This window comes from Dromiciops gliroides, chromosome 3 (genome assembly GCF_019393635.1).
Source record: "Dromiciops gliroides isolate mDroGli1 chromosome 3, mDroGli1.pri, whole genome shotgun sequence".
NCBI classification, from domain to species: domain Eukaryota; kingdom Metazoa; phylum Chordata; class Mammalia; order Microbiotheria; family Microbiotheriidae; genus Dromiciops; species Dromiciops gliroides.
Window position 1 is genome coordinate 655,923,194 of NC_057863.1, and position 71,788 is coordinate 655,994,981.

The 71,788-nt window shown below is 40.8% G+C and overlaps 2 protein-coding genes across 4 annotated transcripts; one reads left to right on the forward strand and one right to left on the reverse strand.

The window, feature by feature from the left end:
• Positions 1 to 8,994: 8,994 nt before the first annotated feature.
• Positions 8,995 to 39,879, reverse strand: LOC122745627 (zinc finger protein 260-like). 3 transcript variants are annotated; one of them, XM_043991019.1, is made up of 6 exons: positions 39,017 to 39,879; positions 19,421 to 19,509; positions 15,039 to 15,165; positions 14,226 to 14,321; positions 11,724 to 11,792; positions 8,995 to 11,079 (listed from the first exon to the last, which is right to left on the reverse strand). In XM_043991019.1, the coding sequence occupies exons 1-6, from the start codon at positions 39,165 to 39,167 to the stop codon at positions 9,494 to 9,496; spliced, it is 2,118 nt and encodes a 705-aa protein (XP_043846954.1). In that variant the 5' UTR covers positions 39,168 to 39,879; the 3' UTR covers positions 8,995 to 9,493. The 3 variants fall into 3 exon arrangements, with proteins under 3 accessions (XP_043846954.1, XP_043846957.1, XP_043846956.1); XM_043991022.1 differs by lacking the exon at positions 19,421 to 19,509; XM_043991021.1 differs by lacking the exon at positions 11,724 to 11,792.
• A 66-nt stretch (positions 39,880 to 39,945) lies between these two features.
• On the forward strand, positions 39,946 to 54,367 carry LOC122750584 (zinc finger protein 665-like). The gene is made up of 5 exons (XM_043997331.1): positions 39,946 to 40,128; positions 40,919 to 41,007; positions 46,363 to 46,489; positions 47,512 to 47,607; positions 51,683 to 54,367. Exons 2-5 carry the CDS (start codon positions 40,960 to 40,962, stop codon positions 53,977 to 53,979), a joined length of 2,568 nt encoding a protein of 855 aa, XP_043853266.1. The 5' UTR covers positions 39,946 to 40,128; positions 40,919 to 40,959; the 3' UTR covers positions 53,980 to 54,367.
• The last annotated feature ends 17,421 nt before the right edge of the window (positions 54,368 to 71,788 follow it).

A 71,788-nucleotide genomic window follows, 5' to 3' on the forward strand; every position in this document is an offset into this window, starting at 1 on the left:
TCTAACAGGGGAGACCAGAAGCAAACAAATATGTACAAACAAGCTATATGCAGGATAAATAAGAAAATATTTGAAAAGAGAAGACACTAAAATGAGGAAGGGTTGGGAAAGGCTTCCTATAGTAGGTGGGATTTTAGACTTGAAAGAAACCACAGAAAACAGGAGGTAAGGATGAGGAAGGAGAACATTTTAGAGATGGTGGACAGCCAGAGAAAATGCCCAGGGTCTGGCAATGGGGTGTCTTGTGTGAGAATTGTAAAGGAACCCAATGCCATTGGATAGAAAAGTGCATGGCAAGGAGTAAAGTGGAAAAGACTGGACGGGTGGTGGTGGGTCTAGGTTATGAAAAGCAGAGGGTTTTGCATGTGATCTTGGAGGTGATAGGGAGCCACTGGAGTATATGGAGTAGGGTGTGTGTGACACAGTTGGACTTGGGCATCAGGAAAATCACTTTGTTGGCCGAGTGGAGGATAAATTGGAGTGGGGAGAGACTTGAGGTAGGCACACCCACCAACAGGCTATTATAATAGTCCAGGCATGAGGAGATGAGGGCTTCCTCCATGATGGTGGTGGTAGTATCAAAGGAGAGGAGACATATTGGAGAGATGTGAAAGTGAATTGACATGTGGAAATCAGACTGTAAGGAGTTAAGAAATGAGAAGAGAAGCATTTACTACAGAGATTTGCAAAAAATATGTAAAATGATGGTACTCTTCTCACTAATTTTTTTTATTTGGGAAATTATAGTTATTTTTTCATTAAAATGTGTTATGTGAACATGTAATGTCTTCATTATTATTAATTTAAATGAATTAATAAATATTTTAAAATGTTATCAGTTTGTTTTGGATATAGTAAATATTGACAGATTGAACCTATATAAACAAAAGCTTTTTGGGGTCTTCCATAATTTTTAAGATTGTAAAAAAGGGGTCCTGAGACCAAAAAGTTTGAGAACCACTGTTTTTGGTTAACTGCTGATTTTTTTTTAATAGGGTTGATGGTTCTTGTGTAACTGTTGTTTTGTTTTGTTTTGTTTTGTTTTTTGCAGGGCATGAGGGTTAAGTGACTTGCCCGGGGTCACACAGCTAGTGTCAAGTATCTGAGGCCTGATTTGAAATCGGGTACTACTGAATCCAGGGCTGGTGCTTTATCCACTGCGCCACCTAGCTGCCCACTGTCGGTTCTTTTAATAGGATTACTAATGTAGTTGGTGAGAGGAGTGCTGGGGATAGAGTTTACCTCCATTTTAGCAAAGCTTTTGCTCAAGTATCTCTTGAAAATCTTGTAGAGAAAATAAAGAACTCTGGATTAGAACAGGATCCAATCAAAAGGATTTAGATCTGATTGACTGGCCATCCTCCAAGGGTCAGAAGTCAATGTTGCAAAAGTGTATGTGGCAAAATTATCAATCAAAAGCGAATGTTGCAAAATTATAAAGTACAAGCCTGACTGGAAAGGAGAAGACACCCTGATCCCACTCCTTTGCAGAGGGGGAAGGTTCATAAATGTGGTTACTTGCATATATTTTAAAAGGTTTTTTGATCAGTTATGGGGATTTTTCCCTTCCTTCCTTCCTTCCTTCCTTCCTTCCTTCCTTCCTTCCTTCCTTCCTTCCTTCCTTCCTTCCTTCCTTCCTTCTTTCCTCTCACTCTCTCTTTCTCTCTCTCTCTTCCTTCCTGTCTTAAAAATGCAATTTTGGATGGCTCTCTGGAAGAAAAAGGGAAGAGATACTGGAGAAGCCGTCAATAAGAACTCATTTTAAAATAGAAAAGGTATACAGCATAAATGTGAATGAATTCAAATATATAGAAAGCAGTTCAATGGAAGATAGTTTGGGAGAATCAGGTAAGGTTTGAGATGCATCTTTTTTTGTGTGTGGCCAAGACTATCTCATATGATGTAGGCATCCCAGTTCCTTCCTCCAGGCCCCTATAGGGATGCAAGGGTCTAGGTTTCCTTATGTGAACTCAGGCCTCCTAGGCACTGGCTCAATTCTCCTTCACCTCACAGGTACATAAAAGGCAGGGCCTGAGTTCCTTGTTCTAAGCAAGACTTTCGTGGCAGGACAGAGTAGGCAGGGCCTCCAAACCTGGCAGGTCTTGGATCCAAGGGACCGAGAGGATGGAATTGGAGGGAAGACCTAATAGCAGGCTTTATTGGGCAGGGTGGAGAACCTGAGGCTGAAAGGACAGAGCCCAAAGTCAGCTGGCTCCCTGAGGCCCCCTCACCCTCTCTTCCCTTTCCCTTATGACCAGGCCTTTGCCAGGCAGTTCTGGACTCCTCCTCCATGAAGCCAGATTCTCTTCACTCCACCTCAGTTCACACAAATCTTCCCAGATCTCTCTGAACCCCACCCCCCAATCTCCATGCGTGATTTCTTAGGGCACAGCACTATGTTATTTTATTTATAGACTATATGTTATTTAGCCATTCCTCTTATGACGGGCTCCTCTCCCCCTCTACTTCACTACTATAGCCAAAGAAGCTTCTATGAATAGCCTCCTTTCCTTCCATCTTCAACATCTTTGAGGTAGCAAACATTCATTCAGCCCCTTTCAATTGATTGAGTTTCAGAATGAGAGCCTCTCAAAGGTGGCAAGGACCTCAGCCACCAACTTTCTTTTTTTTTTTTTTTTTAAGTGAGGCACTTGGGGTTAAGTGACTTGCCCAGGGTCACACAGCTAGTAAGTGTTAAGTGTCTGATGCCGAATTTGAACTCAGGTCCTCCTGAATCTAGGGCTGGCGCTCTATCCACTGCGCCACCTAGCTGCCCCACCTCCCTTCCCAATCTTGACCCCTTGGTGAGGCAGTTCAACCTGACACCATCTAGCCTCTCCTCTCTAATGGCTTGTTCCATTGTCTTCCCAACAAAGCAAATCTTGTAAAGCCCCAACCTTGGGTTACCACCACCATTTTCTCCCTCTGATCCTGCTCCTGTGCTGCTGAACGGAGCTAGAGGAAATCAGAAAGCTGAGCTGACTGGCTCCACCAATACTTCAAGGGCAAACTGTTCCCCGAATGATCTCAGCCTTGGGGTCACAGGCTCAAAACTTTAGCTGTTTCTGTATAGAATTGGTCCCACCAAACTCATGCCATGACTGTTGGAAACATCTTTTACTCCAGCTCTCACCAAATCCCTCACACAGTTTCGGACACTGATCTCCACCAAAGAGGAGAGAGTCCCATACAAAAGGGCTTTGGGATTCTGATGACTATTTCTTCTACCATTCTCCTATTATTGGCATCCTCTTTATTTGCAGTTCTTTACTTATCACAAAAATGCTGCTATATTTTAATGTTTAGTGAACCTTTCTGCCCATTACTGACACGTGGAAGCAGCTTCACCATTATCTGTGTATGCTCTGAGGGCCAGCTCCTCATGGACATGCCTCGAATATACATGTAGTATTGTTCATTGTTCTTGGAATTTTGATAGATTTTACTTCATCTAGTTACCTGGTCTCCCTCTGCTGCACGCCACCCTCCCCTCCCCACCAGGTTCATTTATGGCTTGTGCTTTGGAGAATAGTATTTAAATTCCTTTTCATTTTATGTTAATTTATATATTTTATATTTTTGTAGATATTTATCCATTTCACTTAAATTGTTGATTGTGTGGGCATATAATTGCGATGATTCTATTAATGTCTTTTATTTCCTTGTTTGTTTTAATATTTCATTTTTCATTTTTGATATTTTAAAATTATATACAATGTGGTTTTCCTTTTGCAATGACTGGCTAATATTTATCTGTGTTATTGTTTTTCCCATCTCATTTTCTTCATTAATGCAACAGTTTTTGTTTCTAATTTTGCCAATCTCTAATTTGATTTTTTTTTTTAGTGAGGCAATTGGATTCAAGTGACTTCCCCAGGGTCACATAGCTAGCAAGTGTTAAGTGTCTGAGGCCGGATTTGAACTCAGGTCCTCCTGACTCCAGGGCTGGTGCTCTATCCACTGCGCCACCTAGCTGCCCCAACTAATTTGATTTTTAGAATGTCTAGTTTGTAGTCTCTAAGTTTTATATTTTAATTACATGCTCAAGTAATTGATGTGTTCTGTCTCTTTATTGGTGATGAAAGTATTGAAAGTGAATTTCTGTGAGAACACAACTGACTCCATTTTATTCTGTATTGGTCATTTTGCTGTGTATGACCCTTACATGAATTGAAAGACCACCTAGGGGCAGCTAGGTGGCACAGTGGATAAAGCACTGGCCCTGGATTCAGGAAGACCTGAGTTCAAATCCGACCTCAGACACACTTACTAGCTGTGAGACCCTGGGCAAGTCATTTAACCCCGTTGCCCCGCACAAAAAAGAAAGACAGACCACCTGCATCAGCTCATTTTCTCCAGTGCCTTCTCTTTTCTTCTAATTGGTACAAGAATGTTTAATTGCTTAAAAAAAAAAAAAAAGATGTATTTCAGAGTGTCTGAAATGTCCTTTTCCCTTGTCTAGCCTGACAATTAAGTTCCCTTTGATTTAGTGAAACTAGCTCTACTAACAAGAACTCGCCCCTTAACAAGCATATTTGATTTCTTATGCATAATCAGCTCAATGAATAATCATCTTTTCCCCCTTTGTTTCATCTAATGTAAAAATACTGCTATCTGAACCGTGGATGACATATTCCCCATCAACTGCTCTTTGGGTATACCTCACACTGAGTGTAATAAAACATGTACTTCGATTTATTCTGTCAGTAGCTGGTTGAATTGATAAGAAAAATCATGTAACAATTTGGGCAACCCTAATTGCGAGCTGCCATAGGAGACTAGAGAGATTTTTCTACCTGAAAAATGGTGAACTCAGTTTGGAGAAGTGTTTGTTTTCTCCTCAGTCAGCTAAACTTAATCTTGATATCTTGATCTTTAAGCTTTATTTCCACCAATTTTGGTATTCTTACTGATGTAGAAAAGTAGCTGGAATCATGAAGCAAAAAATAAAATTGAGCAATTTAAGATTTGGATTTCCTTTGGGTTTTGATCAATTGGGGAAGATTTCTATTTACAGCATGATCGATTTGTGTCAATGGTAATCACTGATGTCATGTTTGTAAACATTAGAACAATTCAATTTTAATTACTCTATACTGGTCTCTGAATACAGGTAATATAAAATTGGAACTATCATTTATTAGACTTTTGTTGTGGTGGTTAAAAAAAACTATCAAATATTTACTTTGGGTATATTTGGCTTTGAAATGAAAATACTTTTAATTACTTGGTGTTTGCAAAAATTCAATAAATCTTATAAATTCTTGTTATCAGGTGGCACAGTGGATAAAGCACCGGTCTTGGATTCAGGAGGACCTGAGTTCAAATCTGGCCTCACACACTTGACACTTACTATCTGTGTGACCCTGGGCAAGTCACTTAACCCTCATTGCCCCCCCAAAACAAACCAAAAAAACCCCCCAAAACAAAACAAACAATTCTCATTGCCCCTTAACTTTTTAATCCAAGCAGCTAGGACAAATCAGTTCCTTAGACTTACTATCTCTTTGCTCACTGTTCTAATAGTTGTGTGTTCCTCAATTGATAAATAATCAAAAAGAATAGTCAGGGGGCAGCTAGGTGGCTCAGTGGATAGAGCACCGGCCCTGGAGTCAGGAATACCTGAGTTCAAATCGGCCTCAGACACTTAACACTTACTAGCTGTGTGACCCTGGGCAAGTCACTTAAGCCCGATTGCCTCACCAAAAAAAAGAATAGGCAGTTTTCAGAGAAAAATCAAAACAATCAATAGCTGTATGAAAAATGTTCTAAAGCACTATAAGAGAAATGCAGATAAAAACAACTCTGAGGTACCACCTTACATCCATCAGATTGGCCAAGATGACAAAAAGATAAAAAAGGAAGAAAAAGACAAATGCTAAAAGGGATATGGGGAAAGGGCACATTAATGTACTGTTGGTAGAGCTATGAATTAGTCCATTCACTTTAGAAAGCAATTGGGAATTCTATCCCCAAAGCTATTACTATATATACTCTTTGAATATAGCAAAGCTTTTTGTGGTAGCAAAAAAATAATTGAAAACTGAAGACGTGCAGATCAACTAGGGAATGGCTGAACAAGTTATGGTATATGAATGTGATGGAATACTGTTATGCCATAAGAAATGAAGGGGATGGTTTCAGAAAAAAATCAGGAAGACTTGTAGGAACTGATACAAAGTGAAGTGAGCAGAACTAGAATAACTTATAGTCATAGTGATATTGTCAAGATAATCAACTTTGAAAGTCTTAGTAACTGATCATTACAATGACCAAGTACAGTTCTGAAAAACTTAAAATGAAACATGCCATCCATCTCCAGAAAGTGAACTGATGGACTGAATGCAGAATAGACTATTTCCTTCCTTCCTTTCTTCTTCCCTTCCCCCCTCACTCCCTTCCTTCCCTCTTCCCTCCTTTCTTTCTTTCTGAGAAAACATGGCTAATGCATGTTTTGCATGTCTAGATATGTATTTCTAGTGGATTTTATTTTCCTTGCTTCCTCAATGGGTGGGGGAAGGGAGAGGGCAGAGAATTTGAAGCTGTAAATAAAATTGAATAAAAAAGATTCAGCTCAAGGGCCGTGCTGAATGAGCTGTTCTGTGATCACAACAGTTCCTGCTGCCTTTCTTCACATTTATTTTTAAGCATGGTTTATTGGATCTTGGCTTTACGTGTCATTTCTTGTTAAAACAAAATAAAACTAAACCCCTTCCTAATGTAACGACTGAATCTTCTCTTGTTGCAAATAAAAACAGTTCAGCAAAAACATCATGTCTGCATTTAATAGCGTACCCAGCATTCAGCGCTGCTTTTCTCATCAGCACCTTCCGGTACCTTTACTGGTTTATCAGTTATTCAGCCTGATTTCCTTTTAGTGATCTTTTCAATGTATTTTGTGGTAATGCTATTCTCTTGCATCAGCTTATCTCAGCCTGCATCAGTTTATATAAAATTCAGTGGAACAGAATAGTCAAGAGAAATAAATGAAAATAGAAACCCATTGTGACAAATTCAAAACCATGAATGCCTAGGTGAACTATCATTTTTCTTTTCTTAGAAAGGGTGATTGGCAATTTGGTAGAACCTTAGTTCATACTCCCACCTTAATTCTTTGTTGTTGTCCAGTTGTTTTCAGTCATGCCCAAATCTTTGTGACTCCCATTGGGATTTTCTTTTGGCAAAGATACTGGAGTGGTTGGCCATTTCCTTCTCTAGCTCATTTTACAGATGAGAAAACTGAGACAAACAGGGTTAAGTAACTTGGCCAGTATCACACAGCTAGCCAGTGTCCGAGGCCAGATTCGAATTCAAGAAGATGTGTCTTTCTGACTTTAGGCCTGGCGCTCTATTGCAAGACCTAGCTGCCCTACCTTATACCTTATACGACTCTAAATTTTTTTTTTTTTGGTGAGGCAATTGGGGTTAAGTGAATTGCCCAAGGTCACACAGCTAGTAAGTGTGTAAAGTGTCTGAGGCCGGATTTGAACTCAGGTCCTCCTGAATCCAGGGCCAGTGCTCTATCCACTGTGCCACCTAGCTGCCCAGACTCTAAATTTGAAATGGATATTTAAGCTAACTACAAGGGGACACATCATTAAAAATCAGAAAAGAATAAAGTCAGGTCCTTCATATAATTGTAGGAAGTGGGAGAAATTCTTATTGGTGAAGAGGAAGGATTTAATGATGATAAAGAAAAATTTTAAACAAATGAGTATCCATGAAGCTTCTTTTAAAAACTTCAAAACAGGGGGCAGCTAGGTGGTGCAGTAGATAAAGCACCAGCCCTGGATTCAAGAGTACCTGAGTTCAAATCCTGCCTTAGACATTTGACACTTACTAGCTGTGTGACTCTGGGTGAGTCACTTAACCCCCATTGCCTGGCAAAAAACAAAAAACAAAAACTTCAAAACAAAACAGAAGGTTCAGGAGGAAACAAGAGAAGTGGGACAACTTTAGAACCATCTTAGAGAAATATTTTATATACATTTTTATATTTTTTTAAAATAAATTTTATTGCTATTTTTAACAACAGCATAATTTTTCCCTTTATACCTTCCCCTTCTTCAAGAGTCATTTGATATAACAAATATTTTTAAAGAAAAAAGGAGGAAATCAGGAAAACTGATAAATAGATTTTTAAAATCCAAAAATATATGCAACATACCTCCCCTGTGGACAAAGCAATAAAAAATAAATTCATTAGATGGAGTGATAATGGTTGGGCCATGCTAATATAAAAAAAAACAACAATATCAACAAGGTTAATTTATAGATTTAATCTTTTTTTTTTTTTTAGTGAGGCAATTGGGGTTAAGTGACTTGCCCAGGGTCACACAGCTAGTAAGTGCGCCATCTCGCTGCCCCCTAGATTTAATCTTATAACAATTAAACTATCAAAGAGAAACTTTAAAGCATTTTACGAAATAACAAAATTCATTTGCAGAAACAAAAGACCTGAACTATGAAAGGAAACAATGAAAAAAGGTAGGGATGAAGGGGCAATAACATATCCAGACCTCAATTGATGCCATAAATCAGCAATCTTCAAAAGTATTTGGTGTTGATTTTTTTATAAAAGAGAGAAGTAGATAAGTGGAACAGACTAGACATGGAGAAATCATATAAACAGAACCCAGTGTTCAATAAATCTAGACATAAATTACTATCTATTCGATTAAAAAATGCTGGGAGGGGGCAGCTAGGTGGCTCAGGGGATAGAGCACTGGCCCTGGATTCAGGAGGACCTGAGTTCAAATCTGGCCTCAGACACTTAACACTTATTAGCTGTGTGACCCTGGGCAAGTCACTTAACCCCAATTGCCCAACAAAAAAAAAAGAAAAAAAAACTTCTTGGAAAACTAGAAAGCAGTATAGCAAAAATTAGGCTGAAACCAAATTATTATACCATATTCAACAAAAATACATTCTTAATGGATACATACTCTTAACATTAACATCATAACATTAAAAAAATTAGAAAAAGAGAGCATATAGTTTTCACAGCTATGGGAAAGAGATAGATTTATTTTTAACCAAACAAGGTATAGAGGCCACAAAAAGTTGTATGTAATGGGGATTTGTATTTCAATGTATAGTCCTATTTTTAAAAATGAAAATGCTCATTTGCTGGTGTTTTATCAAGTTCATAATAACACCCCCCCCCATTTTATTACCAAAAAACCCCAAAGGAATTGTCCAGAAAAAAAATGAAAATATTCATAATTTTTTGGTTCACAGTCTAAGCTTAAAAGTCCACTATACATTAAAATATTCACAGTAGCAATTTTTGTCGTAGCAAGAACTTTAGATAAAGGGGTTGCCAATTCATTGTGGAATGGCCGAAGAATTATGTTCTCTGAATATTATTGTGTAGAAAAAATTATAAACATGAGAATTTTTATTTTATTCATTACATTTTAACGACCTTATGAACAACATGAGTTTTCTGATATCTCGTAAAGCCTTCTCTCCAGCTACAAGTCTTTTCACTTCATGTAGATTCACAAGGTTTCAGTCCAGTGTGAATTCTCTCATGTACAGTTAGAAAAGACTTCCGAGTAAAGGTCTTCCCACATTCGTGACATTTATAGGGCTTTTCTCCAGTATGAATTCTCTGATGGGCAATAAGGTTGGCACTCCAGCTGAAGGATTTCCCACACTCATTACATGTATAGGGATTCTCTCCGGAATGAATCCTGTGATGAGCCATCAGGGATGACTTCTGGCTGAAGGCCTTCTCACATTCATTACATTTAAAGGGTCTCTCCCCAGAATGAATCCTATGATGGGCCATCAGGGATGATCTCTGTCTGAAGGCCTTTCCACATTCGTTACAGGTATAAGGCTTCTCCCCAGAATGAATCCTATGATGGGCCACCAGGGATGAGCTCTGTCTGAAGGTCTTTCCACATTCATTACATGTATAAGGCTTCTCTCCAGTATGAATCATCTGATGAACGGCAAGATGGGAGGACTGTCTGAAAGTTTTTCCGCAATGATTACATTTGTAAGGTTTCTCTCTAGTATGGATCCTCTCATGAACGATAAGCTTGGCTCTTTGAATGAAAGCTTTCCCACATTCATCACATTTATATGGCTTCTCTCCAGTATGAATCTTCAGATGTTCTGCAAGGTTGCAGGGCTTCTGGAAAACGTTTCCACATTGACTACATATGTAAGGTTTCTTTCCAGTATGAATCCTCTCATGTATGATGAAGTTTGCCCTCCATCTGAAGTCCTTCCCACATTCGTGACATCTATAGGGCTTCTCTCCGGTGTGAATCCTTTGGTGCACTGCAAGTTGAGAGGGCTTTCTGAAAACTTTTGCACAATGATTACATTTGTAAGGTTTCTCTGCAGAATGAACCCTCTGAGATGTAATAAGGGGTAATCCGTGGGGGGAGGTCTTCCCAAATTTATTGCAATTACAAGGCTTTTCTGCTCTGCGAATTTTCTGCAGTTTAATAAGATCTACCCTCTGAAAATAGGTATGCCCACATTGATTACATTCATGACATTTCTCTCTCATATGAGCTTTCTGGTGTAAGCTAAGACATTTAGAAGGCATTTCTCCAGGAGGTCTGTTCTGATGACTAATGAAGTCTGGGATCAAGGTGAAAGCTGTCTCACGGTGATCGCTCTGAAAATCTTTCCCTCCCACATGCTTCTCTGGACCCTGAACAAGCTCCAGCTTCTCTTTAAAGCAGCCCCCATATTTGCTACATTTGGAACGTCCATTCGCTGAGGTGAATTTCTTACAATGAATTGGGTCTGAATGTTGTCTGAAGGTCCTTCGACCTGCATCATATTCATGGTGAATCCTTCCTATGGGGACTCTGGGTTGGATAGAAAGGGTTGACTGTTGGGTAAAATTCCTCTTAAATTTATCATATTCATCATCTCTCTCTTCATCTGGGGTTTTCCTGAGGATTGTTTTTAATTGTCTGGAATGTCTCCCCCAGATGCGCTGCCTCTTTTCTAACTTGGTATCACAGTGCTTAGATTCTTTCAAAGAGAAGTCATAGGAACTGGTCAGCTTTGGAAAAGGCTCCTCTCTCTGAGGTGTGCTTTCCCCATCTGAAGGAAAGAAGTGATAGAAAGAGAGCCTCTTACTTACAAGAACAGAAAGAAAGCTGATTTAGACTTCGTGTCACTCCAGTCTCCTCATCTCTTGCCTTTCTTCCACCCCACCCTGGAACTTAAACACATGCAGGCTGACCAGGCTGGTGATGCCCTCCCCCTCGCATTTCCCTGTACACCCTCCCCAGGATGCCCACAGATCTTCAAGGTTGAATGACTACTCCTGTGGCCACTTGAGAGTTATCAATTCCATTTCTTCCCAAGAGGTGGAGGACCATTAGGCCTTACTAGAAGCAATGTCACTGCTTCCTTTTCCCTTTTTTTTTTTTTGGGGTGAGGCAATTGGGGTTAAGTGACTTGCCCGGGGTCACACAGCTAGTAAGTGTCAAGTGTCTGAGGAAGGATTTGAACTCAGGTCCTCCTGAATCCAGGGCTGGTGTTCTATCCACTATGCCACCTAGCTGCCCCAATGTCACTTCTTCCTAAGACCTCCTGTCCTTACCTTCTTCCCTCACTGTCACCTCTAGATCTGGAAGAACTGTCATCTGACCTACCGACGTATCTAGTCTTGCACCATCTCTGATGGGGTTTTCTATCCAAACCTTCTCTATGCTATTTCCCTCAACTACAGTATGAGATACCTGAAACTAGGCAATGGCCGGCTTCTTCTGTTAGGATCCCCAGCCCAGTTCTTGGTACATTTAAAAGCACTAGAAAAAAACAAACAAACATGGCATTTCATCCATTCATTCAATCAGTCAGTCAAAGAGAACATTCTTCATAGGTGGCACAGTGGAAAGAGCACCGGCCCTGGATTCAGGAGGACTTGAGTTCAAATCTGGCCTCAGACACTTAACAGTTACTATCTGTGTGACCCTGGGCAAGTCACTTAACCCCAAATGCCTCACCAAAAAAAAAAATAATAATAATAATAATGATGAGATGCCATTATCTCACACCTGAAAAGCGACTGTACTCTTCAGCTAAGGAAAGGTGGGCATTGTGCCTCAGTGACAGGACTCAAACCACCCTGTGTATAAGATTAGAGGAGGAATCCAGGCTCTCATTTTGTGCCCTTTTATCCACAGCTCTTTCCATGGCCCAGCAAGCTCCCTCTGCATTTGAGCATGAAGCTTTTCTCCAAATGCGCATCACTGATTAGAATTTTTATTGTGTGCGGTCATTGAAGGATAGCATTCCAATTTCTGCATGTGTTTATGAGGGTTTTTTCGGTCACTCTCAGGGTTAATTTTTGTAAAGGGGCTTTGCTAACTTTATATGTGGATATATTTGCTTAAACCCCCACTAAGAAACCGCCAGAGGCCTATGCAGGCAGCATCTTGAGCAACTGCTTCTTTAGATGGTACACCTGACTTCTCAGTAGCCCTAAATACCGAAGACCCTGAAAACAGACTTCTAGAACACCGTGAAATTCCCTGACATTGTCAAATGGTGTTTTAGGGTAAATGTGATATTGCTGTTTGCCCTTCATTCTTGAAGAAGATCATGATATTGGGAGGTGATGTCATGACTGTCATTGAATTGGATTTAAGTGAGGGAGAGTTGTGCAAGGTCACCAACTTCACATTCTCCTCCAGAGCCATCGGGGTCCAGTGGCAAGACAGATATCAGGACAAGTGAAGATGACACAGAGGTTTAAGGCAATTGGGGTAAAGTGACTTGCCCAGGGTCACACAGCAAGTAAATGTCTGAGGTGAGATTTGAACTCAGGTCCTCCCAACTTCATGGTCAGTACTCTATCCATTATGACATCTAGCTGGCCCACATCTTTACCATCAAGTTTAATGCCACATACCGAAGATATTTCCATGTAATGTATACCTGAGATTTTTGTGGGTTGTCTCCCCTATTAAATTTTGGGCTCCATGGTATTAGAGACTCTTGGTTTTCTATTGGTATCCCTAGAAACTAGCACAATATTTTCCATAATAGAAAGTGCTTAATAAGTAGATTTTATTCATTCATTGAGTTAGTCAGTCAATCATTCATTTGATCATACTATCCCATACAGTTATACTTCAATGGCTCTGTCATCACATCAAATGGGTGGGATTCTTCCAATGATCAGAACCCACCATGCTGACCCATCCTTGCAGAACTTTTTCTCGGGTTTGTCAATATCTTTCATAATATAAACACCTCATACTGAACACACTGCCACAAGTGTGGTCTGGGCTCTTCAGGGTACAATGGGTCTATCAGCACCCTAACTTTGCTTTTCATAACTATGTTTCTACCCATGAGTCCAAGTTCACCTCAGCTTTCCTGGCTGCTGTGTCTCACTGTTGACTCCACTAGCTTTTTCTACATAGACTGTGGTATTGACACGTCTCTCCCTGCATGTAGCTGTGTAGGTTATTTGTCACACCTGAATTTAGAAATTCAGATATAGCCCAAATTAATGCTGTTTTATCAGATTAAGTCCACTGTTCTATTGGTTTTTCATCTGTTTGTGAAGCATTTTCTGTGTGCCAGAGAGATGACCCAGTCACAGAAGATAGCATGTGTTATTCTATATCTATATATTACATTTTCTTTTATTTATTTATTTGTTTGTTTATTTATTTTTTTGATAGTCCTTTTTTTTTTTTGGTGAGGCAATTGGGGTTAAGTGACTTGCCCAGGGTCACACAGCTAGTAAGTGTTAAGTGTCTGAGGCCGGATTTGAACTCTGGTCCTCCTGACTCCAGGGCTGGTGCTCTATCCACTGTGCCTCCTAGCTGCCCCTACATATTACATTTTCCATGTGTTTTGCAAACCCTAAAGGGTGGTGAACATCTCCTCTGTCCCTTGAGTTCATCTTAGGGCTTTAGACAGTATCTTAGATGTAGTAGGCAAATAATTATTTGCCCAATCAATGGAAGCAACTCAAAAGAATGACTTCTGGGACAAAGGAGACCACCAAGAATGGAAAAAGAGAAAACTCTGTGTCATACTGTAGACCCTCTTTCTTTGAGAATGCAGGCAAACATCAAGGAAGAAAGATTAGGAAAATGGCATTTGTGGATGAAGAAAGAGCTCAGAGTAGACAACCTCAATCCCTTTTGAATGAGTTAGTTCTTGGCACAATAATTCCAAGCGATGATGTCTTGAGATAACAGTGCCCAGTTTCACTCACTCACCTAGACAGGATTTCCTTTGGACTTCTTGTTCCAACCTCCATGGTGCTTCCTCTCGGTGCAACTGTGAAATCAGATCTGCTTTGGAAACTGGAAACCCTGCTCGTGATAAATAAGTAAATCACTAAAAGGTTAAGCTCAAGAGGGACCTTACAATTCAGTCTTCTTCATAAAAGGGGCATGCTTAGAAGCATCAGAGGATGGTACCCAGCCCCCTTAGGGATGCTCTATATGTTGATGTTGGGAGCTATGGGAGGGAAGGAAGAAAATGTCACAAAGTCAATCTGGAATTGGAAAACTGGTACGTTGTCTCTCTCCCTCCTAGAAGGATGTGAACCTTTCATATTTTCTAGCACACGCATTGGAATTTTGTGGAAGTATCAAGATAGAAAAAAAAGAGATAGGTTTGATGGGCTAGATCTGATATCAGGAAGAAATTCCTAAGGATAAGACACACCCCAAGGGTGCCTCAGGAATTCTTCTCATTGTACATCTTCACAGAAAAGCTGGACAAACACGTTTAGTGGAGTCAATGCTGATTTCATATTTCACTTGAAAAATCCTTAGAATTAGGAAGGGACAGCTCGAAGAATAACAAAATTCCTAGCTTCCTATTAGACAAGGTGAGGACTTTTGATGTGAGAATATGAAGTGACAGGAATGGACTAGGAGTCTTTGGGCTCTATTAATGGTTACATGGGTGATACTTCAAACACTGCATAACAGGTAGAAAGGGAGGGAGAAGAGGCACACCCTTCATTGGCCACTTCAAAATCTCTGGGGGAGGATTTGAGTAAAAGTACAAGTTGTCTTTACCCAGAGAGAGCAAGTGCTGGGATGTCTCCAGCATGACATCCCTATAGAGAGCCTTCTGAGAAGGGTCCAGGAGGCACCACTCCTCTTGGGTGAAGTCCACAGCCACATCCTTGAATGCCACTGATCCCTGAAATGACAAAAGTCATAGAATTTTGAGCAGGAGGACACTTTACAAGTCATTTAGCATTTGCACTTCATAAAGTGGGAAAATGAGGCTCAAAGAAGGTGATAGACTTTCCAAAAGTCACACTCCTAGTAAGTATTACAGCCAACTTGTGAAACCTTAAACCTCAAGAGCCAAATGGAATGTTAGGAAGAACAATTTACATTGGCAACTGGAAGGGGGGTGAGAAATGTCTCATTGAAAATTGTGTCTATATGGAGTCAGGAAGACCAAGCATTTTGTTTGTGATCTGTGAGGATTTGTAGAGAGGACAGAGGGAATGAAGGCAGTACGAGACTTCTTTCTCATCCAGACTCTCCTAAGGAACACATTAGAATGAAACCTTACAAAAAGAATTGGGTGATGAATTTGTGAGGACTTGGCAAGTTCATTTTATTTTGTAAACAAAAACAAAACAAAAAACTCCAGTGCAGTGCAAAGATTCATCCAGTAAAGGGGTTATATCTAGGAATGAACTTCATAGGACCAATGATGTATGTAGGGTCTGAACCAAGTTTTGAGCCCACTCCCCTAGAGACTATGGTTATATAGGGCAAAGTATGACCCTGAGGTGCTGGGGGACATGGTTTTACCTTCACTCTTGCTGTATCTTTGAAGGAAATATCTCTTTGAAAAGGCTAATTGATTTTGTGAGAAATAATTATTAATAATTGATATCTTGGGGGCAGCTAGATGGCGCAGTGGATAAAGCACCAGCCCTGGATTCAGGAGAACCTGAGTTCAAATCCAGCCTCAGACACTTGACACTTACTAGCTGTGTGACCGTGGGCAAGTCACTCAACCCCCATTGCCCCACAAAAACAACAACAACAAACAAACAAACAAACAAAAATAATTGATATCTTGGGAAGGGTCAGGGTCCTGCCCCCACCTCCCCTTCTTTCTAAGTCCTTCAGATTTTCCTGCATTCTTTCTCTGACTCTTCTTTTTTACCAATATTCAAGTGACCCAAGTTACCTATCCCCAGAATTCATTTTAATATAACACACCTCCAATCATGTCAACAAATTAAATTTGATTGTTGTTAATCAACTAGATTTGATTGATGGACCTTCTACATTTAGAAGGGTATATAAACTGTGACCCCATCACCTTTAGGGGTCTTTGGTCTGGGAGAGACATCCATTGACCATCCTTTTATTAATAACCTGCCAGCCTATTAATAAAAATGATTGAATTAACCAGAAACTATGTCTCTCATATTTTCAATTACCACAATGTTAAGCAATTAAAAAGAACTAGACCCTAAAAATGAGAAGACAGCTGCTTGGGGGTGGGGCTTTAACCAATGGTAGAGAGGAGAGATATCTCACCTCAAACCCCTCAGAGTACCCAAGACACCAAAAGATATGTGGAAAGCCTGACCCTGAGAGAGTGACATCAGAAACTGCATTTCACAGTTATTTAGAGCAATCTTGCATATTGTGGCTAATACTTTCAAATTCTTCTGAGACCTGTTTGCTTTTATTATTTGACTATAGAGCTTTAGAGGAATGGCTTTTGGTCTTATATATTTCTGTTAACTGCTTATTTATTTTGCACACTAATCCTTTATCCAAGAAATCTGATGCAAATATTCATTTCCCAGGCAGCTACTTCCTTTCTAATCCTAGATCCTTCAGTTTTGTCCATTTCATGTAATCAAAATGACCTATTTTATCTTTTTTAATTGATTCAATTCCTTATTTGATTTAGAATTCATCTTGGGGGGACTTCCAGACAAGATGGGGGGGGGGGCGGAAAGAGAGGCAGTCCATCCAGCTCCCCTACTCTAGCAAAAACCTGAAATTCAAAACAGACCAAACAATAATCAAGAAATCTAATGAAAGATAACAGTCTCTTTTAGACAGAAGGAAAGAAACCAGTAGAGAGGAAGACTGGCTACAGTGAGTAACATGTAGTAAGACTGGAAAAGTAGGAATGGGGTAGGTTAAACATAGCATTTTATATTTAATTTTGGATGTAACAGAGTTAGAGTCAATAAACATTTATTAAGTGGCTCTTACGCTCTTGACACTGTACTAAGTGCTAGATATGAAAAAAGGGCAAATGGTCATCCTGGGCCTCACGGAGCTTCCAGTCCTATAGCTGGGGTAGGAAATGGTCTGAGGAGGTGATCATTTCAAGGTTTATTTCATCTTACAGAATGAGGAGTTTTCGGGGCAGCTAGGTGGTGCAGTGGGTAAAGTGGATAAAGCACCAGCCCTGGATTCAGGAGGACCTGAGTTCAAATCCGGACTCAGACACTTCATACTTACTAGCTGTGTGACCCTGGGTAAGTCACTTAACCCTCATTGCCCAACCAAAAAATTAAAAAAAAAAAAAAAGAATAATGAGTTTCGGGAGATGAAAGCAGCTGGATAGGAAGTGATAAGAATTCCCTGGGTGCTCTCCTGGAATGGTGAAGGGTCAGCCATGAGCTGTTCCCAGATATCCAGCCAGGTGCTATCCAATCAAGAGGAGGGAAGGGCCCCAGCATTGGGTGGTGCTGAGTAGTTTATCGAACAGAGTCATGGAATAGTCAAATGTGCCCTTCTGGAAGAGCAGCTGAGTGGAGTGGATAGACTGGAAATAGGGAAACTCATCAGCAGTTCAGGTGTAAGGTAAGGGGGTAAAGAGAGGCAGTCCTACACCAAGGAGACATATACAAGAGATATAACAAAGGAAGAATGCACAGGACTGGCCAACTGATTGGATATGGGCACTGTGGGTGGTAAAAGAAAGTAAGGAGTCAAGAGGGACTCCTAGGTTTCAAGCCTGGGTGTCTAAGAGGATGGTGGCACCCTTGACAGTAATAAGGAAGTTAGGATGAGGGGAATACTTGGAGAGGAAGTATTGAGTTCAGTTTTAGACATGTCGAGTTTCCCACGCCTGTAGACCATCCAGTTCAAAAGGTCCAACAAGCAGTTGGAGGTGCAAGCCATGGCTAGAGTTTTACAAAGTTTGACTGGTGGGAAGTCAAGGGAATAAGAGATTTGAAAGAAGAGGAGAGTGTATAGCTGAACTGTTTTAGCATGAAATCAGCCCTGGGAAGGGAGTCAAAAATAGTCAAAGCAAGGGAGATGGTCTGGGGAAATGGTGAGGAGGGGAGGGACTGAGGCTCTCATGGTGAGGATGAAAAACAGGCTCATGAATAGTAAGGCACAGGGAGAGAGGGAATGGCAAAAGATTATGAACAGATACGGGAATCACAGAGTTGTTGAAGATGGAAGGAAGGTCAGGGATGGCTAGATCAAGGGAATGATCATCCTTGCCGGTAGCTGAAGTGAGGCAAGGTGACATGAACAGGACTACAAGGACAACTCCTACAATAATGCTGTTGTTGGGGCAGCTAGGTGGTGTAGGGGATAGAGCACCGGCCCTGGATTCAGGAGGACCTGAGTTCAAATCTGGCCTCAGACACTTGACACTTACTAGCTGTGTGACCCTTGGCAAGTCACTTAACCTTCATTGCCCATCAAAAAATAAAAATAAAATTAAAAAATAAAAATAATGCTATTGTTCTTGTTCATCCTTCATACTCCAAGAGGACCAATGACATCATGATGCTGGGGTCAAGGTACAGTGTGCTTGACTGTGACTGAGCTTGGAAGACTCTACCACAGGTTGGGCATAAACAATCCATTTGAACATCTGGGATTGCAATGTCTCAACATGAGAGCATCTCACGTTTGCCCTTTGTGCTACTATGTTTCTGTTTCACTTACAGAGCACAATAACAGTGTTGTAAAGGAAAACACCTGGAAAGACTTCAGCTCTGGTCAGAGCATGACCAAAAAAGACTAATGTGTGAAGTTGTTTGGCTCGACTATAATTAGTTCCTAAAAGACAGAGCCTTAAAGAAAAAAGGGAGGGCAAGAAGATGTGGAGGTTAGTATTAGAAATGGGACAAGAGGCAGCCAGGTGGCACAGTGGATAAAGCACTGGCCTTGGATTCAGGAGTACCTGAGTTCAAATCTGGCCTCAGACACTTGACATTTACTAGCTGTGTGACCCTGGGCAAGTCACTTAACTCTCATTGCCCCCCCCCCAAAAAGGTCAAAAGAAAGAAAGGGGCTAAACAAAATCCACCCAGATTCTATGTAATCTGGGCTATTTCTCTTTGATGGTTTCATGTACAATCCTCTTTTGATGTTGTGTTGATAGAAATGTTCCTGTTTCCTAATGTGTGTCCAGTATGTGAACTGTTGGCACTTACATGGGATGGAGTCTTCTGGTTCCCAGGTGTCACTGCTTGTGGCTCCATGCTCCCCTCTAGGGCCAGATCTGGATCCTCTGTGGGCTGAGCTGTGGAGAGAGAAGCATCCCTGAGAGGGAGGGGTCTTGCCTGTCCCCTCCCAGGCAGGAGGCTGGTCATCCCCAGAAGGACCAACAAAGGACCAGGTCACCAGGAGGGTAAGAGCTGCCCAGGGAAGAGACTCAAAGTAAAAGTGGTAACTGGAAGTTAGGGTCAGGCTTGAAAAATTGGAAGGTCTAAATAGAATCCACATTTCACTACCTCCGCCACTCCCCCCTACTCTCCTACTCCTCCTTCAGTAACCCAGAGGCAGAAAGGGGCTTCGTGTCTCTGATGGGCTGAGACCAGCCAAACCTTCACAGAATCCTACATATCAGGTCTCTTTCCACTGTATTCCTCTCCTCTTGTCCCTCACAAACAGGGTCTCTAAGCATCTGACTATTGGGTCTAAGAGGTAAGGAGGCTAAAGAAGGATGAAGATGGGGAGAGTTCTGGAAGACAGAAGCCTGGGGATAGCCACCCCAAAGCTGCACCTGGGAGTTCAGGGGAGTTTGGAGTCCCCGGGCTGGTACCCGTGGGGAATGCCCAGGATTATGAGAGATAAAGGAGAGGCTGAAAAAGAAACCCTGAGTTCCGGCAAAGGGTAGAGAATGGAGGAGGGTTTGAGGGCTATTAAAGAAGTGGGACCAAGAGAGCAGGAGGCCTGGGTAAGGGAAGCACAGAGATGGTCTGGGAGGCAAGGGCACCTGGGACACTGAATCAGAGCTGTAAAAAAAAAGAAAGAAAGGAAGGAAGGAAGGAAGGAAGGAAGGAAGGAAGGAAGGAAGGAAGGAAGGAAGGAAGGAAGGAAGGAAGGAAGGAAGGAAGGAAGGAAGAAGGAAAGAAAGGAGAGAAAGAAGGAAGGAAAGAAAGAAAGAAAGAAAGAAAGAAAGAAAGAAAGAAAGAAAGGAAGGAAGGAAGGAAGGAAGGAAGGAAGGAAGGAAGGAAGGAAGGAAGGAAGGAAGGAAGGAAGGAAGGAAGGAAGGAAGGAAGGAAGGAAGGAAGGAAGGAAGGAAAGAAGGAAGGAAGGAAGGAAGGAAGGAAGGAAGGAAGGAAGGAAGGAAGGAAGGAAGGAAAGAAGGAAGGAAGGAAGGAAGGAAGGAAGGAAGGAAGGAAGGAAGGAAGGAAGGAAGGAAGAAAGAAAGGAGGAAAGAAGGAAAGCAAGCTGTGAGGGTGGAGCAAGGAAGCTTCAGCACTGGCAGTGGGAGGTGGGAGGCAGGATGCGTGGGTCCCTGTGCTAGAGGTGAGGCAGGGCAGGAAGAGAACGGGAAGAGGAAGCAGGGGACACGATAGTCTATCAACAATTTTCCTCTAACACAAACCTGCCCATGTGAATCCCCTACTCAAAACCAACTCCAGGGGCTTCCTCCTGTCTCCTGGATTAAACAGAAATTCTCCTCTTTAGTTTTTTTTTTTTTTTAAAGTGACTTGCTCAGGGTCACACAGCTAATAAGTATCTAGTGTCTAAGGCTGGATTTGAACTCAGGTCCTCCTGAATCCAGGACTGGTGCTTTATCTACTGTACCACCTAACTGCTCCCAAGTTTTTAGTCTTTTAAGACAGGTCTAACTTGACTTTCGGGCCTTGTTGGACATTACTTTCATTTCCACTTTGATCAAGCCAATCTGTCCTCTTTGCTTCTTACACATAATATTGAATCTCCCATCTCCATACCTTTCTACTGTCTATCCCATGTCTGGAATGCTCTGAAGAATAGAAAGGTAGGAAATGAGTAGGTTGTGAGGAATTTTAAAAAGCAAACAGAGGAATTTTATATTTGATCCGGGAGGTTGAAGGGAGCCACTGAAATTTATTGAGCATTTGTGTATGTGGTAAATTATGATCAGTCCTGCACTTTAGGAAAGTCACTTGGACAGCTGAGTGGAGGAAGGATGGGGGGGAGGGATAAACATGAGCCAGGGATTATAATAATCTAGGTGGGGGGTAAAGAGGAGTTGCATCAGGGTGGTGGCTATGGAAGTATAGGAGACATGGAGAACGGAGGCTGGGAAGGCAGAAATTACAAGCTCTGTGAGGTGAATGGACATTAAGGTGATGGAGAGAGTAACCAGAAAGATGGTAGTACCTTCTAAAGTAATAATAAAGGTGGGGAGAGTTGGGGGTGGGGGAAGATAATGGTTTATATTTTGGAAATGCTATATTTGAGATGTCTACCAGACTTCCAGTTTGTGTTTAAGAGGCAGTTGGAGAGGTGAGACTGGAGCTCAGGAGAAAGACTTAGAGATGAATATTGTGACAGTTAAAATGATTACTATAGACACAAGTTTTGGGTAAGCTTATTATCAATTTGTCAATTTCTACCAGTAAGGGACTGGCCAAGTGTCTCCTTAGTTTCTAGTGGTTTCAAGAGAGTACCTGGCTACCTGTCCAGGTTTTTTATCCCTTTTTGATAAGAGGCAGGTCATTATACATACATCACATCTAATTGGTCAGCATCATTTGGAAGTGGGTTATATTAAAATGAAATCAAGGAACACATGACCCAAGATGACAACAGGGAGAAATGTAGAGACCTCCACCCAAGCTGACCCCATGGTTCCGACCTACAACTGGTCCATGCGGGTCAAATCTCATTAGTAAAGTAGTTCAGCTTTTATAGACGAAAGAATGTGTCTCTACTTTTTTTTTTTTTTTTTGCTGGGCAATGAAGGTTGTGACTTGCCCAGGGTCACACAGCTAGTGAAAAGTGTCTGAGGCTGGCTTTGAACTCAGGTCCTCCTGAATCCAGGGCCAGTGCTTTATCCACTGCGCCACCTAGCTGCCCCTTATCTCTATTTTTAAAAAAAATTTATTTATTTTTGCAGGGCAATGAGGGTTAAGTGATTTGCCCAGGGTCACACAGCTAGTAAGTGTCAAGTGTCTGGGGTGGGATTTGAACTCAGGTCCTCCTGAATCCAGGGCTGGTGCTTTATCCATTGTGACACCTAGCTGCCCCTGTATCTCTACTTAAGGCTCCTTTAGTGAGCTTGGGGTTGGGGTTGACCAAGATAAGATTTGAGAGAATTTCTCAAAGAGAGACTAAAGAGGGAAGATCTCTGGATCCCCCAAGATGTTAATTATTAATAATTATTTCTCACAATATACATGCAGTGAGGGAGGAGGTGTTCTATTGCATGCCCAGATCAGCTACACAACTTGGTTCTGGGAGGGCTGTGATGATGTGGAATGGAAGGAAGTGACTTAGAGAGACTGTGGAGCATGTGAACACATTCTGTAATTGATTCTGGTCAACTGAGCACATGGGTCAGAATCAAGGGTATGGCCATGGCTGTGTGTAACTGAAATGGACTGGAAGGAGAAGTCACTGGGCACTGAACTCATTAAGGAAGAAGGTCCTGAGGGCTGATAGCATCTGAATTGGGTAAAGCCAACAGGCAATTGCAACTTCCTAAAACTTATGCGAAAAAACAGATTTATTACCAGAGAAATAAACATGCACGTAGAAGCCGATGTAAGCGACAAAGAGAAGAGGAGAAACAGAAATCTCCACCTCAGAGGCAGTGGCAGGGGAGGAGAAATCATGAATAATTAAGATGGCAGAAGCAACATTCTTTTCCCTTGGAAAATGCTAGACTATGAAGAGAGGAGGTCTGCTTATCTACAAAGCTTCCAGCCGCACAAGTCCAGTGTAGACTGACTGGGACCTGTCTTGACTCCCAAGGATACACAGCAAGTCCAGCCTGGCATACAAACAACAAATTTATGTCAGCTCAGGGAAAGATGGATAGCATGAACCTCAAAAGAAGAGATATTGCTGAATGATAGTGGTGAAAGGAAAGTTAGGAAATGGTAAGAGGTTAGGAGAACTCCAAATCCTTCATCACAGAATTGGGGTCTAAGTGAAAGTGTAGCTATGAATGTAAGAAGTAGGAAAAGAGGGGCAGCTAGGTGGCGCAGTGGATAGAGCACCAGCCCTGGATTCAGGAGGACCTGAGTTCAAAACTGGCCTCAGACACTTGACACTTACTAGCTGTGTGACCCTGGGCAAGTCACTTAACCCTAACTGCCCTGCAAACCAAACCAAACCAAACCAAACCAAACCAAACCAAACCAAACAAACAAACAAACAAAAAACCAATAGAAAGGATCCTGGCCTCAGCAAGGGTTAGAAAAAGCAAAAAAGTGTGAAAAAATTTCAGATGAAAGGAAGTCTATTTATTTTGGATCAGAAATTCCAGAAAGCACAGTGGAAGGGGTAGGCGGGTCTGGAGGGAGTGTCTGGAGAGTTAGGACTGAAGGGGATGGGAATGAGGGAGCACAAGACCGATTCTGGCATAGGGGGCTTGCTTGTTTTATACAGCTCGGGTTCAGTTTCACAAGAAATGAGGACATTTTTCTCACTGATCAAAATCACTTCCTCAGTTTATTTAGACATATGATGAGGTCCTCAGTTTCTTTTGGAGCAGCCTCACCCATGGTGATCTTTTGGCACTGATGCCATTTGCCACACACACCTCTCAGGAGATGCCACTTTCTAGAGTACCTGTGTTCAGAACTATCCTGGACATGCCCAAATTACCTGGGGATGGGAATTTTTATGCCCTTGGGTGATTAGGAAGCTGTTTTAAAAGAGGCAGTGACCAATCAAGTCCTAGGGACAGCTCTGACCCCTTTAAGGAAAACTAATTTCTACTTTCAGGAAGAGGGAAATCCAGGTGCTATCACAGCGATCTTCTCCTGGCACTGTCATCTTCAGCCGGTCAATAAACATTAAGTGATGGGGACAGCTTGGTGGTGCAGTGGATAGAGCACTGGCCCTGGATTCAGGAGGACCTGAGTTCAAATCTGGCCTCAGACACTTCACTTACTAGCTGTGGGACCCTGGGCAAGTCACTTAACCCTCATTACTCTACAAATAAATAAATAATTTTTTAAAATTAAAAAAAAAATTTAAGTGCCTACTATGTGCCAGTCACTATGCTAAGTATAAAGGATGCAAATATGGCAAAAAAAAAGACAGCCTCTCTTTTAGGGATCTCCCAATGTTTATCGGGGAAACCATATAAAAAAAGAAGCTCAAAAATCAGAGAAGCATGAGCACAAAGACTGATGCAACCTCAGACTGATGAGTTTTCTGACTATGAGGCTCTTCAGGGAGCATTCTGGAGTTCACCCCAAAGGAATGCAGTCAAGTGACATATTTGTGAATTCTCATCTTCCAAGTTCAAAGTAAAAGGGAATTACTATTCTCCATTGCATTGCAAGAATATCAGTCCAGGGGGCAGCTAGGTGGCATAGTGGATAAAGCACCAGCCCTGGATTCAAGAGAACCCAAGTTCAAATCCAGCCTCAGACACTTGACACTTGCCAGTGGTGTGACCCTGGGCAAGTCACTTAACCCTCATTGCCCCACCAAAAAAAAAAGAATATCAGTCCAGATCTATACAAGCACCAGTTAGCTCCAGATGGTAACATGAATCCTAGAAACAGTGATTATAGTACCTTTCCATTCAAATAATTTCCTTAATACCAATAACATCTCCCAACAATCAATATTCCCATATAACCAATGTATAGTACACCTCTAATTCACAATCTAGAACCAAGGAATCTTCCAATCATATCTATCAAGGAATTTTTAGAACCTTAAACTATCAACAAACATTTATTTAGTATCACAAAGATATCAAATATTATGCTAGGTCCTGAGGCTATAAAGAAAATAGGAAAACAGTTCTTGATCCTAGGAAGCTTGTAAAGATTGGAATGACGCCACCTGCTGGATACTTACTGTAGAAGAGTTCTGCCCATGAAGCGAAGGTCTTTGAGGGCAAGACCAGGCATCAGGAAGTGACGCGGGCTAGTGGGAGGAGGAAGGAAGAGACTGGCGCTCAGTCTCGGGCTCTTTCCTGAGGACGCTGGCGGAGAAGGGAGCTAGAAATGTGCTCTCCCTTTAATAGATAGGAATCTAGGCCTTTCTCTCTCTCTTTACCAAATTCTTATTCTCCTTAATAAATGCTTAAAAGTCTAACTCTTGCTAAAGCTTATAATTTATTGGCGACCACTCATTAGATATTTTAGACAGTTTAGCTAGAATTTTAGCCCTTAACAGATGGCTGACCACGAAGAGGAAAGCTAACCCTCAGTCTTCTTCTGATCTTCTGGTTGGGTAAGAAATTTCCCCTCCCTCTCCCTTTAACTGCTAAGTACTGGTGTACTGGCTGTGTTTTCCTTTAAATTTTTTCAAATGGACCTTTTAAACTCCCTAATTATCCTATTTTTGATTTTGGTCTGTTTAACCAGACAAATGGGAGATAAGATCATGTTAATGCTTTGTTTTTGTGGATTTTCTATTTTTCTTTTTATTTTTGTTAAAAGAGCCAGCAACTTACTCACACAAGGAAATATCTCTCCCTCTCCCAACCATGCTTTTTCAGAGAAACCTGAAGAGATTCCCGCAGCTTTTCCCAGTTCTAACAGTAATTGTTGCTTTAATTTTGCATGCCTGGAGGCAATGACCCACCCTCTAGAAGCTTTTAATCCCCTAGCACCTGGAGGCCAAGTGGGGGAAGAGGAATCCAGGCCTGAGTTCAAAATCAAGTCTGATTCAGATTGCTCTGGTCCCTCCCCTCCTCTCCAAACCCCACCCTCTACTCCTCCTATGGCCAAGCCCATTGCTTCCCCTGCCTGGGAAGTCCAGAGATTTGATGCGCATGCTCAACTTTCTCTAACTACATTTGCAGCTTCAGGCTCAGCCCTTCCCCAGCCTGGCTGTGCTTCTGAGACAACTTTAGAAAACCCTTTAAATTCCAGATATGCTCGTTTTGTTCATAATTTTGCTAACCTGCTTTTGTCTTTAATTAGTAATCTTATAAAGCGTTTGTATGGTGAAAAGCCCGACAGACAATATAGAGGGGTTAAAGAAGAAAAACTTAAGCTGAATAAGAAGGACAATCATCACCATAGTTCAAGACTCCGCTTCTTTTGCCATGGAAGGGTACATATTTTACAGAAATGTAGAAGTAAGCAGCAAGGTATTGATATGAGTATTGGGGATTTTAGATATCGGAATCAAAAGTGTTCTGAATTCACTCAGAGTATTAATGTCAGTTCAGAGGTTACATAGGATTTCTATGCTATTACATCTACATTTTGAAATTAATGGTATGGGTTTATTTTCATAGAGATTTTCATGCTTTTGAGATTGTGTTTTATACTTAGTTTTTAAAACAAGGAGAATATTTGTAGAAACTTTTTATGGTCATGTGATCAAGTTTATATTTTATAATACTCTTATATTAAGTTCACATTCATTTAGACTTCATTAGTTTGAATTTCATTGTCTTTTATTGTTCCACGTGTATCTTCTTCTATTCATTCATCTATCTAATTTTGAAACATGGTTTTGATTTCATAATACAATGTTAATTCTAGGAGTATTGTGCTCCCATATTCTGAGTTGTTTGTTTTTGTTATTTTTTCTCAACTGATTATTTGATCAAACTCTTTAAAGCATTTCCCTGGCAAATTGGTTGCCATGGCAAGTATAAATTGATTCTAGAAGTATTATTTTTGATAAGCATATTCCAAAAAAAAAAAAAGAGGGGAACATTTGTAAAAGTTTTCTTTTTTTCAAAAAAAAAAGTTTTCTTTGAGATTCTGTTGTGCTTTAACTTATATTTAAATATGTTCTGATTTTTCACAAAAGTAATTGTATACTAAGTAAAAAAAGGGGTATTATTTGAAATTGTTGCATAATTATATATTATATTTTGAGTCAAGATGTATTCACATTTTTTGCAATCATTTATTATCCTCAATTTTTAAATCCATATGAGACTTGGATTATGGGAACTTATCATTTAAGACATTAATTGCCTTTATTCTGAGTTATCAGATGCCAGTTGGCCAAGATGCCATCCAATCACAAGAGGAATACATGCAAGAGCAGACACTGAACTGTCACATGAGGGGAGACATGCATGAAGTCAAGGTATGGCCGAGGGAACGGCTTTTGACAAATGTTGAGGTTGGATTCTCTTGGTTTAATATTTTATTTTATTTTTCCCCATAATATTGTACAGATGGCTGGAAGTATTGATCCCACCCATCTCACTTCTACACCTGGCTTCTATGCTCCCTCCTATATGCCTGATGCCATGGACATCTCAATCCCATGCATCTGATTAAGTCTGACTCAGTTTCTTCCAATATGTTCGGTGGCATGGACATATATTCCATCCACCTATTTTAAGCCTGGCATACTGTATGGGCAGTACATATTGCTCAAGTGTGGGAATGCTCATATCCCATCATTTCTCTGTTCTTTTATGGTAACCCCCATAATTATCTCAGGTGTCATGATAAATACAGTGTTGAATTTGGCCTTGACACCTGTTACCAATTATATTAGATTTTTTAATTTCTCATAATGGCATGAGGATAGTTAGGCAGATGATGCAAAAAGTGATAAAACAAAGATAAAAATTATTTTAAAAAAATTAATATCGCAGCAATTGTCTTCTCAATTACTCTCCATAAAGGGGGGACTATAATAATAATATAATTTTAAAGAATGGTTCAATTTTTGTTTTATTGTATGTTTCACGTGTTAACAACTAAGATTCTGAATTCCCTTAGACATGTTTTTGAGAACTTTCATTGTTTGATTTGATTATTGACAAAGCTATTTTAAAGTTGTGTTAAGCTCAATTTTGTAGGAAGTTTTCCTGGCTGATTACCAGCATCCACACATCAACCCCTGAAGAGACTTCCATTCTACGACTACACCTAGAGGACATCTGAGAAAAGACTTTCAGAGACTTTAAATGAACAGTTTTGATTTGTTGTTTTTGTTGTTTTTTTTTTCTCTTTCTGTTATAATATACACCATCTGTAACATGTATTCTCTGCAGAGGCCCTCCCTTTGCAAGACTAATGTCAAAGCGTCGGTTCATGAGGACAAAAAAAAAAAATCGCCCCTCTGGACAAAACTTTCCTCTCTTCCTTTTCTATATTGTTGTTCACATATTATTAGTTAGCAATAGTTATTATATTCTTTTTACTGTTCCGTCAAGGAAACATTTTGTTTCTTGAGGAACAACAGGGGGGACTGTAACGATTGGAATGACGCCACCTGCTGGATACTTACTGTAGAAGAGTTCTGCCCATGAAGCGAAGGTCTTTGAGGGCAAGACCAGGAGTCTTTTCTTTGGCGGGGAGGAAGTGACGCAGACTAGTGGGAGGAGGAAGGAAGAGACTGGCGCTCGGTCTGGCGCTCTTTCCTCTGGACTCTGGCAGAGAAGGGAGCTAGAAATGTGCTCTCCCTTTAATAGATAGGAATCTAGGCCTTTCTCTCTCTCTTTACCAAATTCTTATTCTCCTTAATAAATGCTTAAAAGTCTAACTCTTGCTAAAGCTTATAATTTATTGGCGACCACTCATTAGATATTTTAGACAGTTTAGCTAGAATTTTAGCCCTTAACAAGCTCAAAGTACAGCCAGAGTCTGAGAGAACACAGACCTCAAAAAATGGATAAAAAGAGTTACAGGGTGATTTGGGGCAAGGCACGGGTAGCTTGGGGGCGTTGGAAGAGGTCGCATATATAAAGTGGCTCTTGCACTTAACTTTAAAGGAAACTAGGGATCCTGAGAAACGGCAGCAAGGAACCACAGGGGACTGGAGAGTGAACATATTAACAGGAACAAGGTCTGTTCATGGTGAGGGGAAATGGCTAGAACGGCAGGTTGGGGACAAGTGTAAGTATCAAACAGAGAAATTTGTATTTGATCCTGGAGACAACTGGTTGCTTCAGGAGTTTATGGATTTAGAGCTTAAGATAGTCTGATTTATGCTGTAGGAACATCAATTTGTGCAGGGATACTATGGAATGGGAGAGAATAGAGGCAAAGAGGACAAGTAGAAGGTTCAGGGCAAAAGTCTAGAGTGAGTGGGCCTGGACTGGACTAAAGAGGGGAGTGGGAGGAAGGGAAGGCAAGGAGGGAGAGGGAAGAGACAAAGGGAGGAGAGAGAGAGAAGAGAGATCTGGAAGGGGAGAGGAGAGAAAAAGGGGAAAAAGAGAGGGAAGGAGAAAAGAGAAGAGAGGGAAGATGAGAGAGAAGAAAGAATGAGGGAGAGGGAGAAAGGGAGAGAAGAGAGGGAGGGAGAGGAGAGAAAGATAGAAAAGAGAAGGGAGAAAGGAAGGGAGAGGTGAAGACAGAAAGTGAGAGAAAGAGAGGGAGGGGAAAAGAGAAGAGAGAAGGGAAGGAGAAAGGGAAAAAAGGAAAGGAGGAAGAGAGAAGGGAGAGAAACTAAGAAGAAGAGAAACTGTATCAGTAAAAACCAGTCAATAAACAAAAATTTCTAATATTGCTCCAGTTAATAAAAGTCATTGCACTGAGATCTTCAGAGGATCCCATCCCAGTGTTACTTAAGAATTATGTTCCTCAGGGCAGCTAGGTGGTGCAGTGGATAGAGCACCAGCCCTGGATTCAGGAGGACCTGAGTTCAAATCCGAACTCAGACACTTAACACTTACTAGCAATGTGACTCTGGCAAGTCACTTAACCCTCACTGCCCTGCCAAAAAAAAAGAAAAAAAAGAATTATGCTCCTCATGGCTCCAATTCCACTAAAATCCTTTCCCAACCATCAACTGCTCATAGTTAAGAATATCCTCCCCAAACTAATTCTAAAAGGCAATTAACATAAAATAGGAACTAATTATATGAATGACCAGAACTATTGATATTTAACAATTCCTTTCATGTACAGGATGGTCAGCTTGCGTACTGGAGGTACCAAGGGAAGTAAACTAATGCCTGTTGAAACAAACATAAAACCTGTGGAGTTCTAAGAGATTGTCTAACAACTAAACAACATTAATGGTTCAAGAGGGAAGTGGAATCTATGAGAAATTATGTATACACAAATGTCAGTGAGGATCATTATTAAAATGGCAATAAAGGACTCAATGACCACATTAGAAACAACCAACTCAAAGATGGTGTTAGCACAAACACATGGAAGAGAAGATAAGACATTTGGAATACAAAAAAGATTAAAGCAGAGGAAAAACTCACAGAAGAGAAGCAGAAGACAATAATATTAAAACAACAACTACTACTACTACTCTAAGATCTTTTGAAAGTAAAAACCACTGACCTCAAAGACAGAATATAAAACAATTTAAGGACCACAGCTCTCCCTGAAAAATATGATGAATAAATCCCAGGATTTCTGACTATGCAAGAATCCATAGGTTGCCACTGGAAAAAAAAATTATCTGCTTCAAACTCCAAGATAAATTAATAGCTAAATTGAACAATTCCAATGACAAACATCAAACTTTCTAAATAGCCAGAAGCATTTCAAAATAACTAAAGGAAATTAAAATATTACCAAACTAGTCTTCATATCATCTGAGTGGGACAAAACGACCACCTACTCAAGATAAATACCTGGAGTTGGAGAGTGGCTCAACATTCCTTGATGGTCATAACTGGAGTGAGACTCAGAATAATAATAATTAATAGTCCCATAATGTCTTAAATAGCAAGTTCCAATAATGAATACTTCAAGAGAATTCACTTCTCAAGGATAATGGGGTTTGGGGTCTCCCAGAGGCCCCGGCTGGAGGGCCTAACCCAGAGAGCCTTTCTTAAGGGCAGGCCAGAGTCAGGAGAATTTCAAAGGAAATGCAGTTGGACCTTGGACTATGAATACAGACATCAGAGGTTAAAACCACACCTACCTGAAAGCTTTTCCCCTCCAAGGGTCTGCCCTCCTTACTCTGAGGGTACTGTGCCAGACCACCCTCAAGTCTGGTAAACCAATAGATTTGAATGATGCTAGCTCAACTTTCTGAGCCATGTGCTCTATCTTTCCTAATATTTAATATGCTTTAATAAATGCTTAATGCCCCAGACTGGTGTTTTAGCCTCTAATTTCTTTCTTTCTTTTTTTTTTTTTGTGGGGCAATGCGGGTTAAGTGACTTGCCCAAGGTCACACAAGTGTCTGAGGCCGGATTTGAACTCAGGAACTCCTGAATCCAGGGCCGGTGTTTTATCCACTGTGCCATCTAGCTGCCCATAGCCTCTAATTTCTAAGTAGCAATATATCAGAAATCCCAGCTAAGTTCCCTAACACTTGGCACATAGATAGGGCACCCCATACATTTTTAATTGCCTCAGATACCAGAAGTGGGGCAGTTTGTCCTGAAAGACAGCACGGAGGGAAGTGGGGAAAAGAACAGAAAGTAGGAGGAGTGGCTTGTAATAAGGGAGTGAAGTCTAGGGAAGGGGAAGGAGCCACACAAATTCTGATTCTCAGAGCCACAGGGAGACCCCCAAACCCCATTATTTCTCACACAGCCAATACATTTTTCTTCATCCCTAGGTTCTTTACCATTCACATATAAGTTCAAGAGCTGACACAGCTAACCGTCTGAGGAGCCTTACTTTGTTCAGAGTACAGCATCCCCTCTTAGTAGGGCCCCTGCCCACACCAGGCAACAATACTTCATCATAGTTTTCCTATCTTTAAATTAATAAAAATTTTAAAAGAACAAGGAAAAATAACAACCAAGCCAAAAGAAACAAAAAAGAATTATCTGAACCAATAAGTTCAGTTATACTTTGACAAGATTAAGAATGCAAAAGAACTTCTGGGGTGGAGGAAAGGCAGTGAGCTCCCGAACTTATGACAGGATTGCTCCAAAAAACATCCAAATAACACCATAGGAAAATGCCCGGAGCAGCAAAACTCACAGAAGAATGTGCTGAAATCATCTTTTAACCAAGAAAGGCTTGGAAGGTCAGAAGGAGAGAGCTGCTGTGCTGATACAGGAGTGGAGCCCAACCCCACAGTCACCCTGACACAGATCCAGAGCCTCTGAATCAGCTGAAGCACCAGTGTCGTCTGGAACTAAGCTCACAGTCTGGTGAGTGGGCTGAGCCCTGGGCAGGGGAGAGACTACAGGGGTCTATGCTGGTGCTGAGGCAGAACTTGGATTTTACACCCCTGCTGAGAACCAGGAGGTAGGCTCAAATAGAAGTGGCCCAGGTGGGGGAGGGGCACAGGCTCATCGGAGCTAACCACAACACACAAAGCTGGTTGAGTGGAAAGTTGGTCTGGGGTCATCTAGGACCAGGAAACAGGCTGGGCAAGGGAAGAACCTGATTCTCCTTAAATCATACCACCTGGGACTTCTTAAGCTTGGGATACTGCAGCCTGGAAACAGCGCCCCACTTTAAGGAGCTAAAAGTCTAGTAAAAGAAAGGCAAGATGAGCTGACAGAGAAAGGTGAGGACCATAGAAAATTTCTTCAGTAACAAGGAAGACCAAGGGGCACCCTCAGAGGAAGATGTCAACATCAGGGCCCCTATATCTAAAGCTTCCAAGAAAAATACGAATTGCTCTCAGGCCATAGAGGTGCTCAAAAAGGACTTTGAAGATAAAGTTAGAGAGGTAGAGGAAAAAATGGAAAGAAAAATGAGGATGATGCAGGAAAGACATGTGAAAAAAGTCAACAGCTTGAAAAGTCAAATGGAAAAGGAGGTACAAAAGCTCTCTGATGAAAATAATTGCCTAAGAATTAGGATTGAACAAATGGAAGCCAGTGACTTCATGAGAAACCAAGACACAATAAAGCAAATCCAAATGAATAAAAAAATAGAGGGCAATGTGAAATATCTTCTGGGAAAAACTGCTGACCTGGAAAATAGGTCTAGGAGAGATAATTTGAAAATTATTGGTCTACCTGAAAACCATGATCAAGGAAAGAGCTTAGATACCATCTTCCAAGATATTCTCAGGGAAAATTGCCCTGAAATTCTAGAAGAAGCAGCTAAAATAGAAACTGAAAGAATCCACCGATCACCTCCAGAAAGAGATCCCAAAAAGAAAACTCCTACGAATATTATAGCCAAATTCCAGAGCTCTCAGGTCAAGGAGAAAATATTGCAAGCTGCCAAAAATAAAGAATTCAAGTACTGTGAAGCCTCAGTCAGGATAGCACAAGATCTATCAGCTTCTACATTAAAGGACCAGAGGGCATGGAATATGATATTCCAAAGGGCAAAGGAAATGGGATTACAACCAAGAATCACCTACTCAGCAAAAGTCAGCATTATCTTTCAGTGGAAAAAATGGGACTTTAATGAAAAAGAAGACTTTCAGATATTTGTGATGAAAAGACCTGAACTGAATGGCAAATTTGACTTTCAAATACAAGACCCTAGAGAACCATAAAAAATTGGAGCTGGGGGCCATACCTGGGGTCGTACAGTAGGCGACTGTCTTGTGTCTGAGGCTGGGTTTTGGCTGGGATCCCCCTGGGTCCAGGAGTGATGCTTTGTCCACTGTGTCACTTAGCTAGATGATGACATCTTTAGGGTTAAATTGAGGGATGAAGGGAATTCACTGGGGGAGGGGGAAGGGTAGAAGTGAAATCCTACATGAAAGTTAACAGGAAAAGGCTTATGGAGTGGGGGAAGAGATGGGAGAGGAGCAGGGCAGTAAATGAACTTTACACTCATCAGAAAAGGCTCAAAGACCTTAAACTCATCAGAGCTGCCTCAAGGAGGGACTAAAAGACACACCCAACTGGGTGGAGTAATCTATTTAATCTGGGCAGTAAATGAGCCTAACACTCATCAGAATTGGCTCAAAGACCTCAATCTCAGCAGAATTGGCTCTAGGAGGGAATAACACACACACTCAATTGGGTGGAGTAATCTCTCTAACCCTGCAGGAAAATAGGAGGGGAAGGGGATAAAGAGAGAGGGGCAAAAGAAGGAAGGGCAGAGTGGGGGAGGGGACAGACAGAAGCAAATCCCTTTTGAAGAGTGATAGGATGAAAGAAGATGGATAATAGAATAAATATCATGGGGAAGGGAACAGGATGGAAACAGTTAACAGTAATCATGAAAAAGAGAAAAGGGGGAAAAATTGTACAAAAAATATTTATAGCAACTCTTGGTGGAAGCTAAGAATTAAGAATCAAAGGAATGTCCATCAATTGAGGAATGATGGAAAAAGCTGTGCTATATGATTGTAGTGGAATGGACTTGTGCTATAGGAAATGACAAACAGGATGATCCCCAAAAAACCTTGAAAGACTAATGAACATCAATGTATAGTGAAGTGAGCAGAGCTGGGAGGACATTGTGCATAGTGACAGTAGTATTGTTCAATGAGCAATTGTGAATGACAACTACTCTCAGCAGTGCAATGATTCAAGACAATCCCAAGGAACTAATGAGGAAGCTTACTATGCACCCCCATAGAAAGAACTGATAAAAAGAACACTTGTGGACTGTGCATATATAACCTGATTGCGATCTTGTGGAGGGGGGAGGAAAGGGAGAGAAGGAGAGAGGGAGAAAAATTTGGAACTCTAAATCTTATGAAAATGAATGTTGAAAACTACCCTTACATGTAAATGGAAAATAAAATAAATGTTTGTTGCAGAATCAAAAAAAAAGAATGCAAAAGAAACAGAGGAGTATTATCTATAATAAAACAAAATACACAGTGTAACAGAACACCAAATAGTGCTCTTTTTTTTTAATAATGGCTTACCTTTTCTTTTTTCTTTTTTTACATATAAGGTATTTTATTTTTTGTTACATGTAAAGATAGTTTTCAACTTTTGTTTATACAAGCTTTACAATTTCAGATTTTTTTCCCTCCCTCCCCTCCCTCCCCCCTCCCCTAGACAGCAGGTAATCTGATATAGGTTATATCTATATATCTATATATCTATATACATATACATCTATATAGATATATCTATACACACACACATATATATATACATACATAATAACATTAATCCTATTTCTGCATTAGTTCTGTTATAAGAGAAAAAATCAGAGCAATGATGAAAAACCTCAAAATAGAAAAAAAAAACCAACAGCACCAAAAACAAAAGAAACAGTATGGTTCATTCAGCATCTATACTCCACAGTTCTTTTTTTTTTTCTTGGATTTGGAGATCCTCTTCTATCATGAGTTCCCTGGAACTCTTCTGTACCATTGCATTGGTGAGAAGAATATAGTCCATCACAGTAGATCAACACTCAATGTTGATGATACCGTGTACAATGTTCTTCTGGTTCTGCTCATCTCACTCATCATCAGCTCACGTAAGACCCTCCAGGTTTCTCTGAACTCCTCCTGCTCATCATTTCTTACAGCACAATAGTATTCCATTGTATTCATATACCACAACTTGTCCAGCCATTCCCCAATTGATGGGCATCCCCTCAACTTCCAATTCCTTGCCACCACATAAAGAGCAGCTATAAATATTTTTGTACATGTGGGTCCCTTTCCCCTTTCCATGATTTCTTTGGGAAAAAGACCTAAAAGTGGTATTGCTGGGTCAAAGGGTATGCACAGCTTTATCACCCTTTGGGCATAATTCCAAATTGCTCTCCAGAATGGTTGGATCAGTTCACAGCTCCACCAACAATGCATTAGTGTTCCAATTTTCCCACAGCTTCTCCAACATTTATTATTTTCCTTTTTTGTCATTTTAGCCAATCTGATAGGTGTCAGGTGGTACCTCAGAGTTGTTTTAATTTGCATCTCTCTAATCATTAGAGATTTAGAGCATTTTTTCATATGGGAATAGATAGCTTTGGTTTCTTCATCAGAAAACTGCCTGTTCATATCCTTTGACCATTTCTCAATTGGGGAATGACTTGGATTCTTATAAATTTGATTTAGTTCCCTATATATTTTAGAGATGAGGCCTTTATCAGAAGTACTGGCCACAAAAATTGTTTCCCAGCTTTCTGCCTCCCTTCCAATTTTGGATGCATTGCTTCTGTTTGTACAAAAAATTTTTTTAATTTAATATAATCAAAATCATCCATTTTGCATTTTATAATATACTCTATCTCTTGTTTGGTCATAAAATGTTTTCCTTTCCAAAGATCTGATAGGTAGACTATTCCTTTCTCTCCTAATTTACCTATGGTATCACCTCTTATGTCTAAATCGTGTACCCATTTTGACCTTATTTTAGTAAAAGGTGTAAGATGTTGGTCTATGCCTAATTTCTGCCATACTATCTTCCAGTTTTCCCAGCATTTTTTGTCAAATACTGAGTTCCTATCCCAGAAGCTGGAGTCTTTGGGTTTATGAAACACTACATTACTAGTGTCATTTACTACTGCATTTCCTGAGCCTAGCCTATTCCATTGATCTACCCCTCTATTTTTTAGCCAGTATCAGATAGTTTTGATGACTACCGCTTTATAGTAGAGCTCCAGGTTTGGTACCGCTAACCCACCTTCCTGTGAATTTTTTTTCATTATTTCCCTGGATATTCTTGATTTTTTGTTTTTCCAGATGGATTTTGTTATTATTTTTTCTAGCTCTATAAAATAATTTTTAAGTAGTCTGATTGGTATGGCACTGAATAAGTAAATTAATTTAGGCAGTATTGTCATTTTTACTATATTAGCTCTACCTATCCATGAGCAATTGATATCTTTCCAATTATTTAGATCTGACTTGATTTGTGAGAAGAGTGTTTGGTAGTTGTGTTCATAGAGTTCCTGGGTTTGTCTTGGCAAGTAGACTCCCAAGTATTTTATATTATCTACTGTTACTTTAAATGGAATTTCTCTTTCTATCTTTTGCTGCTGGACTTTGTTGGTCATGTATAGAAATGCTGATGATTTATGTGGATTTATTTTATATCCTGCTACTTTGCTAAAGTTGTTAATTGTTTCAAGTAATTTTTGAGTTGATTCTCTAGGATTCTTTAAGTATACCATTGTATCATCTGCAAAGAGTGATAGTTTTGTTTCCTCCTTGCCTATTCTAATTCCTTTAATTCCTTTCTCTTCTCTGATTGCTAAAGCTAACATTTCTAGGACAATATTAAATAATAGGGGTGATAATGGACATCCCTGATTCACCCCTGATCTTATTGGGAAGGCCTCTAATTTATCTCCATTGCATATAATACTTGCTGATGGCTTTAGGTAGATACTGTTTATTATTTTAAGGAAAGCTCCACCTATTCCTAAACTCTCCAGTGTTTTTATTAGGAATGGGTGTTATATTTTGTCAAAAGCTTTCTCTGCATCTATTGAGATAATCATGGAAATTCAACTCAGGGTAAAAGGACCAGAAAGACAAAACCTCCAGATAAATGCATGGAAAATATAGGCCTAAAACAAAAATCAATGAGAGACAACTATAACCCAATATCATAACTGATTATTAATTTGCAACATTTAAAGATTAAGATCTTGGCAGAAAAGATTACAGTAATTTATACATAAACTCAATGACTAACCCTCATACCTACTTCATAGAATTGCTCTTTAAATGCTTATTCCCTTCCCTTCACCAAGATCAAGCTGGAATTTATACCAGGAAGGTACAGATGGTTTAACATTAGAAAAACATTCAAATTAGGTATATTAAAAAACATCCAAACCCACAGGATTCAGAACAAGGACAATGTATAATACTCATTTATGATAAAAACCCTTTAAAATATAGGCCTAGGGCGGCTAGGTGGCGCAGTGGATAGAGCACCGGCCCTGGAGTCAGGAGGACCTAATTTCAAATCCAGCCTCAGACACTTGACACTTACTAGCTGTGTGACCTTGGGCAAGTCACTTAAGCCCCATTGCCCCACAAAAAAAATATATATATATAGGCCTAGAAGGAGCTTTTAAAATATGCTAAAAAGATGGCTGTCTGAAGCCATCTTATGCAATGGGAAAGCACCAAATGTTTCCCTGAGAAATACAGAAAAAGGAAGAGTGCACTGTTATTAGATCTAGTTCGAAAAAGGCTAGGAATAGTCATAAGAGGAAAAAAAAAGTAAAGCCATTAAGATAGAGAAAGAGGACACAAAACTATTAATATTTGCTGATAACAAGGTGATTTATTTACATAGTCCTAGGAAATTAGTAAAGAATCTATTTGTCACAGTTAATTAATTGTCACAAAATGAGTTCAGAAAAATCAACGGTATTTTTATATAGAAATAGCATCAAGAAGACAGCAATAAAAGCAAAGACTCCTTCAAAATAACTATAAAATACCCTAAACTATTTGGGAGTCAATCCACCTACATACATACACTCAGTATCTATAATAGATAAAATTACAAAATATTCCTTAAAAAACCCAATAACAACACCTGAGCTCCGGAACAATTTAGTGGTCATAGCTGGGTTATACCAATTATAATAAAGATAAAACACTTATCAACAGTTAATTTAGAAATTTAGCGCTAGACCAGTGAAATTAACACAAGGATACTTTACAGAGCTAAACAAAAGACACAATTAATTGGGAAGAACAAAAGGTCTAGAATTTCAAGGGAAATAACACAAAAACCCCAATAGGAATGAAGAATAGGAATGACCCTAAACTTTATTATAAAGGAGCCATCATTGGAACCATTTAGTAGTGGTTAAAAAAAAGAGAATCAGATCAAGGGAGAGGACTAGACAAGGAAGACTGCAAAATAACTGAATCCGATGACGCAGTTTTCATTAAACTCCAACATAACTTACCTAGGAAAGAACTCTCTATTTGACTTCTGTAATAATACCCACACTCTATTTCACTGGAGGCATCACCTTCAGTTCCCATCTCGGGGTCAGTCCAAGTGGAGGATGGTCTCTTTTTCTCAGGCTTTACTGAAGTGAGTCCATTGCTGCTCATTAGAAAGTCTAACTCTCTATGGGTGATCTCTATGGATGGATCAAAGTGAATCTATGGATCTCTCTGGGTGATCAAAGTGACTAGTGATGAAAGGGTCCCCTCCATCCTCTGGAGCTATTCTGTAACCAGACAAGTTGTCCACCCTACGTTGGCCTTGGTCAAGGTTAGCCTTCCATCCAGCAGTCGCTAACTGGACTAACTAGGACACCAAAGTTTTCGAGCCTGGAAGTGTCAAGCATCATCCCAGCTCTGGTTTCGGTCCGGGATCTTGGGAAGTTGTGTTAAGTTGGGGTGAGTTGGGCGCACCTCACATCACGCACCGAGTGGGAGTGGTCGCACCATCCCCTTCTTCATGGGCATCCGAGGCCGAGCCCCGAGGCGAGCGTGGCTCCCCAGGGCTGCGCTGGGCAGCTGGCCACATCCTCCGCGGTGGAGCTGCGGGCACGGAGTGGGCATGACCCGGGTCTCGAAGTGCGGGGCTGCAGCGCGCGGTCTGGACACAGCTCAGGGAAGCTTCGGTGCCGGCCCAGGCCAGCCTGGTCAGAGCCGCTCTGGGCACCCACGGACGAGGCCGGGGCAGATCTCGGGGCTTCCAGCTCTCACCTGAGCGACGAGGCTCCGGTAGAAGGGGGCGGCGGCCGCCTCCGCCTCCGCCCCCGCCCCCGCCCCCAGCCCGAAAGCCAGAGAAGCCTTCCGGCCGCTGCGGACCGGGCCCACCCCGACCCCAGCTGAGCCTCACGCCGAGTGACGTCACTGCGTCCTCTCCGCCCGGGAGGGTCCTCCCCCTTACTCCCGCAGAGGCCGCTCGGCCGTGGCGGTGGCAGGGGCCACTGCGGCGTTGGGGCTGTGCACCCCAGTCTAGGGTGGGAGACGCGCCCCGGCGCGTCCTGGTTCTGCCCGGCCCGAGCTGGGGAAGGTACCGGGAGCTCTACTGCTCCAGCCCGCACCCCCGAGAGGGCACGTGAGCTTGGGGGCTCCCTCCTGCCCAACCCGGGACACTTTATATATATATATAATGGGAATCAGAAAAAGACCCCCCCCCCCCAGCATCCCAGCTGGGCCCCAGGGCCTCGGGCCTCCTCCGCTCCCTTCCAGGATTCCAGCACCGCCCCTTTTGCCTCTGTTACAGGGCTTGGGGGGGGGGGTCTTGCTCCCCAAACCCTGCCTTACCCAAGCCCCTGGCCCCTCCCTGCCGCTGATTCTTCCCAGCTCTCAACTGCCGGGCCAGAATTTAAGGATTCTCTTCTACCCTCTCCCAATTCGGGGCTCTCCCGAGGCTCCCTCCCTCCCCCAGAGCCGGGACTCAGAGCTTCACTACCCTCAGGTTCCCTTAGCCCCATAGGGATTCCCTGGACAATTCCCATTCTGCCTATCCAGCAAGTAGCCTCGATCCCTGCCCGCCCAAGCAGTCAGGTGTCTAGACTCTGTATGGGGGTGAGGGATGCAGGAGGGAGGGAGTGCAGGGAGGGGTCTGATTTGGAAGAAATCAGCCCAACTGGGACACCAAAGCCCCTTCTGCCCCTTGGGTCTCCAAGCGAGAAATTCGGACTGTCAAGTTTTGTTTATTTTCAGAATTTCTTAGTTGCTAAACCTGGCCCGACAGTGTGCCCTTCTTTTTTGGCTTGAGTCCCCTGAGGAAGGCGGGACCAGGGGGCTCTCACTCGCCTTAAGACCTTCCCTTCTGTAGGTCCTTGTGGAGATGGCCAGCCTCCTCTCTTGCCTTGCCTTCAAAGATTATTCTCCTTCCCCAGCTCAGCCTGCTGAGTATTCCAGCCTGGCCCAGGAGCGGAGTATGGCGCAAGACGGGATAGCCTCGGCAAGCTGGAGCAAGCCATCCCGGGTGAGTGGAATCAATCCCAGATTTGACGAATATGAGCAAATAGGAACATTTCCATGGTCATAGGAGAACAGTAAATGAGGGTTGTAGAGGAAACCTTCCATGGATGTTACCTGTGGAATGTGACTTTTAAAATATGTATTGCATTCATTGCAGCAGCAACAACGCAGCCCTGCCTGTCATTGCCCCGTGGGAACTTCCTTCTCTCTTTAATATGCTTTATCTTGTTTGTTAATATTTTCTGTGTTTTTTCTTGTGTGTCACTAGTCCTACCTCCATCCAGCTTCTTGCCTTTTTTGTTTGTTTTTTGTTTTTTTGGTTGGGCAATGAGGGTTAAGTGACTTGCCCAAGGTCACATAGCTAGTGAGTGTCAAGTGTCTGAGGCTGGATTTGAAATTAGGTCCTCCTGACTCCAGGGCCAGTGCTCTATCCACTGTGCCACCTAGCTGCCTCCAACTTCTTGCCTTTTTTTTTTTTCAAAGCTGTCTCATGTAACACATAAACACACTCAAGCGATTCACCTTCACACATCAGTCTGCCAATGCCTTGAGTCTGGCCCCACTCTGAAGTCTTTCACAGATGTTTTCCTTTGTAGTATCATAGACAGTGTAACTGTGATCCTGGTTCTGCTCACTTGATCTAAGTCTTCCTGTGCCTTTCTAGTCACCTTCCATTCCCCATTTCTTTGTGCATAATACTATTCTATTTCATAGACTGTATTTTATTCAGCCATTCCCTAACTGATGGAGCTCTCACTTTATTTCCAGTTTTTGCTGTAACCAAAAGAGCAGTTGTGACTACTTTTGTACAAAAGGGCCCTTTCCCTCTCTTTTTTTTTTTTTTGGTGAGACAATTGGGGGTTAAGTGACTCGTTCAGGGTCACACAGCTAGTAATTATTAAGTGTCTGAGGCCGTATTTGAACTCAGGTCCTCCTGACTCCAGGATGGGTGCTCTATCCACTGTACCACCTAGCTGCCCCTCCCTCTGTCTTTGATCTCTTCTTGTCAACAAACATGTATTCAGCTCCTGTTAGGGATGATTGGATTTTAGAATCGGCAACATCTCCGGGGTGACAGGGACCTCAGTAGTCAACACCCCACCCATCCTTAATGATACCCAGTGAGAATAAGGAAGACCCCCTCCCAGCCTGGGCAAACCAGTGTACTTTTAGACAGTTCCGTTGGGTAGTTTCCTCAAATTGAGCCTAAATTTTCCTCTTTCCAACTTCCCCTCATTGCTCCTGGTTCTGTGCCTCTGCTATAGAGGACAAATCCAGACCCTTTTCATTATGACTCAAAGACAGTTACCATTCAAGTCCAGTGTCTTTGTTCAGAAGATCAAAGTTCCAACAATTCTCAATGGCCTGATCTCATGGTCTTTCACCATCTTGGTCAATCTCCTTGGGAATGCTCTTTACTTTCACAAGGGACTTCCTAAAAAGTGGAGCCCAGAGACCCAAACCAGACTTCAGAGGCATTCTGACCAGTGCAGCAAACAGAGGGAAGGGATGTTTTACAGTGCTTGATACTTAGACAGTAAGGGTGAAGCAAACTAAAAATACAGAAAGACCTTGTCCTTGACCCTTCAGGAGGGTCTACACAAAATACAGAATCCCATTGGTTGACAAATGGGCTGATGAGAAGACCTTGACAGACCTATCTTGACTTTTCATGGGGTCTTATCAAGCAGATGAACACAGCCATGGGCTGGGCTGATAAACAGAAGTCAAAACATCTACATGGGCCAGTGGGACAGAAGAAAGGCCACAGGCCAGCCACCAGGGTCACTCATTGCAAACTGCTCATGGCCATCTCCCCATGTTGGGCAATAGAGGGATAACAAGGGATAAAGGGGCAACAAAAATAGCTGAGTCACCTCTCTCATGCTGGACTTGGTCACCATAAGAAGGAAAACAAGGGGAACAAGAGTGGAGGTCCTCTTTCCTGTTTTCCTTATAGCCATCGGCACTACTCATCATCTCCTCCTGGATCCTCCCTCCTCTCTGGTTTTTATGACACTAATAACTCTTGGCCTCCTCCCTACCTCTTTGATTACCCTCCTCAGTCTCCTTTGCTGTGTCTTCATCTATGTCACCCCAACTGCCTGTGGCTGTTCCCCAAGACTCTGTCCTGGGCCCTCTGATCTTTTTTCTTTCTTATGTGACACGGTCATCTCATCAGCTCTCATGTTTCTAATTTAACTGTGTTCATATAATGCCAGTGTTTGTCTTGGCAAGTAGACTCCCAGGGATTTTCTACTGCCTGTAGCTATTTTAAATGGGATTTATTTGTAATATACAGAAATGCTGGTGATTTCTGTGAGTTTATCTTGTATCCTGCAATTTTCCTGAAGTGTTAATTTTTTAAATTAGCATTTTAGTTGATTCCCCAGAGTTCTCTAAGTAAACCATCATATCCACTGCACAATGGATTATTTTTTCCCTCTTTGCTTATACTTGTTCTTTTGACTTATTCTTATTTTATCTCTCTAGTTAGTATTTCTAGTACGACATTGAATTGTAAATAAAAATGGTCATCTTTGCTTTACCCCTGAACAGGAAAGGCTTTTAGCTTATACTCATTACAGATAATCCTTGCTCTTGAATTCAGATAGATACTTATAATTTTAAGGAAAGCTCCATTTATTCTTTTTTTTTTGTGGGGCAATGAGGGTTGAGTGACTTGCCCAAGGTCACACAGCTAGTAAGTGTCAAGTGTCTGAGGCCAGATTTGAACTCAGGTACTCCTGAATCCAGGGCCGGTGCTTTTTCCACTACAATACCTAGCTGCCCCCAATCTCCATTTATTCTTATGCTTTCTAGTATTTTTAAAATGAATGTGTGTTGTATTTTGTCAAAAGCTCTTTCTGCATCTATAAAAATAATCATATAATTTTTTTGTTATTGATTTGGTCAGTTATGCTTATAGTTCTCCTAATATTGAGCCCTTTTCTATATTCTTGTTATAAATCTAACCTGTCATATGATTTTTGTGATATGTTCTGTAGTTTCCTGGTTAATATTTTACTAAAAAATTTTTTTTCATCAATATCCATTAGGGAAATTGATCTATTTTTCCTTGTTTCACTTCATCCTGGTTTAGGTATCAAGACCATATTTGTGTCATAGAAGAAATTTAGTAGGGACTCTTTCTTTACCTTTCCCCACCCCCCCCCCCAAACTGTTTATGTAGTATTAGAATTAATTGTTCTTCACATGTTTGATAGAATTCACCAATTCTGTAGTGCTGGTGTTCTTTCCTTTGGAAGTTCACTTGTGGCTTGTTCAATTTCCTTTTCTAAGATAGGGTTATTTAAGTATTCTATTTCTAGTTTTCATCTGGACAAGTTATAGTTTTATAAACATTCATTTAGACTTTTCGATTTATTGGCATATAGTTGGGCCAAATAACTCAATAATTGCTTTTATTTTTTCTCCATTGGTTGTGAATTTAACCTTTTCTTTCTTTGATATTGGTAATTTGGTTTTCTTCTTTTTTAAACATCTATTTATTTGTTAAAGCTAGCTCCTATTTTGCTTATTAATTCAACGGAAATTTACTTTGTTTTGTTAATCTTTCCTTTTATTTTCAGGATTTCTATTTTGTTTTATATTTATTTATTTAAAGTTTTCAGTTCCAAATTCTATCCCTCTCTCATTTCCTCCCTCCCTCCCCCCTCCCTGAGGTGGTGAGCAATTAGATATAGGTTATTCTATTTTGTTTTAAAATTGTGTTTTAATTTGTTAGTTTTCTGGGTTTTTAGTTTCATACACAATTTGTTCTGATTATTCTCTCTTTTATTGATGAAAGTTTAGAAATAGAAATTTTCCCCTATGTATGCTTTGCCAACATTCCTCAAATTTCAGTATGTGGTCTAATTATTATTATTACATTTAGTGAAATTATTTTTTGTTTTTTAAATTTATTCTTTGGTCCACTCATTCCCTAGAATTAAGTTATTTAGTTTCCAATTAATTTTTACTCTTTCATTTAAAGGCCTTTCTTGAATGAAGTTTTTTATTTAATTATGGTCAGTAAAAGATGCATTGTATATTTCTGTTTTTCTGGCCTTGTTTTTGAGGTTTTATGCACAAATATAGGGTCAGTTTTTGTGAATGTGCCATGCACAGCTGAGGAATAGAGATATTCCTTTCTATTCTCATTCAAAATTTTCAAGAGGTCTAGCATATCTAACTAAATTCTACTCAGGTCCTTAATTTCTTTTTTGTCAGTTTTTGTTTGATTTATCTAGATCTGAGAGGGATAAATTGAAGTTTAACACCATTACAGTTTTTCTGTATATTTCTTCTTATAACACATTTAACTTGGTTTTTTAGAATGTAGATGCTATGTCATTTTATGTATAAAATTTTAGCATTGATAATATTAATTCATTGTGTATGATACCTTTCAGCAAAATATAGTTTCCCTGTTCATCTCTTTTAATTGCCTATTTTTGCTTTTTCTTTTTCTGAGATCATGATTGCTATCCCTGCCTTTTTTTTTAAACTTTAGGTGAAGTGTAATAGATTTTCTTCCAGCCCTTTATTTTAACTCTGTGTATATCTTTCTATTTCAAGAGCTTTTCATGTAAACAACATATTGTTGGATTCTAGTTTCTAATCCATTCTGTTATTCAATTCTGTTTTATGGTTGAGTTCATCCCATTCACATTCACAGTTACAATTGGTAACTGTATATTTCCCTCCATCCTATTCTGTTATACTTTCCCTTCTTTTCCCCACCTTTCTCCTTCTTAAGGGTCTATTTTGCTCACAAACTCTTCATAGAATTTTCTTTATGAAGCTTCTTTATGTCTTATCACCTTAGGATCATTTTGATGAGAAAGTAATTTCACATTACCTTCTCCCTCTGGCTTCTCCATACTTTTTCAGAAATCACAAATAAACACAAACTTTATCGCCGACTCCATGTAGTCAAAAACTTCACAGTAAAACATCTCTGAACTCTCTTCTAACTGCCAGAACAAACTACCCTTCTCAAATTCCATTTGGCTGTTAAAGATTATTACTTTTAAGTGTTGGCTCTTACGTGAATGGTGTGACCTTTGGCAGAGTCAAATTGAGTTCTCTAGGCCTCGGTTTCCTCCTCTTTAAATTAAGGAGCTTAGGGGCAGCTAGGTGGCACAGTGGATAGAGCACTAGCCCTGGATTCAGGAGGACCTGAGCTCAAATCTGGCCTCAGACACTTAACACTTACTAGCTGTGTGACCCTGGGCAAGTCACTTAACCCCAATTGTCTCATCCAAAAAAAAAATACTTGTAAATTGAGAAGCTTAGACTAGATAAATTCTAAAGACATTTCCAGATCTAAATTCTGTAGCCTTTGGTGTTTCAGGAGTCAATGACATTCAAGGATGTGGTTGTGACCTTTACCCAGGAGGAGTGGTGTCTCCTAGACACTTCTCAGAAGAACCTGTATAAGGATGTCATGCTGGAGAACTTCTGTAACTTGCTTTCCCTGGGTAAGATCAACTTACCTTCCAACACTATCCCTACCCCAGCTATTTTAATTTTGCCATTGAAGGGAATGTTTTTATTCCCTGTTCCCTCCGCTTCCCCACCCCCAATGTTTTCAAACTAATGTCCTTTATTAGAGAACAGATATTCTTAATCCCCTTTTCCCTGAGAGACAGGGTCCTCCTGCTCCCTATTCTTACATAGGAAGTCTTTGTTTTACTTAATAGGAAGCTGAGAACTTCATCTGTTGCTCCTTAAGCTGTTTCTTTCAGATTCCATGGAGCTTCAGGTCAAAGAGTAAATCATTACTGCAGAATCTCAGACTTGGAACTGACCTCACTGGTTATCTGGTCTAACTCCCACCTGGACCACAGTATTCTCCCTGAAAGATGGTCAACCAGCTTTTACTCGAAGACGTCCTGTGAAGGGAACCCCCTACTTCTTCTTCTTCTTCTTTTTTTTGGTGGGGCAATGGGGGGTTAAGTGACTTGCCCAGGGTCACACAGCTAGCAAGTGTCTGAGACTGGATTTGAATTCAGGTCCTCCTGACTCCAGGGCCGGTGCTTTATCCACTGTGCCACCTAGCTGCCCTGAACCCCCTACTTCTTGAAGCAGTCCTTTCTCCTTTGGAATTGTCTGATCATTACAATATTCTACCTGATATGAAACCTAAATTTGTAACTCATTTAGACTAGGCCTTATTTCTTGTGCCTAACAGGGCAAGTCTGTCCTTATTCTTTCTTGATAGTCCTCCCAAATTCCAGTGAAAATAACAGGAGCTCTAGGATATTTATATATTTCTTGGAGAGAGATGGGCAAGCAGTGAATTTTGTAATTCCAAATGGGTTCCATGATTTTTTCCTTCCCCCATCTCCAATAACCCAGTAAACCATTTAGATCATCCAGAAGGGTGCTTGGCACCATCCTCTGGCCCTTTAGAACTTATTCTCTTTTCCCCTGATTCCTGAAGAGGGCTAAATTCTGAAGTCCTCTCTGATCTCAGCACTTCCCTATTCACCATGAGCAGGTTTTTCAGTTCCCAAAGAAGATTTGATCTCCCTGTTGGATCAAGGAGAAGTGCTATGGATGGTGGAAAGAGAAGATTCAGTAAACTCCTGTTCAGGTGAGTGACTTAGGTCAGGAAGATACAAGGTTGTTATCTCAAGATCTCAATATTTGGAAATGTGGGGCACACTTAGACATCCCAGGAACTCCTCAAAGCTCTTGAGGTCAATTGAAAGTGGCTAAGGCTATATACTTTGAACTCCTTCATAGACTGTCCTTATCAAAAGAAGTTCTTAGGGGTTTCCTTTGTCCCAGAAAAGGGAAATGGAATAAATGTGTACCATGTGCCAAGCACTGTGCTAAGTGCTTTACAAATATTATCTCATTTGATCCTCACAACAACACTAGAAGCTAGGTACTGTTATTATATCCCCATTTTATAGTTGAGGAAACTGAGGCAGACAGAGGTTAGATGATTTAACTAGGATCACACAGCTCGTGAGTGTCTGAGGCCAGATTTGAATTCAGGTCTTCTTGACTTCAGACCCAACACTCAATCCACTGCACTACCTACCTGCTTCAGAGACAATTCTTTTGAGTCATTTCCCCTGGCTGTTCAGTGATTGGACTAATGCTCAGTTTCCTAGAAAGGCTAAGACAATTCCCTGATCCTTGAGAGGGATTCACTGCCATCAAAGCTTTAGAGTCTTGTTAGAAGAATGAAATATAGTTGTGTAGTAATGCTTGTCCCACTCTATCTCTGGTTTGCATTGATGATACATCTCAGTAAGTGCTTTAGAAGCAGATAAAATGTCAGGAGAACAGGGGCAGCTAGGTGGCGCAGTGGGTAGAGCACCGGCCCTGGAGTCAGGAGTACCTGAGTTCAAATCCGGCCTCAGACACTAAACACTTACAAGCTGTGTGACCCTGGGCAAGTCACTTAACCCCAATTGCCTCACTAAAAAAAAAAAAAGTCAGGAGAACAATGGATGACACTGGATAAAATGGAATTTAGTTGGGATGCATATGAGATCTTACATGCAAGTTCAGCAAATCAGTTGCAAAGTTTTAGTCTCAGAGAGAGAGGTCTTGATTGATGCACAGTTGAGGCATAAAAAGACCTGAGTGGGTTAGGGAACTAAAAACCCAATAGGACTCAACAGTGACATGTGGAAGCCAAGAAAAGGAGACATAAATTGAGACTGAACAGATAGAAGCAAAGTGTTCATACAAAGTGAGCTGATAGGCCTGTTGTAAGGTGACTTAGTCCAATAACACCTTTTGTAAGTGGTATATGTTCGGTACTTGACACTACATTTTATGAATGATATTGATAAACATGGACAAAAATAATACAGAATGGGCAGAGATGGGTGTGCTCAACCTCCCTGAAGGACCCTCTCACCCCCCAGGAATATGATGCTATTGTAGTGTCAGTGGTGAAGTATTTGATGAATGAAAAAGTACATATGCAAAGCATTCTTCTAATTATTGGAGAAGCAAAATAATCAGCAAGACTTCCTGCTTTTAAGGAACTTGCATCCTGACAAAGTAGACAACCTAGAAAGGTTTTTTTGCAATGTTAGATTGAAAAAGTCTCATGATCTCTAGAGTATAAAGGCAAAGCAAGTAGTAATGCATTTTTTTTAGTGAGGCAATTGGGGTTAAATGATTTGCCCAAGGTCACACAGCTAGTAAGTGTCAAGTGTCTGAGGCCGGATTTGAACTCAGGTCCTCCAGGGCTGATGCTCTGTCCACTGCGAGTAATGCATATATATATATATATATATTTTTTTTTTTAGTGAGGCAATTGGGGTTAAGTGACTTTCCCAGGGTCACACAGCTAGTAAGTATTAAGTGTCTGAGGCCGGATTTGAACTCAGGTACTCCTGACTGCAGGGCCGGTGCTCTGTGTTCTGTCCACTGCACCACCTAGCTGCCCCAGTAATGCATATTTTAATGCCTTTTTTATATGCTAAAATCATATCTGTTTGTGATGTTGAGCCATCTGACCATACCAAAGACTTTTGTGGTGGGAACATTCTTTTGATTGTTTTCAGTAACTAGGACTGCTGAGGTAGCAGGACCAGCATACCAAGAAGCAGTTGGCTAGTTGCATTTCCACAGGGGTTCTCTTTTTTTAAACATTTCTGTCTGAAGTCCTGAATTCCAAATTCCATCTATCCCACCCCCTCTTGTTTCCTCCTCGCTGAGGCAGCAAGCAGCCAGATACAGGTTACACATATACAGCCATGTGAAACACCTCCACACTAGTCATTTTGTACAAGAAGACTCAAACAAATGAAAAAATTGAGTGAAAAACAGCATTTTTTCATATGAGTATAGATAGCTTTGATTTCTTTGTCTGAAAACTTCTCCTTCATATCCTTTGACCATTTATCATTTGGGAAATGACTTGTGTTTTTATAAATTTGACTCATTTCTCTAAATATTAGAGAAATGAAGCCTTTATCAGAGATACTTGTTGCAAAAATTCTTTCCCAGTTTTCTGCTTTCCTTATAATTCTGGTTGCTTTGGTTTTGTTTGTGCAAAAGCTTTTACATTTTATATAATTGAACATATCTATTTTACATTTTGTTATGTTCTCTCTATCTTCTTTGGTCTTAAATTCTTCCCCTGACCATAAATCTGACAGATTTATCCCATGTTCTCTTAATTTGCTTATGGTATCACCCTTCATGTATAAATCACATACCCATTTGGACCTTGTTTTGGTATATGGTGTGAGATGTCAATCTATATCTAGTTTCTGCTATACTTTTCCAGTTTTCCCAGCAGGTTTTGTCAAATAATGAGGTTTTTGTTCCCAAAGTTTGGATCTTTGGGTTTATCAAACACTAGATTGCTACGGTCATTTACTGTACTATGTTTTATACCTATTCTACCCACTGATCCACCACTCCATTTCTTAACCAGTACCAGACTATTTTGATAATTACCACTATATAATACTCCACAGAGGTTCTTCCCAGGATTATGGCTGCATAGATTCCTGGCTGTTACTTAGTAACAATTGTTTTGTTTTGTTTTTGGTGAGACAATTGGGGTTAAGTGACTTGCCCAGGGTCACACAGCTAGTAAGTATCTGAGGCTGGATTGGAACTTGTAAAGATAGGTCTTCATGCCTCCATGCCTGGCACTCTATCCACTGTGACACCACCTAGCTGCCCCAGGGCATTTATTTAGCATTAATTATATGCCAGGAATTGTGCCAAGCTGTTGGGTTCTAAAGAAAGGCCAAAACAGCCAATACTTTTAAGGAGTTCATTGTGTAATGGAATGAGAATCCAGTGTTTTATTACTAGAAGCTCTTTGTAAAGTAAATCACTCTATAGCAATAAGATATTTTATTATTATTAATTCTTCCCTTTCAAGTTTTACTATCATTCTTGAATGATTGAATGAAAAAACATGTATCGATGGCTTACTATGTGTTAAACACTGGAGATTCAAAGAGAAAAGGCTACACTGTCCCTACCTACAAGGAGCCTGTACACTAGTTGAGAGAGATTCCATCTAAAAGAATATTCAGCTGTAGGCTGGAATTCCTAAGGGTGAAGCAGAATACATCGAAAAACTCTGTGTTCCTCAGGGTCTCATCATTAGGTCAGATGAAAATTGTAGATATCATAAAAGCAGGGCAGATATTTTTTTGTTTTGTTTTGTTTTTTGATGAGGCAATTGGGGTTAAGTGACTTGCTCAGGGTCACACAGCTAGTGTCAAGTGTCTGAGGTCGGATTTGAACTCAGGTCCTCCTGAATCCAGGGCCAGTGCTCTATCCACTGTGCCACCTAGCTGCCCCAGCAGGGCAGATATTAAAGCCTGGGGGACCTCAGGGTACCATGGCAGGGAAGACGGGAAAGTCTGAGGGTCCTTTATCCCATGGGGAGGAAGAGTGTTGCTAACTCCCATGTCATGTAAATCACAGGAGAAGTCATACAGACTTGATGGGCTCTGGACATTCAGAGAAAGGGACAAGGGAAAGAAAAAGCAGGAGGGTGCATCTGGTGGTGTGGCCAGCCCAGAGAGATTCTGAATCTCAGGGATGAGGTGGTGAGGACAAAAGGCAGGAGTCCAAAGGGAAAAGACTGAAGTGATGCTAAATGTGAATCGATCTTCTTTCTATCGGTAGAAATAAGATGATATATTTATATCATTTGTTTCCTTTAGATGGGGAAGTCAGGCCTAAAACCAAGAAATCTCCAAAGCTGAACATTTCCCATGACTTCAACTTGAGAGAACTCTGGGATTGCAATATCAAGTTAAAGAAAAATCACAGCAAGTGGAAGAGTGAGTCCAGACACTTGAAAATTCTTCTCAGGAAAATTTCGAGTAAAGGGAAAAATGATAAAAGTTCTAGTCTGGGGTCAGTGATTTCTGACCAACAAAGATTTCCTGTAGAAAATATTCACTGTGAATATGACGAAAGTGGGAAGAGGTTTAGACAAAATTCAGACCCAATTCACTCTAAGAAGAGAACCTCAAGAAATAGCTATTCCAAATATAGTAGATATGGGGAATGCTGTGATCAGCAATTAGTGCTTACTCATGGTTATGAGAAGTACTCTGGAGCCAAAGGTTTTCAAGATAATTACTGTGAGATAGCTTTGACCTCAATCCCAGACCTTTTGGGGCATCAGAAGCACCATAGGGGAGAAATACCTTCTAAACACAGTGAACTTGGCACAGCCTTCTCCCATCACTCCTCCATTACAGTATGTCAAAGGGTTCAAACTGTGAAGAAATGGAATGAATCTAATAAACGTGGGGAGGCCATTTTTCAGAGTGAAGATCTTAATAAATGCCAGAAGACTCACAGTGTAGAAAAGCCTTTTAAATGTAGTGAGCATGAGAAAGCCTTCAACCAAAATGGAGATGTTGCTGGTGATCAGAACATTCCTACTGGAGAGGAATCCCATGAAAACAAAGAATGTGGGAAGCCCTTCACCAGGAATACTGACCTTAGTAGTCATCAGAATATGCACAGTGGAGAGAAGTCTTATAAATGTAATAAATGTGAGAAGGCTTTTAGCAGGAGGGCAAACCTTACTTTACATAAGACGATTCATTCTGGAAAAACTGCTTACAAACATAATCAGTGTGGAAAGGCTTTCAGAAAGGTCTCCAAACTTGCTGTACATGAAAGGATTCATACTAGATGTTCTGAATATGGGAAGAACTTCAGCCACAGTAGAAACCTTGTTCAACACCAAGAGATTCACACTCAAAAAAAGCCTTATAAATGTAATGAATGTGAGAAGACCTTCAGTCAGAGTAGGGACCTTTTTCAACACTTGAAGATTCATACTGGAGAAAAGCCCTATAAGTGTAATAAATGTGGTAAGGCTTTCAATCAGAGTGCAAACCTTAGGGTACACCAGAGAATTCATACTGGAGAAAAGCACTATAAATGCAATGAATGTGGTAAGGCTTTCAATCAGAGCGCAAACCTGATTGTACACCAGAGAACTCATACTGGAGAAAAGCACTATAAATGTAATGAATGTGGGAGGGCCTTCAGTCAGAAGTCATCCCTTATTGCACATCAGAGAATTCATTCTGGAGAGAAACCTTATAAATGTGATCAGTGTGGAAAGACTTTCAGAAAACCATCCAGCCTTACTGTACATCAGAAGATCCATACTGGAGAAAAGCCCTACAAATGTAAGGAATGCGGGAAAGCTTTCCATCAGAGTACGAACTTTATTAAGCATCAGAATATTCATCTTGAAGAGAAGCCCTATAAATGTGATGTATGTGGAAGGACCTTCAACCATAGCTCATCTCTTAGAGCACACCAGAGGATTCATTCTGGAGAGAAACCTTATAAATGTAGTTATTGTGGAAAGGTTTTCAGAAACCCCTCCAACCTTTCTGTCCATCGGAAGATTCATACTAGAGAAAAGCCATACAGATGTAAAGAATGTGGGAAGGCCTTTACCCACAGGAGGGAACTTCAGCAACATCAGAGGATTCACACTGGAGAGAAGCCCCACATATGTAACGTGTGCGGAAAGGCCTTCAAACAGAGAAGGGACCTGATTCGGCACCAGAGAATTCATACTGGAGAGAAGCCCTATAAATGTAGTGAATGTGGGAAGGCCTTTAGCCAGAGTGCTAACCTCAGTGTCCATCAGAGGATTCATACAGGAAAGAGGCCCTATCAGTGTAATGAGTGTGAGAAAGCCTTCAGACAGAAGTCATCCCTTATTGCACATCAGAGGATTCATTCTGGAGAGAAACCTTACAAATGCGATCAGTGTGGAAAAGCTTTCAGAAATCGCTCAAACATTGCTGTCCATCAGAGGATCCATTCTGTTGAGAATCCTGATAAATGTAATGATTGTGGGAAGGCCTTAAGCCAAAGTAGAGTTCTTCTTAGGCGTCAGAATGCTCACACTGGAAAGAAACCTTACAAATGTAATAAATGTGAAAGTGCTTTTAGTAAGACTTCTAAACTTGTTTGATTTGAACTGGAAAGAGCCCTAGAACAGTGGTTTTCAAAGTGTGGTCTGAGTGTGCCTGAGGCCTTTTCAGGGGCATGATGATATAAGCCATATCATTGGTACCCATTTTGTTTCTTTTTGTAATTTTCTATTCGGACCATAAACAGCACAAAATTGCATTTCTGTATACATAGCCAAGCACAAATTAGATTGCTTATGAAATCATTTGGAGAGGGAAAGGACAAACCACTTCAGTATCTTTGCTAAGAAAAATCCTCAGATGGACTTATGAAGAGTCACACATGACTGAAACGACTGAACAACAACAAAAATGAAGACAATCTGCATTTCATACCATTTCCTTTTTTTAAAAAAAAGGTATATAATAAACTTCTATACTTTCCCTTTTGCCTGTGTTGCCTTCTTTTCTGTGCAATTTTTGGGGGGGGCGGGGCAATGAGGGTTAAGTGACTTGCCCAGGGTCACACAGCTAGTAAGTGTCAAGTGTCTGAGGTCAGATTTGAACTCAGAACCTCCTGAATTTAGGGCTGGTGCTTTATCCACTGTGCCACCTAGCTGTCCCCTGGGAGCAGTCTTAATATTCTAACAACTATGTTCTTCCTCCTTTCATAGCAAAAAATCTCTGATCATGGCAGGAGACCTTTCCTTGTTTTAGAATTAATCCTATTGGGGCAGCTAGATGGCGCAGTGGATAGAGCACCAGCCCTGGAGTCAGGAGTACCTGAGTTCAAATCTGGCCTCAGACACTTAACACTCACTAGCTGTGTGACCCTGGGCAAGTCACTTAACCCCAATTGCCTCACTAAAAAAAAAAAAACAAAAAAAAAAAACAGAATTAATCCTATTGTCATAGTCCTCAAGTATATCTAAGCTATGGATGCAGGCAGGAAGGACCAGATTGCTTTCATTATTAGTGTACTGAATTTACAACTGTTATTTGTCTTAGCTTCCTAATCTCAGGGACTAGGGAAAAACCAGTTCTTAGACTTGCCCTCTCCTTTTCATTGGTTTGCGATCTATTCATCTATAAGATGATGTGGTTATATAATGACAGAATCCTATCATTATGTAATGACACAGCATGGCGTGCTGTCACATTCTTTCCGAATGATATGAGGATAACATATCTTCAAAGGGAATGGGGGGGGGGGGGAGGGAAGGATGTAATATAAATGGGATGTGATAAAGATATAAAAGTTTTCTATTGCAATATTAGTAAACTAGACTTTGGGAAAAATAACATCAGATTGCTTCCACTCAAGAGCTAGTAGCAATATGATAAGATTTCCAATGTTTTCCATCAGTTAAAAGAATATAATTAAAGGACTCGTGATGGCTGTAAATTGTATTAGTGGCCCTAGAACTTCTCCTGCTGTGCTGGTGAAAAATAATGGGAAAGGCCAAGTAAAAATGATGTTCCTAAATGATTATTTTATCTCAGGGAAATAGAGAACTACTTCCCTCTGGTACTTTTGAAAATCCACAGATGCCCATCCATACAAATGCCTGAGTGCACAGGCTTTGGATATGTTTTAGTAATTGTCTAGGGGCAGCAAGATGGTGCAGTGGATTGAGCACTGGTTCTGAAGTTGGGAGGACCAGAGTTCAAATATCATCTCAGACATGTACTAGCTGTGTGACCCTGAGCAAGTCACTTAACCTCAATTGCCTTAAAAACATCCAGGGCCATTTCCAGTCATACTGATGTATATCTTGCCACTGGACCCATATGGCTCTGGAGGAGAGAGTGCGGCTGGTGACTTAGTACAACCTTCCCTCACTTAAATCTAATTCTAAGTCATGACATCACCCTGTCACGGTCCTCTTTTGAGAATGAAGGACAAACAACAACAGTAATTGCCTATAAAGTCTCCAGTTGAAGTAAAGCATTCCCATGTAGAATAGATTTGATTAGTTATCAATAAACGTTTAAATAATATTTTTTTTCCACTTTAAGGTCACCCCATCAGGAGACAGAAGGACCTAGTATGACAAAGTCTGGTGCTCAAGGATCCCTTTATAAGACTCTTTCTCTAGTGCACTGATCATTCCTTTCACATACAGGGTTCAGATTATAATAGAAAGAGCAAGTGATGTGTAAAGCCTAAAATTCTTCAAACTTTCAGATGACTTACAGATAGCTTAATCTGATGGTCTTCCTATAGCCCTGATGTTAACTGTAAAGTTTAACTCCATTGGGTTTGCATTGGCTTTTATCACGTGAATTAATTATTGGAAAGCCAATTAGATTTTGTCAGGCCCTATTAAATTATACTGTCTTATCACTAGCAAGCTTAAGCATAATTAATTACCTAAGACACCTCCATCAGTGGTTTAGGGTCTAGAAAGTTCTGGGAAGATGTTGATGAAGTACCTTTGAATCTGCCTTGGAAACAAGACATGTTCTAGGTACTCTTAACAACTGACACTAGGACAGATGGCCTCTGTTAGGTCTCAGGAGAAGGCATGGATGTCAGATTTAGTCTTGAGGTCAGGGAGACTATTTTAAGGATTGGAACCATTGCTATCCGAAGGGGGCTTCCTCCAGAATTAGGAGGCTCCCTTCAATGGGTGTCTTCAAAGAAAACCTGGATGATTACTTTTAAGGGAACTCTTAGAGGAAATTCTAATCCAGGCAGGGGTCAGGCTGGACAACCTCTGAGGTCAGCTTCAAGTCTGAGATTCTTACATTCTTTTTTTTTTTTTTTTTAGTGAGGCAATGGGGGTTAAGTGACTTGCCCAGGGTCACACAGCTAGTAAGTGTCAAGTGTCTGAGGCTGGATTTGAACTCAGGTCCTCCTGAATCCAGGGCCGGTGCTCTCTCCACTGCGCCACCTAGCTGCCCTGATTCTTACATTCTGATACTATTTTTGACCTGAAGCTCGTTGGAGTAAGAAAGAGACATCCAGAAGAGCAATACATGAAGCGTCCAGATTCCTACCAGACCGAACAAAATCTCTTTTATGTGAGAACAGAGCAGGAGGACCTTGTCTTTCTTGAAATACTGTCTGCTAAGTAGCAATAGGTGAGGGAGTCAACATTCTCCCTTCATTGACTGCCTCTGAATGGCCGGAGCAGGGGGTAGATCAGTGGGCAAACTGTTCTTAACCAGGAAGACCAGGTTCCAGGGATTCTCAGGCATGATCTTGTACAGCTCCTGAGAAGGAGCTGGGGGGAAACATCGTCCTGGAGGAAACCCTCAGCCTTATCCTTGAAAACCACTGTTTCCCGAAACCCCAGAGATCATTGGATTTGAAGCCGGAAGGTCTTAGGTCATAAGATTTAGAAATGGAAGGTCCAGTGTCTTAGAGGTCATCTCATCTTCCTCCTTCCACATGTCAAAGACGAAACCGAGGCCCAGGCAAAGGACAGTCTGCTAGTAAATGTCAGAGCCAACATTTGGAATGATAATCTTTAAAAGCCAGCTGGAGGGGGCAGCTGGGTGGCACAGTGGATAAAGCACCTGCCCTGGATTCAGGAGGACCTGAGTTCAAATCTGGTCTCAGACACTTGACACTTACTAGCTATGTGACCTTGGGCAAGTCACTTAACCCTCACTGCCCTGCCCCCCCCCCCCGCCCCCAAAACAAAAAAAAGCCAGCTGGAATGTGGAGAAAAGTAATTTGTTCTGCCAGTTGGAACACAGTTCAGAAATGTCTTACTATGAAGTTCTTGTCCTCAGGAGTCAGGAAAACATTGTGTTTTATCTGTAATCTCTGAATATTGATGGTGATCTGTGAAGACAGAGAGAGAGAGAAGGTGATATGAACATTCCTTGTCAGAACTCTCTGTAAGTGATGCATTACTTTTGAAAGTTTAATGACAATTATATCAAGATTTTTGAGGTCCTAAGTATTCTGTAAAGAATGTTTCCTTTGATTGCTAAGGGAAGGAGGGGAGGAATAGAAAAGACATTTAATAAGCACCAACTAGGTGCCACATAATATGCTAGAGTGTGCTACTTTACAAATATTACCTCATTTGATTCTCACAACAACGTATTAGGCGAGTGCCAGTATCCCCATTTTGCTGATAAGGAAACTAAGGCAAGCAGAGGTTAAATGATTTACTCAGGGTTACAGGTGTTAAGGGCTAAAATTCTAGCTAAACTGTCTAAAATATCTAATGAGTGGTCGCCAATAAATTATAAGCTTTAGCAAGAGTTAAGACTTTTAAGCATTTATTAAGGAGAATAAAGGAGAATAAGAATTTGGTAAAGAGAGAGAAAGGCCTAGATTCCTATCTATTAAAGGGAGAGCACATTTCTAGCTCCACTCTCCACCAGAGTCCAAAGGAAAGAGCGCCAGACTGAGTGCCAGTCTCTTCCTTCCTCCTCCCACTAGCCCGCGTCACTTCCTGACGCCAAAGAAAAGACTCCTGGTCTTGCCCTCAAAGACCTTCGCTTCATGGGCAGAACTCTTCTACAGTAAGTCTCCAGCAGGTGGCGTCATTCCAATCGTTACACAGAGCTAGTAAGTGTCTGAGGCCAGATTTGAACTCAGGTCTTTTGGATGTCAGGCTAGGCTCTAGCCATTGAACCCCCTTTGCCTGCCTCAAGAAAAGAACTCACATTATGGATAATAATAATAATAGCTAGTATTTATGATGTAATGAATGACTTAAGGTTTACAAAGTGATTTACAAATATTATCTCATTTTGTACTCACAACAAACATTTTTTTTTTACCAAATAGTGAATTCTTATCTCAAAAGCTTGAATCTTTACATTTATCAAACACAAGGTTACTATAACCATTTGCAGCTATTATATGTCTACTCTGTTCTATTGATCTACCTTTCTATATCTTAGTCAGTGCCAGACAGTTTTGCTAATCACCTCCTTATAATACAGTTTAAGAACTGGCATTGCTAGACCTCCTTCCTTAACATTTTTTCCCATTAATTCTTTTGATATTGTTTACCTTTTGTTCTCCCAAATGAATTTTGTTATTATTATTCCTAGCTCAATAAATTTTTTTATTATTTTTTTCAATAAAATATTTTTTGACAATTTAATTAGGATGTCACTGAGTAAGGAGATAAGGTTAGGTAAAATTGTCATTTTTATCATATTGGCTTGGCCCATCAATGAACGATTAATATTTCTTCAATTATTTAAGTCTGACTTAATTTGTATAAAATTTTTATAATTATGTTCATATATTCCTGGGTTTGTCTTGGCAAGTTGCTCCCAGGTATTTTATATTGTCTGTCACTATTTTGAATTCTCAAGAATTTACAAACTTTTACTTTTAATTAGGTGGTTTTAAGTCATTACGTTTCTTGCCTATTTGGGTCTTTTGCTAGACTATTTCTTCACTTTTCTTTGTTTGTTTGTTTTTGCAGGGCAATGAGGGTTAACTGACTTTCCCAGAGTCACACAGCTAATAAGTGTCAAGTGTCTGAGGCCGTATTTGAACTCAGGTCCTCCTGAATGCAGGGCCGGTGCTTTATCCCATGTGCCACCTAGCTGCACCCCCCCCCCACTTTTCTTTCTTTGTAGCATTTACATCAGACTTTAAGGTTTACAAAGCACTGTGCATATGTTATCTCATTTGGACCTCATAATTGCCCCCATGAGATCGGTGCTATTATAATCTCCATTTTACAGATGACGAAACAGAGGTATGGTGGCTGGGTGTTTGTTCCTGAGGGTGGCAATAGACTCTGATTGGTTAACAAGTAACTAGAGAGGGCAGCTAGGTGGCACAGTGGATAGAGCACTGGCCCTGGATTCAGGAGGACTTGAGTTCAAATTCGACCTCAGACACTTAACACTTACTAGCTGTGTGACCCTGGGCAAGTCACTTAACCCCAATTGCCTAACCAAAAAAATAAAATTAAAAAAAAAAAAACAAAAAAAAAACAAGTGACTAGAGAGAATGAGAATGAGACTTGAGGGCTCTGGGAATAGACATCGGCAGCTGGGAAGAGATGGCCAAGGACCTCACCCGATGGAGTTCAGTACTCAGGAGCAGTTTGCGCGCAGCTGAGATGGGCCTTCAAGCTCGGGAGGAAGAAAAATGAATGAGACGCAGGAACCCACAGGCAACAGAGAACGAAGTTTTCCGATGTCCTCATTGCAGCAGGAGCTGCGGCTCCCGTATCGGACTGCACAGCCACATTGTGGCCTGTGGCTCTTCAGGGCACTGATCCATGGTCATCCGTGACTGGTGGAGGCCTACTACTACTGCTACTACTACTACTAGAGAGAATGAATATTCCACCTCTCATTGGAGGTGATGACTTATTCCAATGAGGGTCTTGGGATATGTGACACTGAGCACCCAGTCTTGGTCAAAGATACTTATCAATAGACATTACCCACCTGATGAAAGGAAGAATCTACATTTTTTCTAGACCTGTCTGAGTAAATACAATGAGCAGGAATCCACCCCCTAGGTTTGCCTAAATTTAGAATACTCTCTTCCATTACATCTTAGCCTTTCTGCCTAGGTAAGTCTTACCCAAGATTTCCCACTATAGTTGATTTCTGAATGAGGAAGTAGAAAATCCTTTAGTCCTAATTCAATAATTGACCATTAATATATGAAAGAAATAATCATTTATCTCAAAGGGATAATGCAATGAGAGCAACGAGTGGAAGTAGCAAAAATAAAAAGCTAAATGTGCAAACAATGAAATCCAGTACAACTCCAATTTGTTCCAGATCGCAATGAACTGCTTTGGGTGATGGTGGGCTTCCCTTCCTTGCAGGTCTTCAACCAGAAGCTAGATGATTCCTTGGCAGGTATATTATAATGGGGATTCCTTTTGGTTATTAATGTAGGTGCCTTCTCAGGTCCTGTCTTCCTCTCTATTATCTACAGAGTTCATCCAATAAGAGTCTGAAAAAAAATACAAGTAGTGGTGATTGGTAACTCCTTGATGGTGGCAATGAATGAATCAATGAGTTTTTATTAAATATTGACGATGGGGTCAGGGGCAGCTAGGTGGTACAGTGGATAGAATGCTGGGTTAGACTCATCTAACTGCATTCAAATCCAGCCTCAGACACTTGCTAGCTGTGTGACCCTGGGCAAGTCAGTTAACCCTGTTTGCCACCGTTTTCTCATCTGTAAAATGAGCTGGAAAAGGAAATGGAAAACCACTCTAGTATCTATGCCAAGAAAATCCCAAATGAGATCATGAAGAGTCAGACATGACCGAAATGACTGAACAACAAAAATGGGGCCAAACTCTGGGCTAAACTCTGGAGGTACAAAGATAAAAATAAAAAAGTCCCCACCCTCAAGGAGCTCACATTCTAGTGGGAGAGATAATATGTAAACAAATAGTTCTAATGGGGATCTGACACATATAAAGACCTGATCAGCTTGTTAAAATGGCATAACCACATGGAGAACATTTTGGGAAAATCACTTGGTAGCTATATGGAGGATGGACTTGTGTCAGGAAGGAAGGAAATGAAGCAGGGTGTCCAATCAAATAGTTATTAGGATAATCCAGGTGAGAAAACTTTTGGCTATGAACATGGCAGGACCTGCTTGATTCGAAACCTGACTCTTTTCATGACGATGGTTGACAATGAGTATCAGAGCCTGCAATGACATAAATAAGACAATGTCTTCAATTCTCTAATGGGGATAAAACGAGCATAACTGAAGACTCAAGCATGGGACTAACCGAAATGAATCCAATGGAAGCTGCAGGCCAGGTTTTAGGATACAGGTCTTCCAATGTTGCCTTCTCTTAGTTCTCTCTTTCTTATAACTTATTTAGGCATGCCCTAATTTGATTTCTATTTTTTTTTTTTTTTAGTGAGGCAATTGGGGTTAAGTGACTTGCCCAGGGTCACACAGCTAATAAGTGTTAAGTGTCTGAGGTCAGATCTGAACTCAGGTACTCCTGACTCCAGGGCTGGTGCTCTATCCACTGTGCCACCTAGCTGCCCCAATTTGATTTCTATTTAACTTGGAAGTAGTAGAGTTCAAGATTATCATTAAATGGAAACTGGATTTCACATATATTTAATTGTAAAAGTTTCATTTTAGGGGAATGCATCTTCTTGGTCAAAGTAACTTAAGGGGTATAATTTTTATCCATAGGGGGCAGCTAGGTGGGGAAGTGGATAAAGCACTGGCCCTGGATTTAGGAGGACCTGAGTTCAAATCCAGCCTCAGGCACTTGACACTTACTAGCTGTGTGACCCTGGGCAAGTCACTTAACCCTCATTGCCCTGCCCCGCCCCCCCCAAAAAAGAAAGAAAATTATTTTTATCCATAGTAGAGTTGACTTTTCTTGTAGAGAGTCAATAACGGGCAATGTTACTGGTCTCTGAACTGAAGAAATTCATCCTGATCAATCAACAGACATGTATTAAGTGCTTACTATGTGCCAGATTCTGTGCTAAGTTTTGGGGACACAAATCCAATGAATGAAAAAAAAAATCTATCTGAAGGAAGTTATCTTCTGATAGAGAAGATTAGTATCTATAGAAATGTGTGATTAGGGGCAGCTAGGTGGCGCAGTGGATAGAGCACTGGCCCTGGAGTCAGGAAGACCTGAGTTCAAATCTGGCCTCAGACACTTAACACTTACTAGCTGTGTGACCCTGGGCAAGTCACCTAACCCCAATTGCCTTACACACAAAAAAACTACAACAAGAAATGTGTGATTTATAGAAGTATTAGAATATATAGAGAATAAATAGAAATCAATACAAAATACCCAAATACTTTGGGCAGGGCCCTAGCAGCTAGAGAGATTGAGAGGCTTCCTATAGAAGGTGGGGTTTGTCTTGTGTATTGAAGAGAGGGATTCCGTGAGGCAGAAGTGAGAAGAAAGATGTGCCAGGCATGGGAGATGGGGTTTCCTTGATGAGAAGCAGAGAAGACTACTTTGGTTGGATTGCAAATGACAGGAGTGGGGGGTCATGTCCAGAGATGCTGGAAAGATGGGTTTGGGCCAGGTTGTGAGGACCTTTCACTTCAAATCAGAGGAGTTTATAGGAGATCCTCCAATAGAGGCAATGGATTTCATTGAGTGGTGAGTGTGATGGTCAAATCTGTGTTTCAAGAAAATCGCTTTGGCATCCTTATATGGGATGGGCTGGACAAGGAGAAACTTGAGGCTTGGAGAGCAATTAAGTGAGACTTTTGGCTATGATAGCTGCCTGAATGGGAGGCAGATCACATTGCTCTCACATACTAATTCCATTAAAAACCTGAAGTTCATGCCAAACTAAATAATGATCAGGAGATCCACTGAGAAACCTCTGTTATTAATTTATTTTAACCCAGAACTGCACCAAAAATAACAAGAAACCCACAAGCTGGAGGAAAGAGGATCATTATAAAAGCCAGCACTGGTACAGCTAAGTCCAGACTCCCAGAAAGACTAGCACAGGGCCAAAGACACATGTAGCCCTCCCTAAGCTATGTCCAAAGGCACCAAAAGTGGAGGGGGCCCAAGGAAGACCCAGGGACTTCAGAAAACCCTCCAGTGGGGACCTTGGAAGCCCTGGGAAATGGTACCATGGAAGACAGGAAGACATGCTAAGAAGAAGATCTCAAATCCTTTGTAAATATTCCAGGGGAACTTGAAGATGTTCTACCCTACTAATAGGGCAGAAGAGAAAGTAATTTCCCCAGCCAACCCAGAAATTCACAGAGGGACTAAGTAGGAAGTACAGTAGAGATTCTAGAAGAGATCAGCTGGGGATTGGAATACAGGGCATTCCACACAGGGCTGAGTGTGGTGCCAGTAACCAGAGCCAAGTTTAGGGAGAAAGGTCCTAGGCAAAATTCAGCCTGAACTGTCCCAAAAACCTGCTGCAAGAGCCAAGAATGAGAGTAGCCCCTGAGGGGAGAAGGATTCCAGACAGAGCCTATAGCAGGGAGAGGTCCCAGAGCCCTGTGACAAAAGGGAACCCCCAGGCAAGGCCCAGCAGCCCAGCAGCCCAGAATTCCCTTGTAGGATGGGCCTTGTCTGACCCACTATACTCAGCACCTGTTCACACCATTCAGCTATGCCACCTGATCTAAGTGCAGGCACCCCCAGCCCTAGTGAGCAAACCAAGGAAAACTGAACACCATGATGAAATACCTTGGTTTTTGAGAGATGACTTGGAGTGAACCCTAATAGTCATAGTGATTCCACAATAAATGTGGGGGGCCACAGAGTCTACAGTAGTAAGGAGAGGAAATGAAAGGAGAGATATGGAATGGAAAAGCTAGGGAGGAAAAAAATGGCGAAGGAAATGGACACCAAAGAGCAGATGGATAAAATTGGCCTGGAGTCCATTGGCTAGGTACTATCAATCACCAATCAAATGCAGAGAAAGGAAAAACTAGTTTATTATTTTCAGAGGGCAGGCTAAACTAAAGGTTTACCAACAAGTTAGTGAGCCCCAAGCATCATTGTAAGCTAGTTTATAAAGGATTTGACTACCTAAGAAGTTTGAGTACCCTAAACTTTTACAGGTGGCAGAAGAAAATAAAGAGGGATTACAAGAACCTGGGCAGTTCAAACTGAAGCTGTGGTTGATATCTTATACTTCAGCAGGGGGATTATATGATGTGTTTGTGGCTTCAAGCAAATGGGGACGGGAAGTTCAAGATGGTGCCTGATCCTGAGTTTTGCATGTTACACTGGAAGGCAAATAGATTCAGTGATTGCGTAATGTCACACAGCTAAGAGGTGCCTGAGGCTCTTCTTTTCTGCCCTAACTGTGCCAACCAGTTGGCTCAAAATTTTAGAACTGTGTGTTTCCACTGCACACCTATTAGACTGGCAAACGCCTTAAAAATTAGACTGGACTACAGAGAACACAGCTCAAGAAGACAATCAGAAATATCAAAACAAAATTGAAAATTTTTTTTAAAAAAGAAGAAAATCTAAAAACCATTAATACAAAAAACTGATCTGTCAAAGAGGTCAAAGAGAGACAATTTAAGAATTATTAGACTATCAGAAGACTATAATCAGAAAAATGCCTGGATATCAGATTTCAAAAAATTTTAAATTAAAATAGACATTTTGTGCTCCACAATTTGGCTAGCAATAGAATAGTCTAGTTCTTTGTTGTTGTTGTTAATCTGGGTATTTCATATTTTTCTAAGTATTCATACATTTCCTCTAAGTTATCATTTTTGTTAGCATATAATTGGGCAAAGTAGTATCTGATAATTTATTTTTCCATTGTGAATTCTCCTTTTTAATTTTTGATATAAGCAATTTGGTTTTTCCTTCTTTTAAAAAATCAGGTTAGTTAACTTTATAACAGCTTCTAGTTTTAGTTATCAATTCAATGATCTTTTTGCTTTTAATGTTATGACTTTTCTTTAATTTTCAGAATTTCTACATAGTTATTGATGATATGGTGGGAAAATGGGGTATGGGGTTGGGGTTCTTAGGAATTCCTCTTTAAAGAATTACACCCTCTTGCACACAAAAGTAGTTAGAATAAGGTGATAGTTTATTTAGGAGCAAGGGAAGGGAAGGGAAGGGTGGGGGGAGGGAAACCATGAAAGAAATCCTTGGACTTTTCATGGGGAGATTGGCATAAAGCACATGGCTCAGAGGTACCAAATCTCGAACAGGAGACTGGAAGGTACTTTTATAGAGGCCTGATGGGGGTGGACCATTTGCCCGTGAAAAGTTCCTTTAGTGAGAGAGGACCATCCCCCACTGGTGGTAGCTGGGGGAATTGGGTGAAGAGTGGAGGACCATCCCCCACTGGTAGTGACTAAAGGAATTGGGTGAGGGGTGGCTACAGATCCCTCTTCAGAACGCAAAGGCCGCAGCCACACCCAAATTTATCTCCCCAGGGTAAGGGAGACCAGAATGAACGGTAGGAATCCCAAGCTAGCTCAGTCCGATTTGGTTCAGCCTATCTCTCTAGGCGTTATCTGTCCTCTGGTTTAGTTTCTCAAGGAGAAGATTCCTCGGTGTGTCCCAGAGAAATTCTGGGGTGCTCTGCACCCCATGACATTCCCCACTTCTCTATATATAAGGAAAGGGGACGAAGATTCTTCTGAAACTGCTTCTGAAACTGCTTCATGCTGACTGGGGGTAGGAGAATCACGGTGCAAGGGAGGGGGAGGGGAGAGAAGTGGAGAAGGCCTGGAATGTGCGGAGCTGTGAGGGGCCCAGAGAGTCCAGAGGCAACATGTAGGCACAGTGTCATGAATCCTTGAGCCTAGATGGGACAGACTTAAACAAAAAATTAAAACTGACCAGAGCCAAAGGGAAAAGGGACTTTATCAGATCAGGAGTCAAGTGGGACCTTTTTGCAGGACAGGGTGTGGCCTGCTTTACCGGAGGGAGTTCGAGCCTAATTCTGTGATAGGCAGTGTCTGTCTACATTTAGGGTCCTTTTATCCCATCCCCACTTTGTGCCTTGATGGCATGCTAGGACCTGAACCAGAGAGTAAGACAGAGGTCGCCCCAAAACCATTCCTAGGCTTGCCTCCTATGTCCAGCTTGGCCATAAGGTGCTGACCAGGAGAGCAAGCTGCAGAGCCCTGGAGTTTTGCTAAGCCGATCTCTTGGATGCTGCCCTGGGGACAAAGAGGTAGGAGGGCAGGCCTCACCTTCGTGAGGCATCCCCCACTTCTGTGTCCTGGTTTACTGCAGCTGCCAGAATCTCAGCCAGCTGGAGTTCTGCTGGTAACAGATGTGGTGATGGCTGCTGCTTGGTCTATGGAGCGGGCATGAGCCATCTTTTCTCTCTCTTTGGCTACGGCAAGGTCCCTGTTATTAAAAATCTTAAAAGCAATATCAAGGAGTTGTGAAGATGGGATCTGGGGACCCCAGTCTAACTTCTGGAGCTCTCTCCTAATGTCAGGAGCAGACTGGCTGATAAAATGAATATTGAGGACAGTTATTCGATTTTTAATTTGTTCAAAAAATTTTTAATTGAATGCTCAATTCACTTTGCTCTTTTTTATTGATAATCTCTAGATATGCTCATGTATATATGTATATGTATATATATTGGAGGGAATTGCGACCTAGATTGGGGGGCTAGCTCACCCAAAGAACTGGAGCCTCACCACAAATCTTGTAAAATGTTAAGGGCTAAAATTCTAGCTAAACTGTCTAAACTATTTAATGAGTGGTCGCCAATAAATTATAAGCTTTAGCAAGAGTTAGGCTTTTAAGCATTTATTAAGGAGAATAAGAATTTGGTAAAGAAAAAGAAAGGCCTAGATTCCTATCTATTAAAGGGAGAGCACATTTCTAGCTCCGCTCTCCGCCAGAGTCCAAAAGGAAGAGAGCCTCCGTCTCCTCCTTCCTCCTCCCACTAGTCCGCGTCACTTCCTGATACCAAAGACTCCTGGTCTTGCCCTCAAAGACCTTCGCTTCATGGGCAGAACTCTTCTACAGTTAGTATCCAGCAGGTGGCGTTATTCCAATCGTTACAGTCCCCCCTGTTGTTCCTCAAGAAACAAAATGTTTCCTTGACGGAACAGTAAAAAGAATATAATAACTATTGCTAACTAATAATATGTGAACAACAATATAGAAAAGGAAGAGAGGAAAGTTTTGTCCAGAGGGGCGATTTTTTTTTTTTGTCCTCATGAACCGACGCTTTGACATTGGTCTTGCAAAGGGAGGGCCTCTGCAGAGAGTACATATTACAGATGGTGTATATTATAACCGAAAAAGAAAAGAGAAAAAAACAAAACAAAACTGTTCATTTAAAGTCTCTGAAAGTCTTTTCTCAGATGTCCTCTAGGTGTAGTCGTGGAATGGAAGTCTTTTCAGGGGTTGATGTGTGGATACTGGTAATCAGCCAGGAAATTTCCTACAAAATTGAGCTTAACAGAACTTTAAAATAGCTTTGTCAATAATCAAATCAAACAATGAAAGTTCTCAAAAACATGTCTAAGGGAATTCAGAATCTTAGTTGTTACACATGAAACATATAATAAAACAAAAATTGAAACATTCTTTAAAATTATAATATTACTATTATATATTATATAATATTACTATAGTCCCCCCCTTATGGAGGGTAATTGAGAAGACAATTGCTGTGATATTAATTTTTCAAAATAATTTTTTATCTTTGTTTCATCACTTTTTGCATCATCTGCCTAATTATCCTCATGCCATTATGAGAAATTTAAAAATCTAATATAATTGGTAACAGGTGTCAAGGCCAAATTCAACACTGTTATTTATCATGACACCTGAGATAATTATGGGGGTTACCATAAAAGAACAGAGAAATGATGGGATATGAGCATTCCCACACTTGAGCAATATGTACTGCCCATACAGTATGCCAGGCTTAAAATAGGTGGATGGAATATATGTCCATGCCACCGAACATATTGGAAGAAACTGAGTCAGACTTAATCAGATGCATGGGATTGAGATGTCCATGGCATCAGGCATATAGGAGGGAGCATAGAAGCCAGGTGTAGAAGTGAGATGGGTGGGATGAATACTTCCAGCCATCTGTACAATATTGTGGGGAAAAAGAGAATAAAATATTAAACCAAGAGAATCCAACCTCAACATTTGTCAAAAGCCGTTCCCTCGGCCATACCTTGACTTCATGCATGTCTCCCCTCATGTGACAGTTCAGTGTCTGCTCTTGCATGTATTCCTCTTGTGATTGGATGGCATCTTGGCCAACTGGCATCTGATAACTCAGAATAAAGGCAATTAATGTCTTAAATGATAAGTTCCCATAATCCAAGTCTCATATGGATTTAAAATTGAGGATAATAAATGATTGCAAAAAATATGAATACATCTTGACTCAAAATATAATATATAATTATGCAACAATTTCAAATAATACCCTTTTTTTTTTACTTAGTATACAATTACTTTTGTGAAAAATCAGAACATACTTAAATACAAGTTAAAGCACAACAGAATCTCAAAGAACTTTTTTTTTGAAAAAAGAAAACTTTTACAAATGTTCCCCTCTTTTTTTTTTTTTTTTGAATATGCTTATCAAAAATAATACTTCTTTACACTTGCCATGGCAACCAATTTGCCAGGGAAATGCTTCAAAGAGTTTGATCAAATAATCAGTTGAGAAAAAATAACAAAAACAAACAACTCAGAATATGGGAGCACAATACTCCTAGAATTAACATTGTATTATGAAATCAAAACCATGTTTCAAAATTAGATAGATGAATGAATAGAAGAAAATACACATGGAACAATAAAATACAGTGAAATTCAAACTAAGGAAATCTAAATGAATATGAACTTAATATCAATAAGAGTATTATAAAATATAAACTTGATCACATGACTATAAAAAGCTTTTACAAATATTCTCCTTGTTTTAGAAACTAAGTATAAGACACAATCTCAAAAGCATGAAAATCTCTATGAAAATAAACCCATTACCATTAATTTCAAAATGTAGATGTAATAGCATAGAAATCCTATGTAACCTCTGAACTGATACAATTACTCTGAGTGAATTCAGAACACTTTTGATTCCGATATCTAAAATCCCCAATACTCATATCAATACCTTGCTGCATACTTCTACATTTCTGTAAAATATATACCCTTCCATGGCAAAAGAAGCGGAGTCTTGAACTATGGTGATGATTGTCATTCTTATTCAGCTTAAGTTTTTCTTCTTTAACCCCTCTATATTGTCTGTCAGTCTTTTCACCATACAAATGCTTTATAAGATTACTAATTAAAGACAAAAGCAGGTTAGCAAAATTATGAACAAAACGAGCATATCTGGAATTTAAAGGGTTTTCTAAGGTTGTCTCAGAAGCACAGCCAGGCTGGGGAAGGGCTGAGCCTGAAGCTGCAAATGTAGTTAGAGAAAGTTGAGCATGCGCATTAGATCTTTGGACTTCCCGGGCAGGGGAAGCAAAGGGCTTGGCCATGGGGGGAGTAGAGGGTGGGGTCTGGAGAGGAGGGGAGGGACCAGCACAATTTGAATCAGACTTGATTTTGAACTCAGGCCTGGATTCCTCTTCCCCCACTTTGCCTCCAGGTGCTAGGGGATTAAAAACTTCTAGAGGGTGGGTCATTGCCTCCAGGCATGCAAAATTAGAGCAACAATTAGTGTTAGAATTGGGAAAAGCTGCAGGAATCTCTTCAGGTTTCTCTGAAAAAGCATGGTTGGGAGAGGGAGTGATATTTCCTTGTGTGAGTAAGTTGCTGGCTCTTTTAACAAAAATAAAAAGAAAAATAGAAAATCCACAAAAACAAAGCATTAACATGATCTTATCCCCCATTTGTCTGGTTAAACAGACTAAAATCAAAAATAGGGTAATTAGGGAGTTTAAAAGGTCCATTCGAAAAAATTTAAAGGAAAACACAGCCAGTACGCCAGTACTTAGCAGTTAAAGGGAGAGGGAGGGGAAATTTCTTACCCAACCAGAAGATCAGAAGACTGAAGTTTAGCTTTCCTCTTCGTGGTCAGCCATCTGTTAAGGGCTAAAATTCTAGCTAAACTGTCTAAACTATTTAATGAGTGGTCGCCAATAAATTATAAGCTTTAGCAAGAGTTAGGCTTTTAAGCATTTATTAAGGAGAATAAGAATTTGGTAAAGAAAAAGAAAGGCCTAGATTCCTATCTATTAAAGGGAGAGCACATTTCTAGCTCCGCTCTCCGCCAGAGTCCAAAAGGAAGAGAGCCTCCGTCTCCTCCTTCCTCCTCCCACTAGTCCGCGTCACTTCCTGATACCAAAGACTCCTGGTCTTGCCCTCAAAGACCTTCGCTTCATGGGCAGAACTCTTCTACAGTTAGTATCCAGCAGGTGGCGTTATTCCAATCGTTACAAAAATAAAAAGAGATTTCTTAGGAGAGAGGAATATATGGCCAGGAGATAGAATCACGATGGAGACAGTCTTGATGAGTCAGAGAAGAGCTGGTCTTTTTGTATGCTTAGAAACAAAAGCTGTCTAAAGAACTGGGAGGGGATTGCAAAGCAACTGGGAGGAGCAAAACAGCTGAGGAGGGAAACAACTGGAAGGGGATTACCAGAATTTGAGTAGCAACCATTGGTATCAATATATTATCTTATTATCTTTGTTCTTTGCAGACCAGGGTCTTTGTGCTCAGCCTCACCCCATTCCTGAGATGGGAGGCAGAGCTGCTTTTCCCTTGGGAAAGCTTAAGGATTCCTTGGGGGTTGGGGTCCCTCATCCCCATACATATGTACATACTTACAGAATTTTCCCTGATCAAAACTGCTTTGCCTGAATCTCATAGGTTTTGGTATGTTGTTGTATTATGTAACATGTAACATGAGACTAAGAGAGAAAAAAATGGCTGCTTCTTGCAGTTGGTTATACAAAGGGAGAAAGGTATTCTTGTTAAGGAGAATGTGTATCACTAGTTACAGGAGATAGAAAAAGAATGGGTCCTTGTTAGTCTAGCTATTTGCACTAAATGAAAGGGAACCATGCACTATTTGTGAGATCAGATAAAGGAAGGGAATACAAATTCTTGGGCTGAGTCCTTCTTTGTAGCAATTAAGAGAGGAAAGAAGACGTTGAAGGAAATCAGCTGTTGTTAACTGGTCCTACAGTTCATAAAAGGGTCATACAGAGCAAAAATGGCAAGTACAGAACAAAATTGAGTTATGTCAGTTCTTAACAGACCACTTCACAGACCGCTAATCTCTTCAAAATGTACTTATCTTACAAATTCGCTTTTAACAATTTCCTTTTTTCAAAGGAAAAAAAAATCCGAACTATCAACAATCATATAAAATGCTATAAATTGCGTATAATTTGACAAATGTAAATGAAAATAACTTTGAGGAAATGAGACAAGCATTTATTGAGTCCCTGTTATTTGCCAGGTACTCTACAAATGTTGTCTCATTCACCC

What these genes read in the sequence shown, in the direction of transcription:
- LOC122750584 (XM_043997331.1), top strand. Translation starts at nt 40,960, where the DNA reads ATGGCGCAAGACGGGATAGCCTCGGCAAGCTGGAGCAAGCCATCCCGG. An exon ending in GCTGGAGCAAGCCATCCCGG is followed by an intron (nt 41,008 to 46,362) that starts GTGAGTGGAATC and finishes TTGGTGTTTCAG; the next exon opens with GAGTCAATGACATTCAAGGA. An exon ending in TTCAGTAAACTCCTGTTCAG is followed by an intron (nt 47,608 to 51,682) that starts GTGAGTGACTTA and finishes TGTTTCCTTTAG; the next exon opens with ATGGGGAAGTCAGGCCTAAA.
- LOC122745627 (XM_043991019.1), bottom strand. Translation starts at nt 39,167, where the DNA reads ATGAGCAGCAATGGACTCACTTCAGTAAAGCCTGAGAAAAAGAGACCA. An exon ending in CCAAAGGAAATCCTGTCTAG is followed by an intron (nt 11,793 to 14,225) that starts GTGAGTGAGTGA and finishes GTTTTTTTCTAG; the next exon opens with TGCTTTTAAATGTACCAAGA. An exon ending in CGGCCATTGCCTAGTTTCAG is followed by an intron (nt 11,080 to 11,723) that starts GTATCTCATACT and finishes TCTTTCCTTCAG; the next exon opens with ATGGGGAAAGCACACCTCAG.